This window comes from Talpa europaea (assembly GCF_964194135.1).
Source record: "Talpa europaea genome assembly, chromosome: 9".
NCBI classification, from domain to species: Eukaryota; Metazoa; Chordata; class Mammalia; order Eulipotyphla; family Talpidae; genus Talpa; species Talpa europaea.
Genome location: NC_140076.1, coordinates 95,208,184 through 95,270,331, shown reverse-complemented (window position 1 = coordinate 95,270,331; position 62,148 = coordinate 95,208,184). Strand labels below are relative to the sequence as shown.

Genomic DNA, 62,148 nt, shown 5'->3' with positions numbered 1-62,148 from the left:
AAAACTCATTAGCTCTTTAAAAAATACACACATTTAATGTTGGTCTGTTTTAATTCTAAGTAAAGCAATTCCAAAAATACAAACTGAACATCAGAGCCATGTGAACCACCATAATAAAATAAAACAGACATTCACAATAATTACGTCTAAAGACAGTTCAGCTTAATAAATCATCTTCCAAGTATTCTAAAGAAAGTTACTAAAAATACTGCTGGTGTTCAGTTAGAATTAAAGGACTTTAGGGGAAAACGAAATAATATGATACAGGTGGAGTGAATAAGGTTACACGGGATTTACATTTCCATTACCCCTAGATATAAACAAACATTCAAAATCAACACAAACTCTGTGTGTTATTCAAAATATTGCAGCTGCAGGAAAGGCAACTTTAAATTAATAGCTAGGGGAAAATCAAGTTTTGGTGGAGGTAAACAGAAGTGACTTTTTAATTTGCACTTTTGTAAAGCTCATTTATACCTGGCCAACCAGGAACCAAATGCAGGACAACAACGTTCTCTGCTTCTTTTGGCTATAATGTGACAAAAAAAGGTCATCTTTTGAAGATGTTTAAAGAAATAAAGCAACTTTCTTTATAAACAGTCAAATAATCAATCAATGGAATAAATAAGTACTAACCCACATTTTTACCACTCTGTAATCACTACACTTTACATATTTTTCATTTTGGCAGCAAATTCCCCAATTTCCAGGCTAAAGTCCACCAGTCACTTTTAAGAGTAAAATGAATAGCCACCAAAAATAAGAATATTCTTCTGTTTACTCTTTGGCTAAAAAGGAAAACAAACAAAACAAAACAAAAAGAAACAGAAGACAACTCTAACACTGGTGATAAAAGAAACTGTTTTTTTTTAACATGTAAAATAAAGTTATCAATTTAAATCTTGGTACATTTTATAAAAACAAGAGGTAATGTTGTAATAAAACAGCAGTAGCCTCCACAGGCAACATACTGCTTTTTAACCCTGTGCAATAAAATACTTTGTTCATACTACACTTATTCAACATGACTAACAGTTACTACAGACATTTCAGGAATCTTCATGGGACTCCTTATAAGACTTACTGTTAAAACTGAGAGACATTTACAATCATAATGTGCCATGAAAACTTGAAAAAGCTACTTTTAGTAGGAGATAATGTTCATATTATTTGTATTTGTTTTTAGGTACTGAACAGCTGAGTGACAAGGACTAAAAGTGAAAAGCATTCTAAAAGCCCATGAACACTGTTGTTCACACCCTCTTCAGAACACACTAAACTTGTTTGACACATTTCTCTTCATACATAGCAAGCAACAGCACCCAATAAAAGCCTGAGAAGAAATGCTGCTGTGTAAATACTGCAACTATTCCTGAAAAAAGAATTATGGGATATATACTCCAAAGCTGCCCGTTCCCATAATTTGTATTGCATAGGTCACATAATCACACACATATATATACACCCGTGTGTATATATATGCACATGCAAAGAATATATTAAGACGACAATGAAGTCTAGTCACAGAGCAATTTACAGGCTCAATATATTTTTTACACTTTGTTTGAAAGAAAATTTCAATATTTTACAGTCTTTTAGTAGGCATTATATACACTGCACTTTATGAAATCTAAAAGGTATTGAAATAAATTTTTCCAACATTTTGGTAATAACAACAGACATTTCTCCAAATACTTGTGCTATCTATCTACATGATCCGTTTGCTCTGATAACCACTAATCACAAAAACTGACTCAATGGAATAATTAGAAAAATTATCTAACACCATGCATGGGTTTGAATCATTTTTAATACCCTATCCTAGAAACATTCTACAAATCTTAAGATTTAAAAAATTAAGTCTCTGTTCTGATTTTTAAAAGATATCTTTTTATGACAATATCCGTAACATTGACAGGTACATGTTAAGGCTAGTATCATCTCCTTTTGTGAATTTGACTTTTTTTTTTTTTTTTAAGGAAAGACAGTAAAAGCCAGACTCCGTTAGGGCTTTGAACTGTACCTACAGAAAATGAGTGCAGTGAACATAATGTTCAGTCCTACAGTCAGGATGCAGTTGCTCCTTCCCATTCCACAAGATACTGCACCTTTCCATCAAGCGTCACCCGACGAGCCAATACTCGATATTTTTCGCCACATGCTATTCTACCTGCAGCACCAAAATAACTGGTAATGGAGTTTTTTAGATGATTGAGTTGTAACTCCTGATCTGCTAAATTATTCAGAATCTCTGTGTTGAGTTCATCAAACTGGTAATCTTCTTTGCCTTCATCATCCTTTACAATTTCTGAGTTCTGGGTCTGGAGTGCTCTTCTTGGAAGACGACCCCTTCTCCTCCGTAAATGTGGTATTGCAGCAGGCCAAGATCTTCCTGTACGAGTTCTTTTTCTGGAGTCAGATAGTCTATGAAACAAAAAAGGCCACAATTGTCTACTAAACTTATAAAGCACCCTTTGAGCATACAATATGTTCTCTGATTTTCTTTCTATCATTCTAAGTTTATACCCTTGCTGACATAAAAATCGGCCAAAGCAAAAACAATAAAAGCTATATAAATGGACTATAGCTCCCCCTCATTAGATTCCATTACCTTCTGGGGATAATCTTTGAAGAGTTTTTTCTTTCTTTATTATCTTTAATAGCTTAAATTGAACTATGAGATCAGTCAAAACAGGCAAATTCTTACTAAGAGGCTCTATTAATTGTAAGGTCTTATCAACAGTCTTATTTTTTTTAAAAGTGCATTCACTTATTCATTCAATACAGTAAATATTTAATAACCATTACATGTAAAACATTGTTCCCATGCTTAAACAGACGGCAGAATGTATAAAAGTTCTCGTTACCAGTTCTAGGCCTAGTAAAGAAACATAATGAACTGGAGTAGCATGAATCAACTTACCCTGGATCTAGTACTATGTGATATTTTTTAGCCATATTCAAATTTCTTTTGGGGGTGAGAAGATTCACCAGAGACAGAGTGGGGAACAGAACAGGCACACTGACCGCAGTACACTGCTAAGGGGAGCAGCTGGGGAATTGAACTCATGCTGCAGAGGTTGTTGACAGCTTCAAAGTTTGCATCTTAACCCCTTGCACTACCAGGGAGCCCCATATTCAAATTTCTCCTATTCTCTCTCTCTCTCTCTCTTTTTTTAAAGATTTATTTATTTATGCATACAAGATCTGGGGTACAAGCCAGAGGTGTGTGGTGGGTGAGGATTCACCAGAGACAGAGTGGGGAGCTAATAAACAGGCAGACTGACCAAAGTACACTACTGAAGAGAGTAGCAGGCAAGACAGCAGAGGTCTGCTGCGCCATGTGGTTTGCTCCCTGGCTGGCTGGGGATCACACTTGTGCCACAGAGGTTGCGGACAGCTTCATAGGTTGCGTCTTAACCCCTTGTGCCACCAGGGAGGCCCAAATTTCTTCTATTCTCTTACATGAAGGCATTAAGTAAAGGTTTTAAACTTTGAGTTCCTTTTCAGCTCAGATATGTAATGATTTTACAATCTTGTATGAAGGGGAGAATATAGCAAAACAGTCAATTTCAAAGACTTTACAGTCATACTGCCCTGCAGTTAACATTCCAGCTCTGTTATAACTGCAAGACATGCTATTGATATCTTGGGCTTATTATTCAAAACCCTGTAAGTCTCATTTTCCTCATCTGTAAAGTAAGAGTAACAATCAATTCAAAAGATTATTTTAAAAATTAAAGGATAAAAATTAAATTTCATAATGTATATGAAAGCACCAGGTAAGTTTCTATTACTCATGAGTCATTAATAAATAAATTACATTTTAAACCTTTAAATACTTAAAATTTTGTATAAGAGCAGTGCTTGAATTATAAACAAAAGTTAAACAAAAGCTGAAGCATAAAATTTGCAAGCCCAATGTTGTGATCCCCCCCGAGTAAACTAAATTTTTCATACCTAATCTATCGTACTTTAGTAAAAAGTTGTCCATCAGTAGAGTCAGAATAAATAAAATGTTATAACGGGAAAGTTATCTTTTTTTTTTTTAAGATTTATTTATTTATTTGTTTGTTTGTTTGTTTGTTTATTTATTTATGCAAGCACTGGGTACATTCAGAAGCACGGGAGGATGAGAGAATTCACCAGAGCCAGAGCAGGGAACAGAACAGGCAGACTGACGAAATATACTGCTGAGGGGAGCAGAGGGCCGCAGGAGAGGTCTCAACACCATGTGGGACCCTCACCCGGAGGCTGGGAATCGAATTGGCACTGCAGAGGCTGTGGGCAGCTTCGCAACCCAGGGTTCAACCACTGCGCCTCTAGGGAGGCCCCGGAGAAGTTACCTATTGATGCAAATCCTGTGTTGTAAATCCTTTCACTGACAAGAATTATGTCCCTGATTCAGATTTATAAATGAAAAATACCAAGTAGTCCCAAAGCAAGGCATATTTGTATGTTAGAAGCATAAAATTGTCTAGCAGAAAAAAGCATAGCCTAACAACACAAGTGTACTTCTCTGTGCACACAGCAAATTCCCTAACAAATCTGAATTAAAAAAAAATATTTCCAGGGCCTCCCCGGTGGCGCAGCGGTTGAGCACTGGGTTGCGAAGCTGCCCACAGCCTCTGCAGTGCCGGTTCAATCCCCGGCTAGTTGAGGTGGGTCCCGCATGGCGCGCGGACCTCTCCTGCTGCCCGCTGCTCCCCTCAGCAGTGTACCTCAGTCCTTCTGCCTGCTCTGCTCCCCGCTCTGGCTCTGATGAATTCTCTCACCCGCATGCACTTCTGACTGTACCCAGTGCTTGTATAAATAAATAATCTTTAAAAAATATATGTATATTTCCAAAGTATTTTAATTTTGTATGTGTTATTCATATTCTTATTTTTACTTATATTTACTTGAGGTAATTCTGGTTTACAAAACTGTGTGTGTTTTAGGGGTATAGGTTCACACCTCTTCAAGCAAATTTAAAATGTTTAATACTTGTGCTCTAAAAATCAAATATATTCAGATGAATATTAACAACCCAGGAAGTCTACATATGGATTGCTTCTTAAAAACTAAAAGTAGGGGCTTCCCTGGTGGCACAAGGGTATAAGACGCAGCACTATGAAGCTATTCACAGCCACTGCAGCAGGAGTTTGATCCCCAGCCAGGGAGCTACCCACATGGCACAGCAGACCTCTCCTGTCTCGCCCGCTGCTCCCTTCAACAGTGCATTTCAGTGGATTTGCCTGTTCTGCTCCCTACTCTCTCTCTAGTGAATCCTCTCACCCCTCTGCATCTCTGGCCTGCACCCCAGCTCTTGTATACATAAATAAATAAATCTTAAAAAAAAAAAAAAAAGTAAAAGTATACTTGTATAACTTCCTAATTGCTAACACTTTACTTATTTTACAAAGAGGCTAGAGGAAAATTAATAGAGAATAAGAACATAAAATATCTACCCAAAATGCCTGGAAATGCTAGACGAGGTAGTTTCTTTTGCACTGGAAGCACCCGTGAAATCCACATCTGAGGTATTAGATGAATGTGCAGTTCCCTCAGTTCTCCTGAGACGAAAGAATTTAAATAGTATAAAAACTATTATTACTTAACAATAGAAATGCTAATTTTCCCCAAAAAGAAAATTCTCAGGAAAGGAAGAAATAACTTTCTATTTACCCTATAGAACAAGGTAAATCCAAGGTGGGATTCTCTGAAACTGATTCCTTATCCTGGAAAATTAAAAAAACAGGATACTTAAAGCATGGTTCTAAAGTAAGCTGAAAAAAATATGAGATCCTCAGTAATTGCAATCATCCTTCCACTCTGAGAACATATACCAGCATATCCTCTTACCAAAGATGGCTCAGCAGTTTTCTGAATCATTTTTCTTGTATATGGGCCAGGTGGACGACCTACAGATTTTTTCTTTCCTTTTTTTTCTATGCCATTGCTTACTTCCCTGAAACATAAAAACCATTATACATTTAATCTCTGCATAAAGAAAACAAAAAGGCAATGGACAATATACACTCATAGCTCCACTTATGTAATAATTAGATTGTACTTACTATATTCTTATTACATTTTTATATTATGGCAATATAAAAACAAAATTAAGTTTAATCTACAAGTTGTCAAGTGCATATTCTAACTTGAATAGCTATTACTGACTTTAGAGATATTTACATATGAAATGTTTAAGAAAAAATTCTCTAATATAAATCTGAAAAAATATATATATATATCACCTAAAACTTAAAAAGGCAAAACAAAAACAGATTACTATACTGAATAAAGGGTTTCAAAACTCCTAAAAGTTCAATTACTTAGTTAGGGTTGTTACTACTACATGCATACTTAGGGGATGTTTCAAAATTTACTATTGAAAATGAGTATGAATCTAGTTTGTTAACCCCATGAGTCCAGCAAGTGTCTATGTTAAAAAATAGTGGTATCAATAGCGATTGCCTTTAGAGTTAAATACACATGGATTCTTGAATGATGCTAATCAGAAAAAGAATGAAGCCCAGGGTGGCAGAACATAAAGGAGAAAGGAGGAAGGAATCCTTCATATTGGGCAAGGAATCACTCTAAGAGCAAAATTAGATTTAGAAAGCTGTTTTTGAGACATAAGGGCAAATATCAAACAACGGGAAGGAAACAAAGTAACAAGTACATCTCTGATTAACGGAAGGGAAGAAGAAAGAGGGCAAATATTAACAGAATATCTACTTTTTATTGACCAAACATATGTCATATAAAAGGGGTATTCGGTAAGGGGGGGCACAAAGATATTCTCTGTGCTAGGAGATTCACAGTATAGTTAGAAAGTAACAAATGTGTGCACAAAAGCAGGTTAATAAAATGGGTCAGGTGGCATAAATCCAGGAAAATTCATTTTAAAAACAAGGAAAGGGAAAAATACTATATAATAGATGGAAAAGATGAATGAAGAAAACTGGGCAAGACTACTACCTCTATCCTTCCAGAATCAAAACTAAAACTGGCAAATAAAGGTGAAAGGACCAGGAAAGAAAAAGAAGGGGTGCAGAATAACAAAGCGTTAACTAGAACTACAATCAAAAGTCTCAAGGATAAGAAAGATGGGAGTATACTTTTTTTTTTTTTGGGGGGGGGGGAGAGATATCAACCTCACAGTTATAAAGGATCCCCAGAATAAAGAAAATACTTTCAGGGCCTTCCTGGTGGCGCACAGGGTTAACATGCAACCTATGAAGCTGTCCACTACCTCTGCAGCATGAGTTTGCTCCCCCGGCCCACCAAGGAGCAACCCACATGGTGCAGCAGACCTCTCCTGACTTGCCTGCTGCTCCCCTTAGCAGTGCACTGCGGTCAGTCTGCCTGTTCTGTTCCCCACTCTGTCTCTGGTGCCTCTCACCACCACCCCCCACGCCTCCGGCCTGTATCCCAGCTCTTGTATGCATAAATAAATAAATCTTAAAAAAAAAAAAAAGAAAAAAGGAAAATACTTTCAGATTGTAAGACCAATTCAGAATGCCTTCAAAGAACACTGAACCTTTACCTGGTAGCATCAAATAAAAACATGGAAGCTACCACAGATGGAGTGTCCTATCAAAATTATGACAGGAATCAGAAAGTTGAAGAAATAACCTTTTTCTTCTATCTTATGGGCAATTGCTAGCAAGGATTAATGATACAACTTGAAGAGGGAAAGGAGTGCTAGGGAGACAGTGACCTTCAAATATTATCTAAAATATGTATTATAATTATTTATTGCAAACACAAATGCTTCTATGAAGCATAAACCACTGTAATTATATTTTCTTATCCTCCCACATGACTGATTCATTTTTATACTTCTTCAATTTCTTCCCTTTCTACACACCCCTCTCAGCTATCTCCATCTCATGTATCACTGTGAACATATAAATTACCAGTCAATAACTTTAGTCATCTTCCAAATGCCAAATCTACAAACAGAACCAGCATCTATACCCATCTTCTCTTTTCAACCCATTTCAATAGAAGGTGTAGATCCTTTTGTCAAATGTCACTCCTACTTTTCAGCTCTAAATCTGTTCCCCTTTTGGTTTCTCAAACTTTGTATCATATTACCTCCCCTCTCTCATATACTCATCTCTTCTTCACTGCAACATTCCCACTAGCATATAAAACATACAAAAACAAGTTTCAAACATCTTGCTTCTTATTAAAAACCATCTCTTGACTACTCTTTTACCCTCTTCAACTTCCATTCCATTTGTCTACTTCCCTTCACAATTTAACTTCTGAGAGATGACACATACCCTTGCCACTTTTTCCCTTCTCATCAGAATTCTAAAAGATTTCCTATTTTGTTTTTTTCTTTATTAGTATTATCACCATTATTTTGAATCTGCTTATGTTCCCTTATTTGAAGAAAAAGTCCAGTTGTGACATGTAAATTGGACAGTGCTGGATTCAATCACATTTTGACCAACTCCAATCTGACTTCTATCTTCACCTCTCAAAAAAAACAAAACAAAAAAAACTTTTTGTTAAGGTAACAAATAACAAAATGTTATCCAATAAACATTTTCCCCTCATCTTAAACCCACCTCTCAGCAGCATTCATTATTTAATGTACTCATCTTATTTGAAAAACTCCCCTCTTCCCTTTCTTTTCATGCTATCAAACTTTCTAGGTTTCCCCCTACCTCACTAATCTTTTTTTTTAATTCTCCTTTGTTTACTTTGCCTCTTCCAAAACTCTAAATAATATCAGGGCATCATTATAGGTCACATTCTCTTTTCTCTATATATATGATTCTCAGGTAATTCACGCAATCTCACGGTTTTATAAATCAACTTCAAAATTTATGTCACTGTATAACATACTCAACTGCCTGTATCTTAACATAATCATCATTTAGATATTTCCTACCAAGAATCTCAAACTCATTGAGTATGAAATAGAAGAATGCTTCATTCAGTTTGCCAAAATCTGTTCTTCCAAATCCTGGTAACAAATAGTACCAAGTCAGAAATCTTCGCATTATTAAACTTATTTCTTCCTTTCTTCCATAAATTTAGCAAAACCAAAAAACTCCACCTCCAATAAAGATCTTAAATCTTTTTCTCTCCATTTGAACCAACCAACCCTATACAAGCAACCTCCTCTATCTCTCACCTAGACAACTTCAATCTCAATTTTCTCTTGCTTCTATTCTCATCTCTACACCTATCCCTTCTCAAATTGTATCCAAAGAATTTTTAAAGAATAATTCAATACAATGACATCTTTAAATATATTTCCCCCCTCCTCCTGCCCAATATTCTTAGAAAACCACCCAAACTCCTGACTAGACCTATTAAGACTCTAATGATCAAGCTCCACCCAACCTTTCCAAGACCTGATGCTACTCTCTTATTCCTATCACACTAGCCTTAGGGAACTCCTAGAACATACCTCACAGCTGTCATACTTATGATTTCAACTACCTAGTCTTTGTTCCTCACATTAGGTCATTCTCATTCTTTCAAGTTCATCTTAAGTATTAACTTAACTAGGCCTTCCTTAAGCTTCCTTCTTAAAGTAGGCCCTCCTCCCTCATCCTTGTCCATCCCAGTATAGCTTAAAATTGTAAGTTATTTCCCAAAATCAGTAACGTGGTACACAAATACATATTTTATTTGCTTTATCACCCTTCTTCCCCACTATATTGTAAACATCATCAGGGCAGAAAGAAAGTCTGTCTTGTTTATTATTGTATCCCCAGCACTTAGATAGTAAAGTGCTTGATAAATGGAAGAAATGAATAAATGAAAGAATGTAAAATGAACACACAAACAAATGAACAGGCCGAAACTTAAGCTGTTTGCTAACAAATTACATAAGGGCCTATTCCTGGAAGTGCTAAGATCTAAAATAAACAGATATCTAGCATAAACTCTTTTGCAACTTGTCTAAGCAAGAAATTATAAACAGGAAAACAAATCAAGGTAACTGCCACTTATACTTTCAAATATACTAATGAGACTAAACACACAATTTTTAGTTACAAATAAGCTAAAGAGAAAAACTAAGCCACAGATCAACTTTTACCTTGAATCAGATATAGGTTTGGATGCCTTTCTGCCTTTAATTTTAAATTCATGGGATGTTCCTTCAGGTTCTTTCTCTGCTTTGAAAGCCACATTTGGTGGCACAGGAGGAACACGTATTCGCAACCCAAACAAATGCTTCTTCTTCTTTATTTCTTTCCCAGACATAAACCTAAATTTTTAAAAAAATTAACTAAAAATTTAAAAACTGAACACATATACATGGCAGACCCTAACTCATAACTTTCATATATAATGCCTTAATACATGAAAGTCTACCCAATACTATAAAAACTTGCTCTTTTCCCGATTCTTATCTGCCCAGTCCACAGTAGGATATAAGCGAGTAGGAAGGGAGGAACAGTTATTTGAAGGAAGGGTGAAGACCACGTCTACTTTTCTTTTTAAACATGGCGTCTAACTTTTTAAAGGCAGAAAGAAGAGTATGGAGTGGTGTCTTTCTAAACCCAGTTTGTTTTACCATACTTTAATATCATCTGTGAAAAATATCTCCAAAAAGGTTTAGAAAAAGATTTCTATTTCAGAGTAGATCTGTAAGGAGAGAAATCCTGGTGAGAAGTCACAGGTGACAGCACTGAAAAGGAAAATAGGAGACCAATCCTAGAGGCCCAGAAAGTAAAAGAAAGAAAAGGAGTGTCTAGTGTGTCAGATTTGGAATTGGAAATAACCTACAGCAAAGAAGTGTTATTCCAATGTGGGCTTGGGTGTCTGAAAAATATACTTCTTAATTCTTTCCCAAAGTCCTTAGGGCCCTTTTTCCAAAACACTCCCATCAATCTCAGCTCTAGTAGAGCCTGCCTGACCACAAAAACCACTACCAAATGCTTGAATTAGTCTTCGATTTTTATGTAGGTTTGAGTAAAGGGAGCCCCCATTCCAACCATAATAGGAACAGATGTGTTTCTGGCACCCTAAAATGGATTATGGAATTTACTGTTCCATAGTTTTCACCAGTATAGTAAATGCTCAAGTGCTTTATAGACCTACTGAGACAGCCTAAAGATCTAGACACTACTAATTGTAACGTTTTTTAATGAGGAAGCACTGTGAAGTCACAAAAAAAGCAACTTGTTACAAAGAAAAATTTTCTAACTCAATAGTTGGTTACAATCAGAGATATGTTTACAAAAATTATTTCTACTTATTGTGAAAACATTAATAAATGTAGATATACTGGCTTTTAACAAAGACCTATATAATAAGATTATTAAACCATATTATATAATTATAAAAAATTTAGATCACTAATACCTCTTTTCTATAAGTGATGACATTAATCTTAAAACCATAAATTTCATCATTAAAAACCCATTTTCTCTACAATATACTCCTTTAGCTTTTACATATTCCCACCAGCAAGATTTTACTTTTAGTAAACTGCATTATAAAAATAGGTTATTACTGAATTAAGCTTTTTTATTTTAACAGAGTAAACTGTTCTCAGATATTAATATTCCCCCCCCATCCACCATTCCCAGGATTGTTCTTTCCTTCTCCAATCCTTGAGAATCACTGCTACACTCTGAGTGAAATAGGAGATTAAAAAGCTTAAAATGGTATACAATTCTATAAAACAATCCTACAATTCCTAAGCAATGCCGTTATTCCTTATACTTACTAAATGTCTCCCTCATAGGGATACATAAAATAAATCAACTTACATGGTCTTGTAATCATTTAATGCCTCCAGAACATGCTCATATCTTTCAGATTTTGGTGTGTCTGCGAGCTGTGAAGTATCAAGAAACAATTTAAAGCACTATAATTTAATCAGTTAGTAATATACCTGCTAGACAGAGGCAATTAGCACTAGCACCTGGTAGGGGCAATGTGCTACAGAGGAAAAGCATACTGACTGGTAGTCAGAAGATCAAATTTATAATTCCAGGTCCTCAATGACTAGCTGTGTGATATAAGACCCTTTACCCTCTTAAGGTTTGTTTCTTACCTATAAAAAAGTGAGTATAAATCCTGCAGTAACTTTACTAGCAACTGCATGGATCAAATAAATGATATGTCTGAAATAACTATAAGCTACAGAACCTACAAAAATGGGATTTTATTAGTTATTAAATTTATGTTAATTCTATTATTTGGGAAAACAATACCTTAGAATTATTTTTATATCAACCACAAAAGTGTCTAAAAAGAATATAAATAATGAGAACCATACCACTTTATTTCCCAATACTTCTAACAACAGCACAGACCAATCATCTCTATACTTTTTTTAAATGTGAAATTAGAGGAGCTATTTTAATAACAATTATAGGCTTTACCCAGCTCCAAAACCCAAAGTGCCTGAAAAATTTTTTATTATCACAAATTATATTCAATTCTAGAAAGTATTCTATATTGTTACAAAAGGGCTTCCTTCAGTCATTTCTACCTCTTCTTCAAAGACAGAGGCCAATACTAAAAAATTCTAGATTATAGAAAGTATCATCCTCAAAAATGTCACAACTTTAAAAATAAAAACTTCCAAAATATCACAGTTAACTTTCAAAATTAATGCCACTATGTTCTTTACCATTAGGATTCCTAAACCTTAAGTAAAAAGAACAAATCAGTCACGAAAAATGTTGGGAGGACCCACTTTAACTATTTTATAGATTAATTAACAGGATATAAAGGCCAAATAAACTATTCAAAATCACATGGGCAGTTAAGTGAGAGAGCTAGATTCTAAACCCTAGTGGCAATGCATTCACTTAACATTTACTGAGAGCCCGTTATGTGCCAATGTATTGGATATTTTTTTTTTAAAAATGCAATAGGACACTTTGGTACTCATTCCTATGTACCATGCCATCTCCTCCTACTGTAATTTCTGAATTGTCCAATAATAGAGACATTCTATTAAAGGATAAACAATAGAATCAAACTTTAAAGGTTGACAAAGAACTTAGATGTCCATCTAATTTAAACATACATTGATACTGCGATCCCTTTTACAGTACAGTCATTCAACCTTGGTTCAAATATGACCATTGATGAAAGCTGATGAGGCACCTACTGCCATTTTATAGCTGGGCAAAATCATCTTTCCTGGATCTATTCTATTTCCTCAAATAATTAACAGCAGCTATCATGCCTATGTAATAAGATCAGGTTAAAATTCTTAACATCAATACCACATGATTTATGTTAATCCTTAAGTTACTAATTCCATCCTTTTCCTTGCTCCCTCACCAACTCTACAATTTTATCAGATGTACTATCAAGTGTCCCCTTTACCATATGCATATACTGTTATATGTGGATTTAAGGCTAAAAGACGAACTTCATAACTTGTTAATTTGATTTGATTACCAGCTCACTCTATCTTTTCACTTGCCCTGCCATCCTTCTTGAATTGAGAGGAGATACAGAGCCCTGGGCTCTTCATTAGTATCTCTCTTAAGAATAGATCTAAGCTACTGACTTCTGTTGTTACTGTTTACAAATTCATTATAGTTTTACTTAACCAATTCACATTTTGATACCTTACCTTAAAATGAAGTTATACTATGGCTACATCATATGCAATGCATTTCATACATCTGTGTTGTTAATCATATCTATAGAGAAGCCAGAGTATTTAACATGATTTGTTCTAACAATTTAGTGTTTTTCTTTCTCCTACTATCTTTTAAATCCTCACAAAACATGTATTTGAAAAATCTGCTCTATCGTTTTGCTAAAAAAATCAACAACAAAACTGATCTCCTAATTTCTCAAATCCACTCTTACTGTTTTAAAAATCACAACATAAGGTTATTCTCTATGGTTTCTCAAGAAATTTTATCTGTGAGTTTTAGAGCATTCCAGGGCTATTTTGCACAGGGATGTATATTTTAACTTACATAATGGGGCCAGGAGCAGTATCCTTTGTGTATTTTGAAAACTATGAATGCAAATATTAAAATGTGAATCATATAATCTGTATTAGAAGAGTATCAAATTGTAGGACTTTCATCTGACCATGAGCCTTTAATAATAAATACCTTCAGAAGAATTATTTTTGTTTTTCTCTCTACTGACACTAAGCTCATTAAGCTTTTACATTTATGGGTGTTACTTCTATACAGACATAAATGCTACCATGTATAGTATTAACTCTTCCCTGCAGTAAAACATGGGTTTGCCCCACTATCTGAAAATAGAAGATTCCTATGAAAACTTTCATAAGCTTAAATGGCGTAAAGGGAACAATAAATTACCATTAATTTAAATGAGAAAAAATTTGAGCATTCCCAGACTCCAAAAGCAACCCATCAAGTAACACTAACATAAGATGTTAACATAACATAATAAAAACTAACATAAGATGTAATACAAAGTAGCTTCCAGGAATGGAGCTTAGCACTGCCACTGCCACTCTCACGGCAAAGGGAGAAACACTGTTCCATAACAGCTAACTACAAATTACAAAAGCTGAATGCTATTTCTACACTTCATCTTTTGTCATAAAAATAAAAATCCTCTTCAGATTTCTTTCAGTTAGCAAACCAAAAAACAAAAAACCAGGGGCCCCCCGATGGCCTAGGGGGTAAGTCTCAGCGCTATCGCAGCTATGTCCTGAGTTCCCTCCCCTGGCCAGGGAGCTATGCACATATGGCACAGCAGACCTCTCCTGTCTCGACCGACCACTGCTCCCCTTCGCAGTATATTTCAGCCAATCCACCTGTTCTACTCCCCACTCTGTCTCTGATGCATCCTCTCACCCCCCGCAACAACAACAACAAACAGGTACTAATGTAGGTCTTTCTTAAAAGCAAAGTGGCTCAACAGAGATTTTCAAAAAGTGGGGGTATATCTGTACACCCCTTAATTACAAATATTGAGTGCCATGCCATTTTGGTCTAAGTGTGCCAATAGCTTAAGTAACTAATTTGCCAATCTATACACTGTATGCTAATATACAAAGGTTGCAAAAAATAGCCAGATTTCTTACAATTTTCTATGACAAGTATTATATTACCTCTACCATACAATTTTCTCTTGGCAAAACATCATTTCTGCCACAGTATTTCATTTGAGTTTTAGCTATGCTTTTATCTCTACATTCCTCAAAAGTGAGGAAGCACTTAACATATTGTTCTGCTATTAACCTTTGGGTTTGTGAAATTTACAAACATAGTTAACAGAAAAATGGGTTAACCTTATACAAAGAGGATTTCAAATAAATTTAGGAATCAAAGACAAAAACAAGCAGATTCCCAAATTAGTAATATCTCATTTAGGGGCCTCCCTGGTGGCACAAGGGGTTAAGCACCACACTATAAAGCAATCTGCAGCATCTGCAGCATGAGTTCAATGCCTGGGCGGCCAGGGAGCAACCCACAAGGCGAAGCAGACCTCTCCTGTCTCCCCCACTGCTCCCCTCAGCAGTGTATTTCAGTCAGTCTGCCTGTTCTTTTCCCCGCTCTGTCTCTGGTGAATAATCTCACCCCCCACATCTCTGGCCTGTACCCCAGTTCCTGTACGAATAAATAAATAATTTAAAAAATCTCATTTTAATTCCAATAAGCAATCTGGTACAAAACAATGACACTTTATTCTATCTAAAAATCTTACGCAACCTTTATTTGCAATCTAAAATGTTACATTTTTACATTTTTTACTATCTCAAAGAAAGCATTTCAAAATAGTTTCACAAACAGCTATACTATACTCAGTTTATATAATAATCATGAAGATATAACGTTTCAAAAGTGTTAAAAAAAAACCATGATATAAAATGATCAGTATGTTTTAATATGATCTAAAAGTTTCAGCTTCTCTTTAAAGCAATATAATAATCTGAAAATGACTCAAATAGTTCAAAGTGCTCAATTCATTATACCTAGCATATAGTATTTTCCATGTTTTAAAGCAAGACTTCCATAAAAAGATTTTGAACATAAATATATAAAAAAAGGAAATATCTATTAACCTAAATTTGGATTAGTGACAAAATTCAATTTGTAATTCAATTTCCTTTACCCAAAGAATTTACTATTTTAATAACTTGGAATAATCCATTATTCTTATCATATTTGTTTCTATTACCGCTAACATTTAAAAGTAAACTAAATGAATAACCACTACACATCAAATTTATGGTCTCTTTTACTATTAAAATCTCACTCTAAAAATCAATTCTTATTACAGCATAAAGCTGTAAAACGTTAACACAGAGAATCAAAAAGTGAACTTTCACCTATCAATAACAGTCTGAGGATGGAATCTAAACTCTGAATATTTTCTTCTTTAAAATGAGAAAAGTTGGCAAGTTTTATTCGATTATACTCATGTTTTTCTTATTTTTAAATTTAAAAAATTCCATTTGTCAAAGAATGAGAAACTGAAATTTCTTATTTCTAACATGTTATTTCACAGGCTATAGAAAATAAAAACACTTATCTATCTTATCTGAAAAAAAAAATGTCTGATGTAGCGAAAGTTCAGCTGGAACTGAAGTATCTGAAACTTATAAATTGTATTCATTTCTTAAAATTGTCTGTGATTTAAAAAATTTTACCTCTTAAATAAAATCTAAATTTTTACTTTTATCTTAATAAAAATGATAGCATTTGAAATAAAAATTGATTTTTTTATATGCATGTCCACCCTCTACATGAAGTAACTACTACAGAATTTAATCACATGAAATAAAATGTACTAAAAGGAATACAGATATATCTGCATATAAAGTGTTGAAAGTACCATGGCTAGGAAGAAAGCATTTTAAATGAATCAATTAGAACATTAAGTATTAAAAATGACTATAAAGAACACTATATTTACTAGTGCTTTACACTTACTTCTTTTATTACTAGTTTACTAATAAAATATATCAAATTTGTAAAATCACTCTTTTCAAACTCCATCTGAAAAAAGAAGCATTTAAAACTGAACAAGAGTATTATATTTCTAACTTTCAAAACATTTTAACTCAACTGATTTTAATATCCTTTATTTGAAAACCTAAATATTCTGCAGGTGTTTTATGCAACTGATATGCCATCAATTAACTTTTAAACAATTGTGCATTATATTCTCCTGATGCCCCATAAAATCCCCCAAGTAACAAAAACCCTGATATCCTATTTGATATGAACCCTTTAAAATGCAAATTATTCCCAAAATTTCAATCAGTTTTTTACCAAGGAGTAATATAAGACTAAAATTACACATCTGATTCAACATGTTATGAAACAAAATTTTTAATTAACCTTAGCGCTAATATCTATATTTTTAATAATTCTAAACACATGCTAAAAACAAGGTTATTATACTTATTTGAGTTTCTTTCCTTTTTGTGCTATTTTACAGCTTCAAAATCTTCAATGAACAATCTTAAGTTTCACATCACTTCAAAAAATTTTTTTTGCAAACAAGCATGAGTGGCTATACTTGGCAAATGAAAAACAAAATGAGATGTCAAAATGAGATGGATAATCTCCAACTCATGTAACTTCACTGTCTAACTCATTATCCTAATACTATTAATGGGTCCCACCATCCCTGAAAGCTAGATAAGGGAGTACTAACAAAAGAGGAAAGAAATGTTGCCTACCTCCCTAAATGTAAAGATAAATTTAGAAGAAAAGGAAATGGAATCTTAAGATACCCAATAATAAGGATTTCTCCCTCCATGTATCTTTAATAACAGTGATTCTCACTTCAGAAAAGGGAAAAATCAAGTAGTTTACTTCTTCTTAATTTTCCCAAGTCTACAACAACAGGAGGATGTAAAAGGGCTCATCCTAATATCCTTATCAAAGTTATTTATCCTGAACTAAAAGTAAAATTGTACTTTAGATATCTGGTTTATACATGTCTCTTAGCTGTTTTTAACAAAAACAAAACAAAAAAGGACATCAAATAACTAATGAGATTTAGCTCAAGACCACCTACCTCTCCAGGGTGCAATCTATCCCAGTTTTCATTAATGTATGTCATAAGCTCAAGTTCAGAATCAAAGTATTTCTTCTTGTGAATAACACTTAGGTTATAAAGGCATAGGTGTGCTATATCTACCCTGGAATCCAAAAATAATCAAAATATACGAAAACAATGTTTTTGGTTATTGCTAAAAAATTACACAATCTTTTTATAAAACCAGCAATTAAATCTAAAGTGAAGTATTTAGGGAACAGAGTGACAATGTTGTCAGTCATATTCACAATTAATAAATCATTACATATAAAAATCATTGGAAAACGTTAACTAAACATTTACTTATCCTGCATAGGATTGTAACTATAAACAAAGCCATATTTGATTTCTTAAAATGCATTCAGAGGATCTGATTTTAAGAAAAAAATATTTTACAATCAGAATTTTTACCACTTTTCACTACTATATATAAGTTACAGAATAGACTTATTTTTAACACCCCATGTCTGATTCTTGAGTTAAACTTTATCTTTTCCTAAAATATGAAAAACATTTAACAAAGATTTCTAAGTACTTGGTAGAAGCACTTTGTCAGTAAATCTCTAAAATTCAGACTTCCCATACCCAAGACTGAAGCAGAAATTGGCTTATTTGTCATTAAGACCTTTGTCTCTTCTGCCGTATGCTATTCTGAAGGCCCAAAAGATCTAGAAAAATGAGTAAAAAATCTGAAGATCTAAAAGATGTTTTGAAAGCTGTATTTTATGCCATCTGACTACAAAAGAGGATAAATAAAATCAAGGCTTATGCCAAGTAAATGCATTGTTTATATGAAATATGTTTCATATAAAGTTTCATACTATAGGTTTTAGAATATGGCTCTTTCTTATTCCTTAACAGATATGTCTATACTCACCACTGTAATGGTAGACGTTTGAGGTATTCAGGTCCAGAACTACAGACAGAGCAAATAAATGTATAAAACCTAAGGAAAGAAGAAAAGCTGTATATTAAGTATTTAAGAGTATACCTAAACCATTTAACAAAGCAAAATATAATATGAATTATGACACTGTGAAAGAATTTCTTTTCCAGGTATAACAAATAATTACATAGTTCTTATCTGGGAGGAAAGGGCAATTTTATTTTAAAACATTACAGACTTTACTTCACACAGAAATTCATAATGTAGTTTATTAGTGGTTGTGTATACCAGAATTCGGATGGTTTTCCTACATACACTATTACATTCAATGCACAAAGTGATCTGGTAAAATAAACCCAAAGAAAACAAACTAAAGACAGAAAGATATTAAGTGGCATAAACGAAGCTTTAAATGGCCATGTTTTCTGTTGTTAAGTTTAGTGCTATTCCTAGAGTTCTCTCTCTTCTAATCCAGAAAAACAGCCTAGATGTTTTTAGAAATTCTTCACATAGAAGGCACAAATGGTGTATATCAAATTTCTTGACCCTTTGAGGTTTTTTAAAGGAAGGTACCAGTGAGAACAGTTTAGAGCACTGTGGGGTAATATGAACAAATATAATCATTAATCAAAGACTTAAAAGCTTTCTGGGATAATATTCAAAAGCACAAAAATTCCATGTATATTTAAATTCTGTGTAATTAAAGTCTATTATCCAGTATTTCCCCTCCAAGTGACCCTTTTACAAATCACTATTAAAACAACTTTTAGGGCCTCCCTGGTGGCACAAAGGGTTAAGATGCAATTTATGAAGCAGTCCACAGCCTCTGCAGCATGAGTTCGATCCCCGGCTGGCCAGGGAGCAACCGACATAGCACAGCAGACCTCTCCTGCCTCGCCTGCTGCTCCCCTCAGCAGTGTACTTGGGTCGATCTGCCTGTTCTGCTCCCCACTCTGTGTCTGGTGAATCCTCTCACCCCCACACTTCTGGCCTGTATCCCAGCTCTTGTATGCATAAATAAATAAATATAAAAAAAATTTACAAATAAAACAACTTTTAAAAATATGAGACTGCAAGGAACCACAATAAAAGAAAATAAAAAAAGAAAATTAAAAAACCAGTGAAGTTGAAATGCCTTCTCACCTGTCTCCAAATAACATTGGCTTTTGAAGGCATTGCACACAAGCCTCATGAAACCACTGCTTACATTTGCAGCATTGCAGCATCTTTAAATACCAGCTATAAGGAAAAATTTAAGATTAAAATTATTACCGTTCAAAGAAAATAACTAAAATGGCTTTATGCAGAATAGAATTCTGAATATATCACATTTGTGATATACTTAGTATTAATTTCTTTCTTTCCCAAAAAGGGTAGCATTAACCTTTCCATCTTTATACACAAGAATTTATAAGGGGTCAGAAAATATGTTCACTATTTCTAGTCAACAAGGGCATGGTTTCGACACTAGCAAGGGATCTCTTCCAAAGCACAAAAGCCCAGAATTATTTTCACATCGACTTTCTACTCCTCAAAAACACAATGAATAACAGTTTCATAAAATAATGTCTTATAATGGTTTCTACCTGTTGTGAGTAATGCTTTAAATTAAATGCTAGGTATGAATGAGTAAAGGACGAAGATCAATATCTGGGCCTGTTTCTCTCTTTTACAAGTGATTTAAAGAAACCAGACAGAATGTTTCTTAAATCTGCAGGTGACTATAAACTGAGAAGTCTTCCATTAAGAAAGTTAAATCACAAAAACTCTGTATAATCAGAGATGAAAATCCATTCATTTATTCATGTTTTCATCACTAAACATCTACTACACAATTCTACTATATTGCAACTCTGTCTTAAGCACAGAATCTAATAAGGAAGAAAGATATAAAAAACTAGTAACTACTATTTAAATAGTTAAATGTAATGTTTTTAAAAAAACTAAAAGGTGTTATTAGTTAACTACCTACATACAAAACCAACTTAAACCGAAAGAATACAATCAAAGAGAGGTAATACAATCTGTTTCTGCAACAAGAGAAATATAAGGCAGAACTAAGAGCATCAGTGTAGTCTATCAGACTATTTCTATGGAAATCCTGCATACTTAAATCCTGACAATGTATTTCAAGAATAACTTTCAAAAACTAGACAGCAACAAAAAGAGACTTTGGATATCATGTCTTAAAGAATGTTTTTTGGTAATAGAGATTTCAGCCAGGAAAAAAGAATGCTAATTGTATGTGACTCATGGGAATGGGAATTTGATTGCTGGATTGAAATATTTTTAAGAGTTACCTCCTAAGAAATAGAAGATGTATTTTTCTTTAGTTCCAAAGATTGCAACTAGAACCAGTGAGCAGAAGTTAAACGTAAATTTCCTCTAAACATTATTAGAACTCTAATTAATGTAGCAAACACTTAATAATAAAGATAAATATAACCAGTTACTAATCTTGCCAATTTTCTTTATTGATACTTTCATGCATTTACAATCCATTCTTACTCCCACACCACAATCACTAAGAACAATAAGGTAGACCAAAAAAAGCAAGGAAAAATTACTTAAAATACATTAAATAACTATTCACTTACTCTCCAGGGCCTCCACAATAGCAGTAACATTGCTGGACATTGGTTTTATGACCTGCATCCCATTCCAGATCTGCCACACTGTAGGGTAATGTCTGCTTCATGACTTGCAATGCTTTGGCATTAGGTCCTTTCTTAAGAGCACCACCCCTCTACATTAGAGGGAAAAGGTTATTTAAATGAGTGAAGGATGAAATTTTAAATACAATTCTAAAACTTAAAAATGCTTATGAAATTTCTGAAGCTACTTCCATTCTGAATTTCCTACCATATCACAAACTGTTTGACTAATAATAATCTATTTTGTTGTCTCTTCTTTCAAATTATTGCCCCAATATCAAGATAACAATCAGCAAATAAGTACAAGAATAGTTGCAGGTCACTTAAGCATCATTAGTCAAATAATAAACAGCACTTCTTTTTGCCCAAAAGACTATTCATTTCATTCAAATAAATTTTCAATGTACACAATCATTATGTTGATATTGCCTTACAAATTCCATTTAGGGCTTTAGCCCAAAACACTTAAAAGATACCTTTGTTGTTGTTGCAAAAACACACTGTCGACAGAGCCATTTTTCATCTGAATCAATCACACTGGAATCAATATGAGGTGTGTGACACAACTGATGATATCCTTAATATCAAAAAGAGCATAAAGCAAATTCTGTTTTATTAATAGATACTGTAATGCAATTTTAAGAAGGTATTTTAGTACTCTTTTCCTGTATTAATGTATATATAATTGATGAAAAACCACAATAATAGCTTCAAGTGAACTAATATAAAGTATTTTAATCACTAATCTTCAACAGAGGCTTTAAGTATGTAACAAAACTTTTCTGTAAGAATAAAAAATGTTTACCTTGGCCACACTTATCACATATAACCATTTCATTAGGAGCTTCTGAATACTCTTCTTGACATATTGTACAGACCATTTCCCCACTTCCAGTGGCTCCTAAAATATTTAAATTATAAATTCAGAAAACAGTCATAATATAATTAAGAAACCTTCCAAATAGCAAAGCTACTTGTTTGACTCAGTGAGTAGAATATATGGCAATGCTACTAGGTCATGATTTCTTCTCAAGGCAAAGGACAATACACAAAATGTTCTCACTCTCATCCCTATATCCTTCCCACCTTTACCTTAAGATGTCTGTCTACAATCATAGTTCAATCTTTTTTTTAGAGGGTATAATTTAAATTGGTCTCAGGCAGGATCACTTACTATTTACTTCCAATATTCCCACTCTCTATAAGGACAAGGATATTGTGTAAATACTAGAACATGCACATTGTTTTCACTCACCCTATACCATCTTACATCATAAGACTAAAAAAGAAAGAGGGCAAGAATGATATCAAAGACTCCTTTCCTCCTGGATTCTGAACATTTTTTATTTACTAATTTATGAAAGAGGCTGACTGCTATTTAACTTCCAATTCCTGAATTTCCATTGGTATAACCTAACATAACTCTACTACAACAAAAGTTGGAAGGTTCCAAAGTTAATATTACTTTTACCTGAATAGTTATTCAGGTAATATTATTCAGTAATAATACCCTAATCAATTTTATTCTAAAAATAATCTTATTCTACAAAATTTAGAATACAATTTTATCACTCTTAACACAATTATTTCCAGTATTCTCTTGTCAATTTCAATATACATAGTTAAAATACTAATATACAGGCTTTGCTCACATAACAATAACAAAAATCTAAAATTTTGTGCTATGGACCAAACACTGAGTTAGGTGCAACATAAAATTTGATATAATTCTGTAACTTTTAGGTAAATATTCTATTTATTAACAAATATTAAACCTCAGAAAGACCTTCAGTCAGGAAGTATTAAGACAAGGATCCAAACCCCAATATGGCAGAGTCCATAGTCTCTCCTCTATACTGTGAGATGCTTCCTTTCATCAATACTATGTAGTTATTTTTTCTACCAAAAGCATTTTTCAGTCAGTTTACAAAATTATGACTTCTAATAGGTGAATAATATTCCATCCAGCTCTAGGAGTAGAGCTTCTGAGTTCATGGCTCCAATCAAGAGAACCACCAGTCTGAGCCTGGGACCTCTCAGTCCAAATCTGCAATTATCTGGAAAATGACGATCACCCCATATTAAGGCAGATGTCTGATGTGACTCCCACTAAACCGTGTAGATTGGTGGGGAAAAGGTAGATCCTCAGAGAAAGTGGTTCCAATTTGACAATATGTGTTCACCTCAGGAAACTATCCTGAAGAAGGAAGGATCTTTATTTTACTTGTGAAATCTAAGTTCATTTTTTCCTCACCATGAAGTTTATGAGAAATTCTGAGTAGCTTAGTAGCCTACAAAAATCGCCCTTACTATAAATCAAATTGACAATAAAGTCCTGCTCATTTCATCTCAGATATAAACGCTTTTTTCTTTTGAATTACTGCTAGAAGTACGTCTGCGTTTAAGTATTTTTATGCATTTAACACAACTGTTAAAATTAAATATCCAGAGGGCCTCCCTGGTGGCACAGGCAGTTGAGCGCCACACTGTGAAGCTGTCCACAGCCTCTGCAGCGTGGGTTCGATCCCAGCCAGCCAGGGAGAAACTCACATGCTGCAGCAGACCTCTCCTGTCTTGCCTACTGCTCCCCTCAGCAATGTATTTCATCAGTCTGCCTGTTCTGTTCCCCACTCTGTCTCTGGTGAACCCTCTTGCCCTCCCGCGCATATGGCCTGTACCACGGCTCTTGTATAAATAAATCTTTAAAAAAATAATTAAAAAAAATAATATCCTGAATAGAAATTTACACTGCCACCAGCAATGCAGTATATCATTTTCACTGAAACAATAACAGTATTAGGTATTAAAATGAAAAATTCTTTTAAATGTATTTAATGGTCTTAACATTCTCTCTCTGTTGTAATGTACATTTCTTTGACTAACATTATTATGTGTTTTCCTTACTCTTTAGAATCTTTTCATATTATTACTTTGAGATATATATATATACATACACATACGCATAGAGCATGTTCTCATACGAAGAAAACCACTAAAACTAGTCTCCACACTGAATCTGCCATAATGCAGTTTCTCAGATTCACCTGCTAATTCTATAGCAACATATGAGCTACTCTCTAAGCATTATAAGCAGTTACATGGCCATGGAACAACCCTTTGCAGTCTAGATATAGTAAAAGGAATCCATGGAACATATCAATAACTTACCAAAGTTGGAGTTCAGACTCAAATACAAAACCCAATCACTAAATACTTTTAGAAAAGTAAAGACAATTTATTTCTCCTTTCTACAAAAGGTGAAACAAAACACAGGTCTTAGCATGGGCCTATTAACCCAGTAAAAAGAAAACCAAAAATGGGACTTTATTATGCAGCTAATATACTCTAAATTTTAATATTCATACTTTTATAAATAAAGCACTTCCATGAAAGAGCTACCTTGAAAAACACTTATATTCAGCAGATTCAAAGGTGTTACAGCAATTATAGTTTATAAAAATGGAAAGCATTACAAGAAAGGTACCTACAACCAAACCAAGGCATACCTTTATTCATTTTTACTTGCACCCAAATATAGCCTCATTTTCCCATCTAAACATGAAAGACCATAATTAAACAGTAATTTCAAACCAATTTACTAATGAATATTTTTAGCACTCCAAATCTGTTAACTATGTTCTAATTCCCCATACCATATGGCAAATAGTATGTGTGCAGTAAATATCAGTTCTCTACATTATTTTGTACTAATATGGGCAAATAACAGTTATGTTGAAGCCCAAATGGCTAAAAAAGTTTTACAAGGTTCTTAGAAGTGTAACAATAGTTTATAAGTGTGCATCAGTAATGCACCTGTTCTCTAGTCTACTTCTACCCTCAGAGTTAATTCTTGCTCTTCTCATATAATTTGTAACTCTGTGGAGACTATAAAGAGTACTTTTGATTTTCTAGCCTCTCCTCAAAAATGATTATGAGTTATCTTAATAGACTGTACTCAACAGACAACACTAGAAAATGACAAGCTGAAGGAAATCAAACTTCAATATAAATCATGTTCAAGAGAAATAGTAGCACCTGCCTGTTTGAATGTCCTTCCAGAGAACCCAGGATTTAGAACTGTCTTCAAATATAATGAAGCAGCTCTGTTTCAATATGTTTATCTGAAATAGAAAGAAATACTTATGGTGATTTCTTCTAAGACTAAAAACATGACGTTAAATTCAAGATTATTAAAAGTTGGGCCTCCCTCGGTGGCGCAGTGGTTGAGCGCTGGGCTGAGAGGCTGCCCGCAGCCTCTGCAGCACGGGTTCCATCCCAGGTTGCCGGCGAGGGTCCCACATGGTGCGCAGACCTCTCCTGCTGCGCCTGCTGCTTCCCTCAGCAGTGTATTTCGTCGGTCTGCCTGTTCTGTTCCCCGCTCTGGCTCTGGTGAATCTTCTTACCCTCCCACACTTCTGACTGTGCCCAGCGCTTGTATAAATAAATAAATCAATCTTTTTTTTAAAAAAAGATTATTAAAAGTTTACTGTGTATCTTAAAGTAACTTGCCTTTTTGATAGTTCCAAGATAAAACAAGCCATCTGACCATCTAGCTAGGACATCCTGACCCTCTTCAAATTTACATGCTGGCTTTTTGACTTTATGTCCATCCTGTAAAGACAGCTTGGTCAAGGATGTTGGGGTCTTTTGGTTTCGACGTAAAGGAGACCGCTTGTGGACCAGTGAATTACCTGCCCCTGTAGAGTCTCTGTTGAGGAAATAAAAACCACATGTAAAATTTGACATATTTATAGAGCTTATTTTTATAATCATTGATATGTTTCATATAGTAATCAAAAATCTATTAAAAACCTTAAATTGAAGGAAAATATAACAAGCACCTCAAATCATACATACTCACCTGAAATGCCTTTAAAACAAAATGTCTAGGGCCTCCCCGGTGGCACAGGGGTTGAGCGCTGGGTTGCGAAGCTCCCCATGGCCTCTGCGGCACAGGTTCGATCCCCGGCTGCTCCCCGGCCACCAGAGGAGGGACCCGCATGGCGCGCAGACATCTCCTGCCACCTGCTGCTCCCCTCAGCAGTGTGCTTCGGTCCTTCTGCCTGCTCTGCTCCCTGCTCTGGCTCTGGTGAATTCTCTCACCCTCCCGCGCTTCTGACTGTACCCAGTGCTTGTATGAATAAATATATAAATCTTAAAAAAAAAAAAAAAAGGAAAAAGAAAAAATAAATAAATAAATAAAACAAAATGTCTAAATGCCTTTAAAGGAAAATGTCCAGGGCCTCCCCAGTGGCGCAGGTGGTTGAGCGCTGGGTTGCGAAGCTGCCTGCAGCCTCTGCAGCACCGGTTCAATCCCCGGCTGCTACCCGGCCACCGGAGGAGGGTCCCACATGGTGCAACAGACCTCTCCTGCCGCCCGCTGCTCCCCTCAGCAGTGTACTTCGGTCCTTCTGCCTGCTCTGCTCCCTGCTCTGGCTCTGGTGAATTCTCTCACCCTTCCGCGCTCTGACTGTACCCAGTGCTTGCATAAATAAATAAATAAATAGATAGATAGATAGATAAATAAATCTTAAAAAAAAAGGAAAATGTCCATTTGCAACATCAATGAAGCTAATGGGAATTATGCCTAATTAAGTAAGCCAAAGAGTGAAAGACAAACACCATATGGTTTCATTCTTATGTGGTATAGCCAAAAAACAAAAAGCAAAAAAAAAAAAAAAAAAAAAAAAAAAACCCAGAAATACTAAAAAACAAAAAATAAACTTTTAGACTATAAGATCGATTAATGGCTACCAAAAGGTTAGAGGAAAGAAGATAGATAAATCAGTAAAAGAGACAACATTATGGAAGAGAACAGATCTGGATTTTTAGCAGTGAACTAAACATAGTATGTATACATAGTTCATGCTGATTCTCAATCATAAACACCTGAAACTTAATATCATAATACAATTATTACTTCAACAAAAATAATAAAAAACAAAATTACAGCACTACTCAGTATTCATTCAGTGCTTATTCTGAGGTCAGGATTTGGCAGTAACTCCAAAGTAACATATGCAGAGCAGCTATCATCAAAATAACATCTTTAAGTTGAAGGTGGTAGGTCAGGAAAATGAACAAAAGAGATACTAAATCTCACAACTGGGATTAGATAAAGTAAAAGAACTTAAGTAGCACAATTTCTTAGGCACATGATAAAGAATTTTAAATATGATTATGCCACATGTAGTTGTAACACATTAACCAATGATCTGGGGGTTAGTCGGTAAATTCAACTCACTAGAAGAGCAGTCATAACCTCCCTGCAGGGAATCATGATTGACCTGAGTCTAGTTTATTGATAGGAATATGTCACAGTCCCTCAAATATGCAGAATTGGGAGTTTAATAAAAGACTGAGAACCACAGTTCACAAAATCATATTCAAATGAAAAGTATAAGATCACTTATTTTTCTAAGCAAAATTACACATCCCAAAATTATAACTTATGCATTAGTTGTTCCATAAACACACTACTATCACCTTTCTTAAAGGCAACAAAAGTAGTGTTGATTTTGTCTCAATTTCCTAATTTAGATTTTTTCACTAAGTAAATATACAATATATAAAACTTGATAGATAATTCAAAATTAGCATAAAATGTAAGTAAAAATGAAAAAAAAATTGTTTTAATACCTACGAATTGGAAATAACTAATTTCAATACCAAAGAATACACAATTCTGCCATGTGGTAAAACATAGATAAACCTTGAAGACATTATGCTAAGTAAAATAAGTCGGACAAAAAGAACAAATATTGGGGCCTCCCTGGTGGCGCGAGGGGTTAGAAAGCAGCACTATGAAGCTATCCGCAGCCACTGCAGCATGAGTTCGATCCCCAGCCAGGGAGGTGACCCACATGGCACAGCAGACCTATATACCGTCTCGCCCGCTGCTTCCCTCAGCAGTGTATTTCAGTCAATCCACCTGTTCTGTTCCATACTGTCTCTGGTGAATCCTCTCATCCCCCACACCTCTGGGCTGTACCCCAGGTTCTTGTATGTATAAATAAATAAATCTTAAAAAATATATAAAAAGAACAAATATTACATAATTCCATTCATATAAGACTATGAATAGTCTAGCTTATAGAGATTGAGAGCAGAATGGTAGTTGCCGGGGCAAGAAGAAGGGAAGAGTGGGGAGTTAATGTTTAAAGTATATATAGTTTCAGTTTGAAAACCAAACTACAATTTAAAGATCTGCAAAGGAAAAATGAGTTCGATCCAAATTTGCTGAAAAATATTAATTTACACATCTAAGAAATCCAACGAACAAAAATATAGGATAAATATAAAGCGATATACATGTAGACACATCAGAGTAAAAATCCGAAAGAAAATCTTGAAAGCAATGCAAAAAATAACTCATCACATTCAAGGAAACCCCAAAAGGATTAACTTCTCATCAGAAATAAGGAAGAGCAGAAGACAGTGATATGACATACTCAAAGAGCAAAAATGGAAAAGAAAAACCTAAAGTGTTGACCAAAAATCTTTTATTCAGCAAAATTCCTTCAGAAGTGAAGATGAGGGGTCTCCCTGGTGGCGCAAGGGGTTAAGACACAACCTATGAAGTTGTCCATAGCTTCTGCAGTACAAGTTCGATGCCCAGCTGGCCAGGGAGCTACCCACATGGCGCAGCAGACCTCTCCTGACTCACCCGCTGCTCCCCTCAGCAGTGTACTTCAGTCAATCTGCCTCTTCTGCTCCCCACTCTGCCTCTGGTGAATCCTCTCACCGCCCCCCCCCCACCTCTGGCCTGTACCCCAGGTCTTGTATGCATAAATAAATAATTAAAACAAAACAAAAAAACTGAAGATGATATAAAGATACTCCAGAAAAATAAAACTGAGAGAATTTGTTGCTAGCAGGGCTACCTTACAAGAAATACTAAAGGAAATTTCTTAGGGTTGAAATCTCCCAGTCAAAAGAAATTTACAGAGAACAAAGAAAGAATGAAAAACAACCCATATCACAACTGAAACATAAACTAGAATAAACACTTTGTACATTTGCCCCAAAAGGTTTTTTTTACCATTTATTGTCACTGATTATTTCCCTCCTCTCTAGAATATCTTTATCAGAAGCCAAATAGTTTTTCTAATTTAGGTTTTCCAATCTGAAGGCTAACATGTAGTTGGTAAAATATGAAACACAGTGAAAATTCCCCACACCACCTTCTCCCACAAAAGAAAACAATCTCCTGACCTAATGTATATATTACGTATGTAGATATGACTCATACAGATTTTTAACAAAACATGAATTATAACAATTATCTTGGATAACTCAATGAGCATCTGTAAAATATAAAAGTATATCAGCTGATAAGTTACTTTCCAGCTATCATCCAATTGAGGAACCTCTAGGATGTTCCAATGTTTTAACTATTATAAGTGATAATGTAAGTTCATCCTTTTAACACTTCATTTTTAATGTTCCAACTACTATAAAGGAAAATTCATAAAGAATAATTACCAATTATGTAGTTTTCCTTTTTATTGTAAAAAATTACAAGAATACATAAAAGTAGACAAAACAAGTGCAACAAACCATCAAGTATTCACTACTCACATTTTGATTACGTCACGGCCAATACCGCTTCTTTTAATCAACCCATTTCACCCCAATCCATGTTACATGTATTTCTTTATGTGAAAGACTGTCAAATTAATCTCCAAAAAAGGTACCATTTGACACTCTCATGGACACCTTCACCAACAGGAAGTATTATCGTTTTGCTATTTCACACCACACACACACACACACATACACACACAATTTCTATCGTAATTAAAGAAGCATGTTTAAAATGGATTTGTTAACAATGTGTATACCTTCTAGAAATTGGAGTTAATGTTCTTTACCTGTTTTTTAAACTGAAGTTAATCCTTTCTATTATTTTCTATTTACATTTCTGAATATAAATGTTTAAATTACATACATCATTGTATTTCTGAATAATAATAATGCTTTGTTACAGATACTGGAAATATTCCCAATTCATACACTGTGAAAATGCCTTGACATTTTTTTTTAAGATTTATTGATTTATGCATACAAGAACTGGGGTACAGGCCAGAGGTGCGGTAGGTGAGAGACTTCACCAGAGACAGAGTACAGAGTGGGGAACAGAACAGGCAGATGTACTGAAATATACTACTGAGAGGAGCAGCGGGCAAGTCAGGAAATGTCTGCTGTGCCATGTGGGTTGCTCCCAGGCTGGGCGGGAATCGAAATCGTGCTGCAGTGGCTGCGGATTGCTTCGCAGGTTGCATCTTAATGCTTGCGCCACCAGGGAGGCCCTAAACAGATTTTTTTGACTGCGTGATCAGTACTTCTTATTACTAGGTTGACTTTGGTCAGTCACTACAAACCTGTACCTTTCATCTTGCACCCAGCTAGGCTGCCTCACTTTTTTTTTTTTTTTTAATAGAGGCATGTTTTATTTATTTATTCATTTGTTTGTTTTGTTTATACATGCACTGGGTACAGTCAGAAGCGCGGGAGGGTGAGAGAATTCACCAGAGCCAGAGCGGGGAGCAGAGCAGGCAGAAGGACTGAAGTACACTGCTGAGGGGAGCAGCGGGCGGCAGGAGAGGTCTGCGCGCCATGTGGGACCCTCCTCCGGTGGCTGGGGAGCAGCCGGGGATCGAACCGGCGCTGCAGAGGCTGTGGGCAGCTTCGCAACCCAGCGCTCAACCGCTGCGCCACCGGGGATAGGCTGCCTCACTTTTTAAGATGTCAGATCATAGAGAATTTAAATTTAAAAAAAAAAAACAACAATGGATTTGGTTCATGTGTCTGTCCTTTAAGTTCTATATTCCCTACCTCTGTTGAGATAAGTAAAAGGTACCCCACTCTTCCCTACACCCACATCTCCAGTCAGCATCTTTTCATTTTAGAGGATGTTAATGACATTATTTTTACAGCAACATTAGAAACTAGAAGACAGTGGAACTAATTTAAAATTCTGAGTGAAATGAAGCTATCCACAGTCTCTACAGCATGAGTTCGATCCCGGGCTGGCCAGGGAGCTACCCACAAAGCGCAGCAGACCTCTCCTGTTTCACCCGCTGCTCCCCTCAACAGTGTATTTCAGTCTGCCTGTTCTGTTCCCTCTCTGTCTCTGAAATCCTCTCCACCCTCCGCACCTTTGGCCTGTACCCCAGTTCTGGTATGCATAAATAAATAAATTTTTAAAAAATTCTGAGTTGGGCCTCCCCTGGTGGCGCAGGTGGTTAAGCACAGCACTGTGGAGTTGTCTGCGGTGTGTGGGTTCAATCCCCGCCAGCCGGAGAGAATCCCACATGGCGTGGCAGAACTCTCCTGTCTTACCCACTGCTCCCCTCAGCAGAATGTTTCAATCTGCCTGTTCTGTTCCCCGCTCTGTCTCTGGTGAATCCTCACCCTCCTGTATATCTGGCCTGTACCCCAGTTCTTGTGTGCATGAATAAATAAATCTTTAAAAAAAAAATTGGCATGGCAAACCTCTCCTGTCTCGCCCGCTGCTCCCTTCAGCAGTATTTCATCAGTCTGCCTGTTCTGTTCCCCGCTCTGTCTCTGGTGAATCCTCTCACCCTCCTGAACATTTGGCCTATACCCGGGTTCTTGCATAAATAATCAATCTTTAAAAAAAATTCTGAGGGAAAACCAACCTTGTAACAAGTTGTGGGTAAAATAAATTTTTAGGCATAGTAAGTCTATATAAAGATTCATCACCCAAGCACACTCCCTTGGGCCTGACCAAAGGCAGACATGGAATGCAAGGGAGGTGACACAGCAGAGAAATAAAGGGAATTCCCAGGATGATAGTAAAGACAATTTACTGTGCAATAAGTATAACAAGCAACAAGTCCAGATTAGAACAGAATTCCCAAAGGCGCTCCAGGATAAGAAAAATAAATGTAACTGATAAATTGTATGACAGATTGCTCCTGTGGAAAAGTACACTGCAAGACATTTTATAGAAATTGGAAATAATTGTCAAGTTTTAAATGTTCATAGAAAAGTCTTACGTCCTTTTTTTTTAAAGATTGATTGATTGATTGATTGACTTATACAAGCACTGGGTACAGTCAGAAGCGCAGGAAGGTGAGAGAATTCACCAGAGCCAGGAACAGAACAGGCAGACTGATGAAACACACTGCTGAGGGGAACAGCGGGCGCAGCAGGAGAGGTCTGTTGAGTCATGTGGGACGCTCACCAGCGGCCAGGGATCGAACCAGCGCTGCAGAGGCTGCGGGCAGCTTCGCAGCCCAGTGCTCAACCACTGCGCCACCAGTGGAAGTCCAAGAAGTCTTATATCTTAATGAAGCAATTTTTAAACCCAGTTGCATAAGAAAGAAATGCAATCCTGGAAACAACACCTAAAAACATTAACTAGTGTTTAGCACTATTCCAAGTATTTTGTATACATCAACTCATTTAACTCTCACATTATCATATTCAATGTGGGTTGATGTAAGAAACAGCTAAGTTTCAAAGCAGTTGCCTCTAAGAAGGATGGATGGAATATCTAAGAAACATCTTTTTGGTTGAGGTTTATAATTTTGTAATTTTGATAACATTTTATACTCTTAGCCAGTAATGTTCGATGAATACGAAAAATTAGCTCCAACAAATTTATAAAAATGAGAACAAATCTTGGCAAATCAACATCCATGGCAGAATTTCCCTAAATGTATCCTATGATTAGAATGTTCATAGCTGGCTTGTGAAAAAAGGCTTCCAATATCATGTAAACTTGGTGGCATTTTCAGAGAATTATCTTGGGACCCTTAATACATTAAAATACACTTAAAGTTTCTCCCTAACATTAGACTACAGGGAGTCCTTACTCCCTGCCCCTGAACCAGCTTTTAAAAAAAAAGTAAACTGTGGTTCTCAAATGTAATTGAGTCAAAGACCAATGCCAATCTACAAAATAAGGACAATACAGTTTTTAATCAACTTAAAGACCATTCCATATTTTGAGAGCACAGCCTTCATCTCTTTACACTTGAAATACCTCTTCTTGCATGAAGTGATGGTGTATAGTAGGAATTTTTTTTAATCAAGTTAATTTTTTTAATTTTTCTATATACTTATTACAGTCATTCATTCTCCCCTAAAGTGTAATCCCCATAAAATTACCCCCCACATGAACCATCACCATAGTATCTTGTACTCTTCCCTCCCATGTTCTGATCCCTCTTCCTCCCACTCCCCTGCTGAATGTCTCCAATTAGTTTGGCTGCTATTTTTGTCTTTTTTTCCTCAATCCCTTGTTTTTCTTCCCTATGCTCCTCCTATAAATGAAACCATCCAGTATTTTTCTCTTTCCTTCTGACTTATTTCATTGAGCATAATCCCTTCCAGCTCCATCCATGTTGCTGCAAATGACATAGTTTCTCTTTTTGATTGCTGTATTGTATTCCACGGTGTATATATGTCACAGCCTCTTGATCCAGTCACCTGTTTGGGGGCATTTTAGTTGGTTCCGTATCTTAGCTATTGTAAACAGTGCTGTAATAAACACCGGCGTGCATATTTCCTTTCAAATTAATGTTTCTGTGACCTTTGGTTAGATTCCTAGAAGTGGAATTGCTGGGTCATACAGTAGTTCCAATTTTTATTTTTATTTTTTATTTTTATTTTTGTGGGACCCTCGCTGATGGCCAGGGATGGAACCAGCGCTACAGAGGCTGCAGGCAGGCCCGCAACCCAGCGCTCAACTGCTGTGCCACCAGGGGAGGCCCAGTAGTTCCATTTTTAGTAATTTGAGGATGCTCCACTCTAAGTGGAAATTTTTATAAGCGTTCTCACGTTTCAAAATAAAAAAAATGGCAACCTTATCAGCATCCCCATTCTACCAAAAAATGTAGTGTTTTGTCTAAGTCCAATCTAGGGGTTTCTGGAAAACTTATTCAAAATAGAGGCAAAAGAAATCTTTTGAAGAAAAATAACCACAAATGTAGAAAGGTAATCTAGAAAGAAAAATCATAAAAAATGGGAAAGACAGTAAAGAGCTAAGTAGTATATTAAATGTACTTAACAGGTTAGATAAAATGACTCTATTAAGGCTAACAAATCCAAAGTCACTTAGACAAATGAGTTCAATCGCCTGACCAAATGGAGTTTAGAAATGAAGATTAAAAGGGGCCTCCCCGGTGGCGCAGCGGTTGAGCGCTGGGTTGCGAAGCTGCCCGCGGCCTCTGCGGCACCGGTTAGATCCCCGGCTGCTCCCCGGCCACCGGAGGAGGATCCCACATGGTGCGCAGACCTCTCCTGCCACCCGCTGCGCCCCTCAGCAGTGTACTTCGGTCCTTCTGCCTGTTCTGCTCCCCGCTCTGGCTCTGGTGAACTCTCACCCTCCCGCGCTTCTGACTGTACCCAGTGCATGTATAAACAAAACAAACAAATATAATAAATAAATAAAAACATGCCTCTATAAAAAAAAAAAAGAAAGAAATGAAGACTAAAAGGTTTGATTTAGCTCACTCTTTCTCAAAAAAAAACTTAGTTCTTTGAGGAGGGGTAGGGAAAACATGAACATTAATATAAGCTTTTGGTTATAAGAATAAAGTAGTTTTGGGCCTCCCCTGGTGGTGCAGCAGTTGAGCACTAGGCTGCAAAGCTGCCCGCAGCCTCTGCAGCGCCCGTTCGATCCCCAGCCACCGGCAAGAGTCCCACATGGCACGCAGACCTCTCCTGCCGCGCCCGCTGCTCCCCTCAGCAGTGTATTTTAAAGTCAAGTCTGCCTGTTCTGTTCCCCGCTCTGGTGAATTCTCTCACCCTCCCGCGCTTCTGACTGTACCCGGTGCTTAAATAAATAAATAAATCTTTTTCTTTTAAAAAAAAAAAAAGAGAATAGTTCTTAAAACTAGCAATATTCATATTCTAACAAACAATATTCATATTCTAACTATATTCATATTCTAACAAACCTACTCTCTTAACTTTCATAGTTTGCCTGAATCATCTGCATAAAATATGTATTAAAAGCAGAATCAATTTTCTGGAAATTTATACTCTAATAATCTCATGTAAACCAATGGAATTTACATTTCAAATATCAAGTTTTGCTTATAACCAGAAAATATTTGCTTATAACCAGATATCTAAAAGTTTTCATAGTGTCTGGCAAGAGTAGGTACTTTCCTCAATAAGTGAAAAGTCTTTATTTACAAATATACACTAGTAAATTCTCCACTTTACAAATACCACTATCTTATGAAAGCACATATTCTATTACACACAGCTTCAAAATTGTTTATGTATTTAAATGTAAACCTAAAAAAGCCAAAACTTCTAAAATTGTATTTCTTTAACACCCTGAAGTAAACTAAACTAAAAGTAAAGGCAAAGTCTCCATCTCAGGTTCAGCCTGAGCCCTCTGGAATTAAAAATAGCTCAGCCATCTAACAGGTCAGACAATGACAAAGGTGTTTACAATTTCAGTGTGTGGCTTTGGCAATCTTCAAGAACTATACAAAATAGCTTTAAATATCTTAAAATTAAGGATAAAAGATGTTTCATAGAATATTTCTGTATGTTTTAGGTTTTTGCAACAAATATATAGCATTTTGTGAGCAAAGATTTTAAAAAGCTATAACTTTAACTTCTTAAAGTTAGAAATGATACTGCTTAGCACACGTTTTCAGAATGACAAAGAAATATCAAACACTTAAAAGACATTATGAGATTTCTGTAATACAACAGGTTAAAAAAAAGTATATAACTGGTTAAGCCTTTTCATCAAATATCCAGTCACCTAAACTATTTGTGTGAAAGAAAAACAATGTGTCACAAAGACATTTTAATATTAATATTAGTTTGCAGATCCCTAATGATAGATTAGTTATAACACTGATTATATAGTTATCCTCCATATGCAACAGATAGCAGTTAACTGCAGATTTAAAATACCAAAACCAATAATGCTAGTATGCCTGAAAATCTTAGATCAGTTTGAGTTAAGGATATTTGTTCAACTAGTAAAGTTGATTATAATATGTAAATGGAACTCCACTAACAATTCACAAAAAAATTAAAGGAAATGGAAGCTTAGAATTCTCACAATCGTGGTTCTAAGACTGGAAAGCAAGAAATAGAATTGAAGACTCCCTCCTACAAGCCATTAACTCTGCCCCAGTTTATGAACTGCATTTTGTACAGTAGAGCTGACCAATCAAAAAAACTTGAAAACACCTTCACCTATAGTGTTTAACTGCCTCTAGAGCATTTACATCTCATTTTCTCCTAATAATATTGTCCTTGTATAGGGAGACTACATTCTCTTTAACAAAAAAGGAATCTATTAACTCAAAAGTAAAGTAACGCCACTGAAGTTCTAAAGTCAGATAATGCTGTATTACATCCCAATGTGGGACTCTAGTCTGGTAAACTCCGTATTTTCTCTGAGATTAATTATTCTAGATATTTGTAATTTTGGAGCGCAACTATTTACTGAAATCACAAAACACAGTGGGAATGCCAAGAGTACTTTCAAACTTAATTCGTGAAATCAAGCCTCTGGTCCATAATATTAATACAGTCAGCTCCAAAGCTTTGTTGATCTAATATTACATCTACTAGGGATAAAATGTGTTTCTATTAAGTTTCAAATAAAAGCTGTTTTCCCCTGATTTTAACACAATAAAAATGTTAAGGACAATTGTCTCTCATTTTTTCAAAGTTCTCTATTTTAAGAGTCTCATATACATAAATTCAAAAGGATTTTATAAACAATTCAAACACCAGGAAAACTAGGATATTTATTAGGATGAAAACACTACAAATCAAGTATCATGTGCTAAATTTTCTCAGAGGTGTATAACATTTTGCATATCAAGATCTAGCCATACAGACCTCCTTTTAATTCTTCTAAAACCAAGATCTTAAAAAAAAAAAAAAGTATTTATTTATGCATACAAGAACTGGGATACAGGTTGAGGGGTGTGGGGGATGGGGGAAAAGGATTCACCAGAGACAGTGGGGAGCATAACAGGCAGATCTACTGAAACATACTGCTGAGGGGAGCAGCGGGTCAAGCAGGAGAGGTCTGCTGCGCCATGTGGGTTGCTCCTGGCCGGCCAAAAATCAGCCAGGAATCAAACTTGTGCTACAGAGGCTGGCGATAGCTTGATAGTGCTGTCTTTAACTAATGCAACACCAGGGAGCCTGTAAATCCAAGATCTTTCCCACCCAAGGTATTCACACACAGATTGTACCTACAACCAAAACTGCCCTCCCCACTATTCGCATTCTTTACATAGCTGATCCTTCTACGTAATTCTATCAAAGTAGGTACACTCTCCAACATTCTCTATCAGAGAACTCTTGTTTTTTAAGGCTTCTATTATAGTCTCTACTTTACCCCTCAATCTTCGTTTTTGAAAATTGTCAGAGGGCCTCCCCTGGTGGTGCAGGCGGTTGAGCGCCACAATGTGAAGCTGTTGGCAGTCTCTGCTGGTTCAATCGCGGCCAGCAGGCCAGCGAGGGTCCCACATGGCGAGGCAGACCTCTCCTGTAGCGCCCACTGCTCCCCTCAGCAGTGTATTTCGTCAGTCTGCCTGTTCTGTTCCCTGCTCTGTCTCTGGTGAATCTTCTCACCCTCCCGCGCATCTGGCCTGTACCCTGGTTCTTGTATAAAAATAATCTTTAAAAAAAAAAAAGAAAATTTTCAGCTATTTTATAATACTAAATATTTTATATTTTATTTATCTAGAGTCACCAATGAATATTCCGCACTTGTTTTTTCTCTCCATCTGTCCACATGTGGGTATACACTTTTTTTTTTTGCTGATCCATCTGAAAGTTGTAGGTAACACGAAACTTCACCCTTAAATACACAAAGAAAAGTACTCAATCATTTCTGCTATATACACTCTTTTTGAAAGAGGAACTTGGTTGTAGGTCTGTTAGGGCACTCTTTCACCCTTAAAAGTGGAATCATATTCTAGAGAAAACAAACATTACAAACATGAAATTCCTCAATTTAATGTAGCCACTACGGAAAACAGAATGGAAGTTCCTCAAAAAATTAAAAATGGAACTACCATATGATCCACCAATTCCATTTTTGGTTATGTATCTGAAGAAAACAAAATCACTAAGGATACATGCAACCCCATGTTCACTGAAACATTATTTACAACAGCCAATATAAACCAATTGCACATTTATGGATGTATAAACAAAATGTGGTGTATACACACACCACACCAATGAACTAATTATTACTCAGCCATTTAAAAAAATGAAATCTTGCCATTTGAAACATGAATAGATTATGAGACCATTACAATAAATGAAATGTTAGAGAAAAATAAAATACTACATGATCTCATGTACATGCACAATCTAAAACAAAACAAAACCAAACTCACAGATACAAATAATCAGTGATTGTCACAGATGTGGGCATAAGTGGGCAAAATAGATAAAGGATGCAGGTATAAAGTTTCAATTACAAAATAAATGAGGATGTAATGTATAGGGTGGTCACTACAACTACAGTACAACATTGAGTTTTTTTAAGATTTATTTTATTTATTTATGCATACAAGAGCTGGGATGAGGCCAGAGGCAGTGGGGGACAGGATTCACCAGAGACAGAGAAGGGAAAAGAACAGGCAGACTGACTGGAATACACTGCTGAGGGGAGCAGTGGGTGAGACAGGAGAGGTCTGCTGTGCCATGTGGGTTAGCTCCCTAGTCAGATGCAGTGGCTGCTGATAGCTTCATAGTGCTGAGAATTAAGCCCCTGCACTACAGGGAGGCCCCTGTATTGTGTATCTAAAAGTTACTAGGAGGGCCTCTCTGGTGGCGCAAGGGGTTAAGCACCACACTATGAAGCAATCCGCAGATCTGCCTATACTGCTCCCCACACAGTCTCTAGTGAATCCTCTCAACCCCCCCTCCCCCCACACCTCTGGCCTGTACCCCAGTTCTTGTATGCATAAATAAATCTTTAAAAAAAAAAGATTTATTTATTTATACAGGAGAAGTCTGCTGCGCCATGTGGGTAGCTCCCTGGTTGGGGATCAAACTCGTGCTTCAGTGGCTGCGGATAGCTTCACAGGTTGCGTCTTAACTCCTTGCGCCACCAGGGAGGCCCCCCCCCCAAAATGAATCTTTTAAAAATAAATAAGTTACTTGGAGTGGATCTTGAAAGTTTTCATCAAAAGAAAAAAAAATTGCAACTGTGTAGTGACAGAAGTTAGCTACACTTAATTGTGATCATTTCACAATATATGCAACTATCAAATATATTATGCTATACTCTTGAAAATAGTATCAATTATACTTTGATTTAAAGGGTTAAAAAAAAATCTGGTCGATTCCTTACAGCCCAATTATTATGATTGTTTCTCTTTAATATAACCTTTTTATTCCAATAAGCTATTTTTTATTAATAATTTACAATAAACTTCATTGCCTTCCATAGTAGGGAGAAATGTCAGATTGGGTGGTATCAGCAGCCACTGAGCAGAGGAAATACAGAGGGATCTTTTCTCTCTCCAGAAAACAAATGGTTGTGGGAAAAGGTGGGACACACAATTAATAATGTATATTCAGCTGGTTTCCCAAAGTGAGAATCAAGAGTAAACATGTTTTATTTACTTAACTATAAGCCTGCATTAGAGCCCAGCACCAACTTTTCTGTATTTTAATTTTTACATAGATTCTATTAGGAAATACTGTCACCAATACTCATCATGGCACAAAAACTGACAGTGTTGAGCACGGAAAACTGTGCTATGAAACTCAAAAAGTGATTCAGAATCACAAGTATTGGACAAACACTTGTTTTTATCAGACAAAAACAAGTATTGGACTGAATCAGTTTAAAAAAGGTTCAACAATATAAGTTTACTATATTTCTTAAAGATTTATTTATGCATACAAGAACTGGGGTACAGGGTCAGAGGTGGGAGGGGGGTGTGAGAGGATTCACCAGAGACAGAGTGGGGAATGGAACAGGCAGATTGACTGAAATACACTGCTGAGGGGAGCAGTGGGCGAGTCAGGAGAGGTCTGCTGTGCCATGTGGGTAGCTCCCTGGCCGGCCGGGCATCGAACTTGTGCTGCAGTGGCTGTGCATAGCTTCACAGGTTGCGTCTTTTTTATTTTTTTTATTTTTTTTATTTTTTAAATAGAGGCATGCTTTATTTATTTAGTTTATTTGTTTGTTTGTTTGTTTGTTTATACATGCACTGGGTACAGTCAGAAGCGTGGGAGGGTGAGAGAATTCACCAGAGCCAGAGCAGGGAGCAGAACAGGCAGAAGGACCGAAGTACACTGCTGAGGGGAGCAGCGGGCGGCAGGAGAGGTCTGCGCACCATGTGGGACCCTCCTCTGGTGGCCAGGGAGCAGCCGGGGATCGAACCGGCGCCGCAGAGGCTGCGGGCAGCTTCGCAACCCAGCGCTCAACCACTGCGCCACCGGGGAGGCCCCACAGGTTGCGTCTTAACCCCTCACGCTACCAGGGAGGCCCAACAATATAAGTTTAACAAACACAAACCATGAGAGAAAGTAAGTGCAAATCACACATCTGATAGTTTTATATCCAAAATATTAGAGTAACACAATTCACCAATAAAAAGATACTCAAATTTTTAAAGGGGCAACAGACCTGAATAGACAGTTCTCCAAAGAAGGTACACAAATTGTCGGTAATTACATGGAAAAGAAGCTCAACATTATTAGCCATCAGGAAAATGCAAATGAAAACCACAATGAGGTGGATACCACTGTTAAGACCAAGATGGTTACAATCAAAGACACCATCAACAACAGCATTGGCAAGGATGTGAAGAAATTAGACCCCTCATAGTTGCTCAAGAGATTAAAATGGTTTAGCAGTGCCTCAAAATATTAAACACAGAGGGGCCTCCCTGGTGGCGCATGGGGTTAAGACATAACCTATGAAGCTGTCTGCAGCAGCTGCAGCGCAAGTTTGATTCCTGGCCAGGTAGCTTCCCACATGGCTCAGTAGACCTCTCCTGGCTCGCCTGCTGCTCCCCTCAGCAGTGTATTTCTGTCAGTCTGCCTGTTCTGTTTCCCCACTCTGTCTCTGGTAAATCCTCTAACACACCCCCCCCAACACCTCTGGCCCATACCCCAGTTCCTGTATGCATAAATAAATAAATCTTTTTTTAAAAAAAAAAAAAAAAAAACACAGAGCTATCATCTGACCTAGCAATTCCATTCCTAAATAGGTACCCAAGAGAAATGGAAATACATGTCCACACAAAAACTACATGAATACTCATAGCGGCATTATTGTTTGTCTCATAGTCAAAAAGTGGAAAAAGCCCAAATGTCCATCAACTGATGAGTGGATAAATGAAATGTAGTATATCCAAAGAATAAAATATTTTGGGGCCATAAAAAGCAATGAAAGTCTGAGAAAACATTATGCTAAGTGAAAAGCCCAAGACAAAAGGCCACTGAGCATGATTCCATTTATACAAAATGTCCAGAACAGGCAAAATAAAAACACCCAAAGTAGACTTGTGGTTGGCCTACTAGTAGCGCCTAAACTGAGAGAAGGAAAGAATGGGAGTCAATACTATGAATACACACTTTTCATCTTGGAATGATTAAAATGTCTAAAGTGATGGTGATGGACACACAACTCTGAGTATATAAAAGTCACTAAATTGTACACCTAAATGGTGTATGTACATGTGCATAATGTATATACAAACATGATTTATGAATTACATTTCACAAGAGATTAAAACTGCAGTTACACTGTGAATTTTAATGTACACAAATTTTACCTCAAAGAAATACTAAACAATGAAAACAATGAAGTGAAATATGACAATGAGGTAGAAATGAAAGAAGCACAGGTACAAAATAAAGTTCATTGTATTATTGGTTTCACTTTGTATATTTTCCAAATTTTCCTTCATAAGTTTAAAACTGATTTTATAAAAATAAAGATGTTTTAAAATTACAAAGTAAACTAGCTTTCTTAATACCCATTTTTGTAGCTTTTTTGATAAAGGAAACAATCATATATCCTAAAAAGACCTGAGAAGTTGCTAACTTGATCTTTTGTAATATTACATTAGGCAGAGGTATGACAGAGATACAGTATGTGGCAAACATGAACAATTCTTGATCTTAAAAATGTACAGAGTTTGAATCTCCTTAGTTCTTAGTTCCTTACCCTTAGGTTTCTTTGGTTTCTACCCTTTACTGGATGTAACAATTTCTAACAACTTGATTCAATAACCCTTCACACTGCTATTCAATTTAAGTCACTAATCACATATGGTCATTTAAATTCTAGTTTTAATGAATTAAACTAAATCATAAGTTCAGTTCTCAGTCTCACTAGTTATAGTTCTAGTATTCAACATCCACATGGGCTATTGGCTACCATACTGTAGAGCTGACATATATCACCACTACCACCAATGCAGAAAGTTCTATAGGACATTCTAATACCCTAATACATAAAAAACAACCACAGGGAAATTTCCACATTGCAATTTAAGGCTGCTATACAGTGTTTTATTGCAACAGAGAAAACAAAACACATAAAAATATCAACCAAGGAACATTATTCATGAAAGTTTAGACTAAAATAGTTAAATTTTACTTTCAGAACCACTAAGCTACAGATGCTGGTTATGTCGACTCCTCAAAGGTAAGTTTCCCCATCTGTTACAATCAACATGCTGCCAGTTGTCTAAAGTCAGCTGTAAAAATTATGTTGAAATAAGAATAGAGCAGATTATCCTTTCAACTATCTAATGAAAAGATTTACAATTCAAGGTATCAAAAAACTCACGATGCATAGCAAAATATACAGAATAAAAATCCCTTTCCTTACCTGAGCAATGAGGCAATAGGAATATTTAAAAGATTAAATATATTGTTTCATTCAGAAGTTTAACCAGATGGTATCTATACTTCTACTTCTAAAATTGTGTGTTTCATCCTGATAGGTATAGATTTCCGTTAATGCTCATTAACATAAATATGCAGTATCAGGAAACAGGTGCACTCCTAATTCAAATATCTTGAATATTTTTAGCTCTTAAAAAAAAAATCCTGAAGGTGGGCAAATTAAAAAATGAGAATTCAAACATAATTTTTAAATATAGAAAACTAAAATTCAAAACCACAAAATTTCACCTTGTATTCCCTCTCAAGCTATCACAGCAAATGCTTAGAGTATGAACATTCCAAAATGAAAATATAACACATTTTGTTGAGAAATTTTAAATCAACTCTCTTCATGCCAAAACTCCTGAGTACCTAAAACTGTTACTCAAAATGACACCATGCAAAGCATCTTTGAACTTTTGAAACGGCCACTTAAAAATGTAAGTACATTTTACTTCAGCCACATAAAATACTGTTTAAATTCACTTATTTGCAGTTCACTGCCCAAAAAAGGAATTCTCGAGAGAATCAAACATGAAAATTGAAACCAGCCTGCAGGGAAGGTATACCGAAGAGTCACATGGAATCAATCTAAAGGAGAAAGTTAACAGCTACCGACTATCTGGAGTCAAATTAAATCAGGCACTATTTACATATTTCTAGTTCAGTACTGACCTCATATGGTGCTCTCTCATGTTATACAGGCCTACTGACGTTTTCACCGTTAAGTTAGTATTAAATGGGTTCTATCTTTAATCAAAGTCAAATGTCTTAAAGAATGGGCGAACATTCCATATCCTTTTTCCCATTGTTTATAAAGCCTCACTCTAAGTCAAACCACCCTGCTAAATCCATCTGCTCCCTCTATTTGCTTCCAAAGAAAAATGCTAGCAACCAAGAACACAGATTGTAAAACGCAGAGTTGAAGAGTTCTGGCATTACCAAAATATATTAAATAATCCTGACAAATTAATGAAAATCCCTTAAACCGCAATGACTTCAGTTATAAAAATGAACCCAATTATTACAAATCTACATCTGAGCAGGGATGAGGAAGACTGAATAGATACAAGAACTGCCTCTGATTTTCGGTAGAAAATACGAGCTACTCCTCCCCCATTTCACACTCTTCCTCGCACTTCTTTGCCGTAAGCTTTCAGGGTTTGCTCCCAGACTTCATTCAAGTGTCCCCCTTACCCCAGTATCCCTGCCCTTCTACTCTAACCCATGCTTCAATTTCATACAACTCCACCACCCTCCAAGCCCAAGCTGCTCCTTCCCTTTGAGCTCCCAAGGGCCCAGACAGTCCCTTCACTTTGCTCCCCATATCTCCCTCAGCCCCTATTTCCTAACGGCTCCTCCCCTCCGTTCCCCACCCCTAGCCACCAGGTTCATCCTGCCCCTCCAACCGCCTCCCGCCCCCAGGTTCCTTCCTGTCCCTCCAAACACATCTTCCCCGCCTCAATGTTTCATCTTGTTCCTCCAACCGACTTCCCTAATGCCCCACCGTTCCTTCAGCCCCTGTTTTCCCCAACACCCAGTGGGCTGCCCCTTCCTATCTATTCTTTTCAATACACACACACACACACACACACACACACACACGGCACCCACAGAACACACACAGGAGCGCCCACCCCCACCTCGAGCCTCCATCTTTCCCTTTTATACTTGCTTTCTTTCTTCTTCCTCCCCACCCCACCCCCCACCTCCCCCGGAAGAGTCGGCTCCCAGGCCAAGGTCTCTCACCTCATTCGGTCACTTCAGTGGTGCCAACCGCTTCATACAGGAAAAAACAACCAATCACGTCCCCGTGGGCGCTTCCTCTGCAAGCTCGAGCACTTACTGGGCACCTGCCCCACCGGGCACCCCGCACATACACACGCACAAACCGAGGTCCTGGGGACTGGGTTGGGGGTAGAGTGAGAGCGTTCTTACACCGGCCTCAAACACAGCCTACTTCCCTACAGCCCTTCGCCATTTTGGTTTCCCGCGGACTCCCGGTGCATTCTGGGAGCGCTGAGCCACTCCGGTGCCGAATGGCAGCTCTCCAGAGCCCCGAGGGGGCGGGGCCTGCGCCGCGAGCGCGGAAGAACACCGCTTCCTGCGTCTCCAAGCAGAGCTGAACAAAGAAGGACTCTTTAACGTCGCTGGGAGATAAGTCCTTCCGCCGCCGGCGCTAACACAATAGTGAGCGCAGCGCTCCTGGCCGTGGGCTGTGCTGCTGTGGTTTCGCTTATAAAAGAAAGTGTGGTGCCCAGCGTTCGCTTTGCATATGTTTTCTCTAAGAGATAGGGCAGTGCTGCTTACCTCTCACCGTTCCGATGTCCTTTCTGTGAAGAAAAACCTTAGATGAAGCGCTTTTCTTCTGTCTTCACTTTGAGGCCTGCTGATCAAATTTCTCCCAGCCGACCCTGGATGTCAGAATTGAATTTTGTTGGGCATTTATTGTCCAGCCTCAATTTCCTTTTCAGGAGTAGCTTATCTAGAAGGCTTTTGGACTTTTTCCACTTTCGGGGTGAAAGGTTTTTCTGTTTATCTACTTGGCAAATTCTTCCTGATTGTGATGAAATCTGAGAATAATCCCGTGCAGGGTTGCTTATTTTAGGAATAAAGAACTTTTTCATAGAGGCAAGACCCTCACCTGCAGATACCCTGCTGCCATCCGCGGCCCCAAGTGACAAACTGTGAGACTGTGCTTGTCTCTTTGGCTTGCACTTATACAGACCAACTCCACCCCCAGCCCCTACCCCGCTTAGTAGCCATGTGTGGTGCCTTTGTTTATAACTTTGTCAAAATATTTTAAAAATCACTTTATATTTTTGTCTCATATTACATCATAGGCATAATTAGTACCATGGATTTTTTTTCCTCTCTGGAAAAACATATCTTCATTTAAGTCATACATCTCCACTCTTCTGCTTCTCTTAATAGCCCTAATCAAATTTTAAGTCTGTCTTCTTAGTATGACTTTACTCTACCTGCTGCCTTTCAAATTTCAATTTCTTCGAATATAACTATGTTCATTCTAAGTTCATCTTAACTGCTTTTGGAAAGTTTTGACTTAAAATAAATGCAGTCCAAAATGAATAAAAATACCACACAATCAGGTATATTTGCTGCACAGTTAAGCATAAACATAGAGCGTTGTCAGTTGGGGAGAACATTTGTTCCAAGTTGTCGCCATTTCTATCAAGTGCTCCTAAGCCTTAACAACATCTAGTAATTTAATACCTCGCAGTCCGTCATCTCAATTTTAGAAATAATTAGAAAATTATTCTTTGCAGGTGTACACTCTACCTTTATTTTCCATTAACTGGTATAGATTTTTCTTTTTTTAAGATTAATGCATACAAGAAGTGGGGTACAGGGCCTCCCCTGGTGGTGCAGCTGTTGAGCGCTGGGCTGCGAAGTTGCCCGCAGCCTCTGCAACGCCGGTTTGATACCTGGCCGTGGAAAAGGGTCCCACATGGCGCGAAAGACCTCCCCTCAGCAGTGTATTTCGTCAGTCTGCCTGTTCTGTTCCCAACTCTGGCTCTGGTGAAGTCTCTCACCCTCCCGCACTTCTGACTGTACCCAGTGCTTGTATAAATAAATAAAATAAATCTTAAAAAAAAAAAAAGAACTGGGGTACAGGCCAGAGGTTGGGGGGGGGGCCTTGAAAAGATTCACCAGAGACAGAGTAGGAAACAGAACAGGCAGATTGACTGAAATACACTACTGAGTGGAGCAGCAGGTGAGTCAGGAGAGGTCTGCTGTGCCATATTGGTAGCTCCCCGGCCGGGGATCAAACTCCATGCTACAGTAGCTGCGGATAACTTCATAGGTTGAGTCTTAACCCCTTGTGCCACCAGGGAGGCCCTGGTTTAACTTTTGAACTCTAACCACACTAAAGTAATCTAATCCCTTATAGAGAAGTCAATGATGCCTGTCTATTCAAATATATGAATATTTTAATAAATGTATTGTTTTTCTATATAGCATATGAGTGCAAAAGTGTAATTTAATTTAAGGAAACTAGATGCTCAGGGAATCAAGTATACTGATGGAGTCTCAGTATAGTACAAACAACTCTTCTAATTGGGTTTAACTAAGCAATATCGATGGAATTGAACTAAAAATAAACAGATATCAGGGCCTCCCTGGTGGTGCAAGGGGTTAAGACGCAACTATGAACTCACCGCAGCCACTGCATCAGGTGTTCGATCCCCAGCCAGGGAGCCACCCACATGACACAGCAGACCTCTCCTGACTTGCCCGCTGGTCCCCTCAGCAGTGTATTTTCAGTCAATCTGCCTGTTCTGTTCCCTACTCTGTCTCTGATGAATCCTCTCACTCCTCACAAATCTGGCCTGTACCCCAGTTCTTGTATGTATAAATAAGTAAGTCTTTTTAAAAAAAGAAACAAATATCCTCAAGTCCCTCTTTATGTACAAAGCAAACTAACTTCAGTCACAGTAAACTGTACCCTTGTTATTATTTCTGTGCTGGTTATTAGGGTGATTCACAAAAATTCTGGTTCTCCTATCTTCCAGACACACATAGTAGAGTTATACCTTCTTCTGCCCTTGAAGTTAGGCATGATCATTAACTTGCTTTGACCAATAAAATGGAAGAGGAAGTGAAGTATATGTCTTCCTAGGAAAATCTTTTAAGAGGCAAAGACCCATTTCCCCCACCCCCTGCTATGGTGATCCTGGATACAAGTGTTGAGGTAGAACAGCTATCATTTTGGGTCTCTAAATGACAGCAATAAGCAGAGACTAGATTGTGTAACCTTCACCACAATCCAGTTTGAGAACATTTACACCACAAAGTATTCATTATGCCCATTTACAATCAATCATTGCTCTACTCCCATCCCCAAGCAATCTGTCTCTATAGATTTTTCTTCACTGAAGGAAATGGAATCATACAATATGTAATCTTTTGGTCTGCCCTCAGCAAAATGTTTTCAAGATTCATCCTTGTTTATGTGTCAGCATTTTTTTTTCTGTTGCTGAGTAGTACTCCATTGTATGAATATGCCATGTTTTATTTGTCTCCGCACCAGTTGGTGCACAATTGAATTGTTTCCAATTTCTGGCTATTATGAATAATGCTGCTATGAACATTTCTGTACAAGTCTCACATAGCTTTCTGTTTGTTGGATAGATTCCTAGAAGTGGAATTGCTGGGTTGTGTGGTAATTTTGTGGTTAATATTTTTAAGATATTACCAAACTGTTTTCCAAAGTGTCATTAAGGTGTGAGAGTTCCAGTTTAGTTACATCCTCACTAACACAGGTTATTGTCTTTTTTATTTTACTGATTTCAGTGTGAGTAATGTAGTTTCTCATTGTGTTTTCTTTTTTTCTTTTTTTAAAGATTTATTTATTTATCAAGAACTGGGGTACAGGCCAGAGGTGTGGGGGGTGAGAGGATTCATCAGAGACAGAGGATTCATCAGAACAGGCATATGGGCTGAATACACTGCTGATGGAAGCAGTGGGAGTCAGGAGAGGTCTGCTGCACCATGTGGGTCAGCTCCCTGGCCAGGGAGGGAACTCATACTGCAGTGGCTGTGGACAGCCCCATAGGCTGGTCTATATATATATATATATATATATATATATATATATATATATATATAAAATTCTTACATCATTTTTCATCTTTGCACAATGTATGCATTTTCATTATGGTTATATTCCCCATACAATTGCACGCCCCTCTTATTTTGACTCTAGTCCTTCCTCTCCCCCCCACCCCACCACCCCACCCCCAGTGTGTCTCTGGTTTATAGTTGCTAGTTGATTTTGATTTTTACATTGTATTGATTAGTCTTTCTTAACCCCTTGTGCCAGCAGGGAGGCCCCCTCATTGTGTTTTCTTTTTAAAAAAAAAAAAAAAAAAAGATTTATTTATTTATTTATACAAGCAGTGGGTACAGTCAGAAGTGCTGGAGGGTGAGAGAATTCACCAGAGCCAGAGTGGGGAGCAGAGGAGGCAGAAGGACCGAAGTACACTGCTGAGAGGAGCAGCGGGAGGCAGGAGAGGTCTGCGAGCCATGTGGGATCCTCGCCCGGCAGCTGGGGATTGAACCGGCGCTGCAGAGGCTGCGGGCAGCTTCGCAACCCAGCGCTCAACCGCTGTGCCACTGGGAAGGCCCTAATTGTGTTTTCAATTTGCATTTTCCCTAGTGGCTAACAGTGGTGAGCATCTTTTTGTGTGCTTATTAGTCATTCTTATATCTTCATTGGTGAAGTATCAACCCACATCTTTTACCCATTTTTTTGGACTGAATTTTTTTTTAAAGATTTTTTTTAATTATTTATGCATACAAGAACTGGGGTGTAGACCAGAGGTGCAGGGGTGAGAGAATTCACCAGAGACAGAGTGGAAAGCAGAACAGGAGGAACTACTGAAATACACTGCTGAGGGGAGCAGCGGGCAAGACAGGAGAGGTCTGCTGTGCCATGTGGGTTAGCTCCCTTGCCAGGAATCAAACTCATGTGGCAGTAACTGGCAATGGTTTGATAGTGCTGAGACTTTAACCCCTGCACAACCAGGAAGGCTTCAGTTGTCTTCTTATCATCAATTTATAAGAGATCTTTATATATCCCAATACAAATCCTTTCTCAGATAAATGATTTGCAAATATTTTTCTCCCAGTCTATAGCTTGTCTTTTCATTCTCTTGATGATGCTTGTTGAAGAACACAATTTTTTTTTAAATTTTGATGACATCCAATTTATCTCTTCTTAAATGCTATATGCCTCTTTCAAGATCACAAATATGTTTTCTTCTAGATGTTTTATAGGTTTAACTCTTGCATTGAAGGCTTGGACTCATTTTTTAAGGCTATGATGCATTTTGTGTACTCTGTAAGGTATGGGTCGTCTTTTTTTAAAAAAAAGATTTATTTGTTTATGCATACAAGAACTGGGGTACAGGCCAGAGGTGCAGGGGGGAAGAGGGATGAGAGGATTCACCAGAGACAGAGTGGGGAGCAGAACAAGCAGATTGACTGAAATACACCACTGAGGGGAGCAGCAGGCGAGACAGGAGCGGTCTGCTGTGCCATGTGTGTTAGCTCCCTGGCCAGGGATCAAACTCGCTGCGGCTACTAATAGCTTCATAGTGCTGAGACTTAACCTCTTGCACCACCAGGGAGTCCCAGTGTCAGTCATCTTTTTGCAAGTGACTATTAAATTCAAGAAATAAGTTTTTGTTGTGTTTAGAGTTGTAGTTTAGAGTTGTCTGTCACATAAGCATATTTTAGTCTACTCTGGCTGTTACAACCTAATGTTACAGAACTCTAACAGCTTTGAATGTTATGCCATAATAGAACCAAAATTGAAAAATATGTAAATTTGAGAATATTCAAAACATTAGGTATGTCTCAAAATTTAATGTTAAAAAGTCACAGGAATATTATAAACTGCAAAGTCTCAATTATTAGCTATTAGTATTTTATAGGAAAGGGCTAGAAGATCTTTAACATTGTTCACTGTGCAGAGGTAGAAATGAAAATATCCAGGCAAATCTGAGAGGTCAGAGAAGGCATTAAGTATCTGTAGTGTAAATAATTTTCAGTTTTTTCTGCCCTCTGCCATTAGGATTGCATGCCTAATGGGGGCACCTGCATTTTGTTACATTGTTATTTGCAGTTGTGTTGTTTACTCTTATGGGCCATGGCTGTGCCGTTAGGATTGCATGCCTGATGGGGCACCTGCATTTTTGTTATTTTCAGTTGTGTTGTTTACTCTTGTGGGCCATGGCTGCAGTATTGGTCTATTTGCCAGGAGAAGCAGAGGCAAGAGAGAGAACAAAAGAGAAGGCCAGAGAGCCAAGAAAGAGGAAAAAGCAAAGACTTGCCTGGGGCAGGGAGGCCTATTGGCCTCCTGCCCCACTCATTTCCCCCCACACCCTTGCCTGCTGTGTACTTGGTTGCTGCACTACATGTAAAAGCTCAATAAAAGCCTGGGAAAGCCACCGAGGGCTCCAGGACTCTCCTTTACCCGGCCTGCTCCTATCGTTGAAAACCTGCTCTGTGCCCTTCCTGGCATGATAACATTGTTGTAGAATTTGCTGTCATTGGTCTGAAAAGGGAAGTAGATCTGAAGCATAAAAAAAAAAAAGAATGTTTCCATAATATCCATAATAATCAAATTGAGAAGATTCATTAAAATTCTCATTTTATCCAAAGTTTAAATGTCCACTTATAACAAAAACACTTATTTCAAACACAGTAATTTTGTTATAAAATAGGTAGACAGTAACTTTGGACTCCCTGTATAATACATCTTAAAATACAGATGCCCATTAGCAATTTATTGTCTGTCATTTCCAAATTCACCCTTCACTCCTTGCTTTGTGAAAAATGGATGTATCTTTTAAATAGTTTCCTGGGCCTCCCTGGTGGCACAAGGGGTTAAGATGCAACCTATGAAGCAATCCACAGCCATTGCAGCACCAGTTCCATCCCTGGCAGGTCAGGTTGCTACCCACATGGCACAGCAGACCTCTCCTGTAGTGCCCGCTGATCCCCTCAGCAGTGTATTGCAGTCAATCCGCCTGTTCTGCTCCCCTCTCTGTCTCTGGTGAATCCTCTCACCCCTCACACCTGTGGCCTGTACCCCAGTTCTTGCATGTATGAATAAATAAATCTTAAAAAAATAGTTTTCCTTCACCAGTTGGCAGAATATTAAGCTTTGTCAAAGGAGGATGCTGAAGAGACATTCATTATAAAGCACTTTTTTTTTTTTTACTGATTCCAAAGTGCTCCATAGGTTCTCAGCAACCTCCTGCAGTGTGCACAATTTCCCCTGAGCTTGGATGCTATAACACATGTACCTTCCTCTGTCTTGTTGAATCATCTCCCCCTTACCCCAAACCCAGAAGAATTTGCATGTGCTGCCATCAAGTCATATTAATGTTGTCTTGGCAGTCAAAAATTCAAGGTGAGTGATTGAAAAGGGTGTGTACAGTCAAAACAAATCACTCAGTGTCATAAGATATCCATCTTATGACATAAACTTGAAAGATAAATTACCAAAAAGGGGGGGGGGGAGGAGAGGAGGAGATAAGAAAAAGAGGAGAAATTATTCAGTGGTAATTTTCAAGATAAAACTTGCCTTTTCTGCTTCATACTGCTAAATTGTCTTCTCAGCATTCAAAGATGAGGACAAGGTAAGAGAAGCAGCACAGGTGAGAGAGTAACAGAGGCTGGAACCCTGCTGAAAAGAAAACCTCAGTTGCCCTCCAGGCTCTGTCACTTTATTAGCTGAGTAATCTTAGGCGAGTTTCCTAAACTCTCACTGCTTAAGCCTCATTGTGGATTCAATGGGGAGGATAAGAATATCGACACTAAACCTTTATCATATGGAATAAATGAAATATTATGATTAAAAACCCTTTATTGGAGCCTCCCCTGTGGCACAGGTGGTTGAGCGCCACACTGTGAAGCTGTCCGTAGCCTCTGCAGCGCCGGTTCGATCCCGGCCGGCCAGTGAGGGTTCCACATGGCGTGGCAGACCTCTCCTACCTTGCCCGCTGCTCCCCTCAGCAGTGTATTTCGTCAGTCTGCCTGTTCTGTTACCCGCTCTGGCTTTGCTGAATCCTCTCACCCTTTCCCACATCTGGCCTGTACCCCAGTTCTTGTATAAAATAAATAAATATTTTTTAAAAATTAAAAAAATAAAAACCCTTTATTGGACCGTCCCTGGTGGCACAAGGGGTTAAGTGGCAGCACTATGAATCTAGCTGCCGCACAAGTTCAATCCCCGGCCAGGGTGCTGACCCACATGGTGCAGCAGACCTTTACTGTCTCACCCTGTGCTCCCTTCAGCAGTGTATTTCAGTCAGTCTGCCTGTTCTGTTCCCCACTCTGTCTCTGGTGAATCCTCTCACCCCCCACACACACCTCTGGCCTGTACCCCAGTTCTTGTATGCATAAATAAATAAAACTTAAAAAAATTGAATCTGGGTGCAATGGCATAATAAGGACTTAAAGATACAACACAAATGTGTAGAGATATGAAAATGCATGATGAGGAATGAAAACAAATTTAGTGGAACCTAGCATAAAGAATAAAAATAAAGACAGAACAATGATTGGATCTTATTGTGATAAACACCATATGACAATGACATTAGTCAAAACTATTTTTTTATTGCAAGGGTCATGATTGCAACCTGAATAAGCCTTGGGAGGAAAGAACCCTTGCCAGAAAGACAGCAGGATTTTCTGTCTGCCTGCCTCTCTCTCTCTCTCTCTCTCTCTCTCTCTCTCTCTCTCTCTCACACACACACACACACACACACACACACACAAATACATACACATGCACTTTGTCTTGTTTCTGCTCTTAGATGAATGGTGTTTTATTTAGTGGAGACTCTACATTTTACTATAGAAACCTATTAAGAAAGGGGAATTTAAGTCTTTACGCCCCATCTCCACTCCACAGCTTGAAGTTCCAGTCTCTCAAAAAGAATCCCAAGGGCCTCCCAGGTGGTGCAGAGGTTAAATGTCAGCACTATGAAGCTAAACGCAGCCACTACAACACGAGTTCAATCCCTGGCAGGGGAGGTAACACACATGGCACAGAGGACCTCTCCTGTGTTGCCCACTGCTCCCCCCACCAGTATATTTCAGTCAATCCTCCTGTTCTGCTCCCCATTCTGTCTCTGGTGAATCCTCTCACCCCTTGAACCTTTGGCCTGTACCCCAGTTCTTGTATGCATAAATGAATAAACCTTTTTTAAAAAAATCCCAAGTCATATTCTTTTTTTTTTTTAAGATTTATTTATTTATACAAGAACCGGGGCACAGGCCAAAGGTTCAGGGGGTGAGAGGATTCACCAGAGACAGAGCAGGGAACAGAACAGGCAGACTCGCCGGCTGGCCGGGATCAAACTCTAGCTGCAGAGGCTGCGGACAGCTTCACAGTGCGGCACTCAACTGCCTGAGCCACCAGGGAGGCCCCCAAGGCGTATTCTTATGGGTTAGGTTAGATTTGAGTCATATACCCAACCTGGATCAGGTATCATAGGTAAGATGAGACATTATATTCGACAAAATTGATCAATGCCATTCTCTGAAGCCAAAGAGATTGAGTCTTTTATTAGTTATAATAAGAAGCAGATAATTGGGGCCTCCCCCGGTGGCGCAGCGGTTGAGCGCTGGCTTGCGAAGCTGCCCGCAGCCTCTGCATTGCCAGTTTGATCCGCGGCCACCAGGTGAGGGTCCCACATGGCGCGCCTGCTCCCCTCAGCAGTGTACTTCATCAGTCTGCCTGCTCTGCTCTCCGCTCTGACTCCGGTGAATTCTCTCACCCTTCCGTGCTTCTGACTGTACCCAGTGCTTGTATAAATAAATAAATAAATCTTAAAAAAAAAAAAAAAGAAGCAGATAATTGGAGTTGAAGTTGTTTACCCAGAAAGTGTTATTCTGGGCTGACAAAATGCTTTGAGTCTACTAACATGAAACGAAGTTTTAACTTCTATAATAATAACAATAATAATAGTGATAATAACATTTATTATTTATCCTCTGTCAAAATGTGTGGAAAGCATGTTATTCTATTTAATCTTCCCAACAATTCTACGAAGAATATTACTAATTCCTATTTGATATAAAGCAACTGAGATACTCTGGATCACACCACAGCAAACACAGATTTGAATCCAATTTTTTTTTAACTCTAAAGACCACTCTTTAACCACTAACTTAATAAAAATAAGATAATTATCAGAGGATTTGACATAAACTCATTATTTAGAAACATCTCTTTGGTAGTGGTGTGGAAATTGGACTCAAAAGGGGAAATAATGCAAATAAAGAAGACACTGCAGCTGTCCAGGTGAGTAATGGATGAAGGTTCATGCAGAGAAGAGAGAAGAGACTCTAGACAGTTAAAAGGAGCAACAAAACTTGTCAGTCATTGGAAGAAATATGTGAAAATGAATTGATTTAAGAATAACCTTTGAGGTTGATGTCTTGAGTGAGATGACAGATGATGACTATGTTTCTTTGTTCCTTCTTCCTTCTTTCTTTCTTCCTTGATTCATTTTAACAAAGATGAGAGGTGGCTGGCTTTGAATATAATCAAGAAAGAAAGTAAAACAGTTTGAGGGGAAAACTAACGAAATTAGTTCCTGAGTTTAAGCACCCGTGGGATATTAAATTGAGTATGTCCAACCGGCAGCTGGAATAGCATCTGGGACTCAAGAAAGAAGACTGGCATTAAATGGGAAGCTACACAAATACAAGCCTTGGTATTGCAGTTCAGTTTCCTCATTAATGCACTTCTCCTCAATTCCTGTGCTAGGGACAAGGCCTTGGCAAAATAGAAATTATAATGGAGGCAGAAAATATTTAATTTTATAATCTTAGATATTCAGATTTAATTTTACAAAATATACATATAGAAACTGGAGTTTTTAAAGGATTGTCCACAAAAGAATACAGCAATGAACAAAAAGGATCCACTTGGGGTTCTTGTTTCATCAATATCATCCAATAATAATGAATGTTCTGGCCTCCCTGGTGGTGCAAGGGGTTAAGTGTCAGCACTATGAAACTATCCGCAGTCACTGCAGCACGAGTTTGATCCCCGGCCAGGAAGCTACCCACATGGTGCAGCAGACCTCTTTTGTCTTGCCAGCTGCTTGCCTCGGGTGTATTTCAGTCAGTCTTCCTGTTCTGCTTCCCACTGTCTCTGGTGAATTCTCTCAGTCCCCGCACCTCTGGCCTGTACCCTAGTTCTTATATGAATAAATAAATAAATCTTTAAAAAAAATGAATGTTGTTCAGAATGGTTATCTCAATATGATAAAAATTTTCCTTCTTCGTGTCCCTCTATATTTCCTAATTTTCCACTCTTGTAATATTTGGAATGTTATTTAAAAAGCATATGGGGCAGTGACATAGATGTCTGGTTATGTGAACTATGAGAACATTCAGATGTTACAAAACTCAAAACGTCCAAACTACAAAAACATAAATTCTTTGGTGGAGCTCTCCAGGGTACTGGACTGTTTTTCGTGATACTCTGATCACTAAAACAGATTCCTATGTCTCCCTTCTGACCTTTTTTTTTTTTTTTTTTAATAGAGGCATGTTTTTTTTATTTATTTATTTGTTTGTTTTTTTGTTTATACATGCACTGGGTACAGTCAGAAGTGTGGGAGGGTGAGAGAATTCACCAGAGCCAGAGCAGGGAGCAGAACAGGCAGAAGGACCAAGTACACTGCAGAGGGGAACAGCGGGCGGCAGGAGAGGTCTGCGCGCCATGTGGGACCCTCCTCCGGTGGCCGGGGAGCAGCCGGGGATCGAAACAGCGCCGCAGAGGCTGCGGGCAGCTTCGCAACCCAGCGCTCAACCGCTGCGCCACCGGGGAGGCCCCTTCTGATCTTTTTGTCCTTGGTCTACAGTGAATCCTGACTTTCTGATAAGCTGGCTGCTTAAAGATATCTTAACTGGCAACTTTTTTCTCTAGATGAGTTCGTTAAGCATTCTTTTTATGCTGATTCCTTAAAAATCTATAGAACTAGTAATTCTTTTCCCACACAAGCTCAACTGTTTCATTTCTATTACCACTAGATTTCATGCATTGACTTAACAAATATTACTGAGTATAAACACAACATAAAATTCAAAACTATAAAACTTCCAAAAGATAACATAGGAGAAAATCCTGTGTGTCTTGGGTTTAGCTATTTGAAATGCAATACCAAAATCATGCTTCGTGAATTTAGGAGTTGATAAGCTGAATATTCTGAAAATTAACTTCATTCTGATAAAGATACCATAAAGAGAATGAAAAGAAAATTAAGGAAGTGGGAGAAATATTTGAAAAACACAAATCTGGTAAAGGACTTTCATTGAAAATATATATATGAAAGAAATCAACCTGAAAAAGCTACATACTGTATGGGTTCAACAGTATGATATTCTGGAAAAGCCAAAATTAGAGAGGGTAAAAACATCAATGGTCACCAAGGGTTAGGGAGGAAGAAGGGAGGAATGGATAGAAGGTGTACAAAGGATGTTTCCAAAATGACAAAACTCTTCTGTATGACAGCATAATAGTGGATCATGACATTATGCATTTGTGAAAACCTGTAAGACTATACAACACAATGAACCTTAATGTAAACTATGGAGTTCAGTTAATAACAATGCTTCAATATTGGTTCATTAATTGTAGCAGATGTACCACACTACAGAAACATAATAGGGGAAATCTGGAGAACGGGTTGCCCAAGGAGAGAGGAATTATGTGACCATGCTGTACAATTTAATTTTCCTGTAATCATAAAACTGTTCTAGAAGTTCAAATTTGTTATTAAAAAAACAGAATTGAGAGGTATTACATGTCAGCACTAAGAACTGGGGGTTTTGCTTTCCTGGTGTTTACAATGTAGTGTGTAGTGATATAGGGACAGCAGACACAAATGAAATAGTGACACAAATAAATGTATAATTACACACAGCCCTGAGTGAAAGCTTCATAGGGCTATGAGAGCTTATACTTAATCTTGAGGGTTAGAGAAGTTTTCCCTAAGAAAGAGATATTAGAAATATGATCTCAAAGATGAATAGGTATTAACTAGGTGTGTGTAATTTTTTTCCAGTGGATGATGATAATTTCTACCTATATATCTCATTATTACTTTCCCTTTCACTCCGACTACATTGTGAACTCAGTGTAGGTGATGAGTATATTAAATTTCACAATAATGTGAACATTATTGGGTTGAATTTTGTTTTAGAGCACTAATAGTTTTATTTACTTCTGTTTGAATTAACTATAGTGTATAATGTCAAAACAATAATATATCATCAGGTTACAAATATCCATGTACAGATGATGTCAAGAGTGATCACATAACCTCTAGATGTATAAAGACCACAAGTATATATTCAGAATTGTGAATGGAATAAGGATTCCCACAGTATTAACCTACCTTCAACAAGGTGTGCAAATAAAGAGAGTGAAACACAATCTATCCTATACATTTTTCACAATCTCAATTGCTGTAACATGAGAAATTATTACTTAAGGTAAAAACCCTCAATTGCTTTTAGACCATGAAAGTCCATCAGTTTACAGTTGAAGGCTTCTATACATTCAGAATATTTGGTACTTTTATGGACAAGTCCCACTGTTTAAGGCTACTGCATTGTAACCTTGGAAGTAAATTGTTCAGTCATGACATAACTGTTGCTTTAAACTTAATTTTCCTTTTATTTCTAAGGACTTCCATAAAAGTTCTTAGAATAGTCCTCTGAAAACATAAAACATATCTCACTGTAATATGATATTAAATTTTTCCGCCTGGCTTTTCACAAAAATAAAAAAAATGTACAAGCCAATAGTTTTCTCAAATACGTATTTTTCCAATGATAAGACATTGATTATTTCTTGAAAAATATAGAAAAGTACATAACACAAAGTAACAAAATTTAAAATTTCTCATAAACTACATAAATACCACTAATATTTTGGTGTCCACAGGACCATACAAAATGCATCTTTTATCAGCCTCCCTGGTGGCGCAAGGGGTTAAGACGCAACCTATGAAGCTATCCACAGCCACTGCGGTACGAGTTTGATCCCCTACCAGGGAGCTACCCACATGATGCATCAGACCTCTCCTAACTCGCCCGTTTCTCCCCTCAGCAGCGTACTTCAGTCAATCTTCCTGTTCTTTTTTTTTTTTTTAAAGATTTATTTATTTATACATTCAAGAACTGGGGTACAGGCCAGAGTTGTGGGGGGTGAGAAGATTTACCAGAGACAAAGCAGAGAACAGAACAGGCGGATCTACTGAAATACATTACTGAGGGGAGCAGTGGGCGAGTCAGGAGAGGTCTGCTGCGCCATGTAGGTAGCTCCCTGGCCGGTGATCAAACTCGAGCTGCAGTGGCTGCGGACAGCTTCATAGGTTGTGCCTTAACCCACTACGCCACCGCGGAGGCCCCCAATCTGCCTGCTCAGTTCCCCGCTCTGTCTCTGGTGAATCCTCTCACCCTCCACACCTCTGACCTGTACCCCAGTTCTTGTAAACATAAATAAAACAAATCTTTTTTAAAAATATATCTTTTATTTTTTTAAAGATTTATTTATTTATGCAAACAAGAGCTGGGGCACAGGCCAGAGATGCGGGCGGGTGAGAGGACAGAGACAGAGTGGGGAGCAGAACAGGCAGACTGACTGAAATTCACTGCTGAGGGGAGCAGCAGGCGAGACAGGAGAGGTCTGCTGCACCATGTGGGTTTCTCCCTGGCCGGCCCAGGATCGAACTCATGCTGCAGAGACTGCAGACTGCCCCATAGAGAGGTGCTTAACCCTTTGCGCCACCAGGGAGGCCCTAAAAAAATGCATCTTTTAGGGCGTCCCTGGTGGTGCAGGCAGTTGAGCACCGCACTGTAAAGCTGTCCGCAGCCTCTGCAGCGCTGGTTCGATCCTGGCCAGCCCGCGAGAATCCCACATGATGAGCAGACCTCTCCTGTCTCGCCCACTGCTCCCCTCAGCAGTGTATTTCTGCCTGTTCTGTTCCCTGCTCTGTCTCCAGTGAATCCTCTCACCCTCCCACACATCTGGCCTGTACCCCAGTTCTTGTATAAAAATAAATAAATTAAATTAATTAATTAATTAAAAATGCATCTTTTAAGAGGAAGAAAGAAATGAGGCATCCATGTTTCATGTAAATTGGAAGTATAAAATAGTGGAAGTGTCATAAATATATTTTTTATATTTTCTGGTACTAATTTTGGAGATTACTGATAAATAGCTTCCAGATGCTAGAAGTAAAGATGAAGGGAAATAGATCTTTAATTCCCATTCTCAAGAAAAGATTTGTTAATTTTAAAAGAAGCTTACAATATGACTAATTACAAAATATCACCATAAAGATGAATAAAAGGTAAACTCCTTATATTTAGTTATATTTGTAAACTGAGGAAGAACATCAAAAACATAATATATAGGGCCTCCCCGGTGGCGCAGCGGTTGAGCGCTGGGTTGCGAAGCTGCCCGCGGCCTCTTTGGCACCGGTTAGATCCCCGGCTGCTCCTCGGCCACCGGAGGAGGGTCCCACATGGCGCGCAGACCTCTCCTGCCGCCCGCTGCTCCCCTCAGCAGTGTACTTCGGTCCTTCTGCCTGCTCTGCTCCCCGCTCTGGCTCTGGTGAATTCTCTCACCCTCCCGCGCTTCTGACTGTACCCAGTGCATGTATAAACAAACAAACAAAACAAACAAATAAATAAATAAAAACATGCCTCTATTAAAAAAAAAAAACATAATATATACAACACAAAGAATGAATCCTAATGCAAATTATAGACTTCAGTAAATAATAGTGTGTCAATAATGGTTCATCAATTTTATTTATTTATTTATTTTTTAATTTAAGATTTATTTATTTATTTATACAAGCACTGGGTACAGTCAGAAGCACGGGAGGGTGAGAGAATTCACCAAAGCCAGAGCGGAGAGCAGAACAGGCAGACTGACGAAGTACACTGCTGAGGGGAGCAGTGGGCAGCAGGAGAGGTCTGTGCGCCATGTGGGACCCTTCCCCAGCAGCCGGGGATCGAACCAGTGCTGCAGAGGCTGTGGGCAGTCTCGCAACCCAGCGCTCAACCACTGCGCCACCGGGGAGGCCCAATGGTTCATCAATTTTAACAAATGTGCCACACCTATAGGGCATGTTAATGCTGGTGAAAACTAAAGGGCTCATGTCTATTGATTCCTCTTCCTCTGCTGTGTCCTTAATTAATAACGACAGCACTCCTTCCTTAGTCTTTTTCTTTTTTATTCTTTAGTCTATTTTTCCCAAATTAGTAAATCCACTTTCATACCTTCAATCATTATTTTTATCATCCATCATTTATTTTCTTCCCTTCTGCCACTAAAAATACCTCCTCTCCCTGTGTTCCCTTCTTCACTCTGTCTACCATGCTCTTTCTTTTTTTAAAAAAAGATTTTATTTATTTTTGCATAGAAGAACTGGGGTACAGGCCAGATGTGCGGGTGTGTGTGTGTGTTCACCAGAGACAGAGTGCGGAGCAAAACAGGTAGATCTACTGAAATACACTGCAAAGGGGAGCAGCGGGTGAGACAGAAAACATCTGCTATGCCATAACTGGGTTAGCTCCTTGGCTGGGGTTCGAACTTAGGCCACAGAGGTGATAGCACTGGTACTTAACCCCTAGGCTACCTGGGGAGCCCCTTATGTCTACCATTTTCTTTCTTTTTTTTTTCCTAAAGATTTATTTATTTATACAAGAACTGGGGTACAGTCAGAGGTGCTGGAGTGTAAGAGAATTCACCAGAGACAGAGCGGGAGCAGAACAGGCAGGCGGACTGAAGACAAGGCTGAGGGGAGCAGCAGGCAAGGCAGGAGAAGTCTGCTGCGCCATGTGGGTTTCTCCCTGGCCGGCTGGGAATCGAATCTGCTCTGCAGATTCTGCGGACAGCTTCACAAAACGGTGCTCAAACTGCTGCGCCACCCAAGAGGCCTATGTCTACCATTTTCTATCCCTCTTCCACTTTCCATTTCAGGCACATCAGTTGAATATGCTGTGTTTTTACTTACCTCTCTGCCTTGTTTCATGTTGTGCCATGATAATCAAACTTTGAGAAAAACTGACTTACAAGATTTGTTGAACTAAGTGAAAACATTATTGTGGTTGGTTATCTGCAAGAAACTTTGCTGTTTATAATTTAAT

General features: G+C 37.7%; 1 protein-coding gene and 1 pseudogene across 3 annotated transcripts in view; one reads left to right on the top strand and one right to left on the bottom strand.

The window, feature by feature from the left end:
• Positions 1–1,837: 1,837 nt before the first annotated feature.
• On the bottom strand, positions 1,838–22,418 carry MTF2 (metal response element binding transcription factor 2). Of its 2 annotated transcripts, XM_084243358.1 has the most exons (12): positions 22,328–22,418; positions 21,999–22,099; positions 21,466–21,614; positions 20,012–20,107; positions 18,860–18,928; positions 17,962–18,085; positions 11,739–11,806; positions 10,058–10,228; positions 5,845–5,950; positions 5,668–5,720; positions 5,451–5,555; positions 1,838–2,424 (listed from the first exon to the last, which is right to left on the bottom strand). In XM_084243358.1, exons 1-12 carry the CDS (start codon positions 22,401–22,403, stop codon positions 2,067–2,069), a joined length of 1,476 nt encoding a protein of 491 aa, XP_084099484.1. In that variant the 5' UTR covers positions 22,404–22,418; the 3' UTR covers positions 1,838–2,066. The 2 variants fall into 2 exon arrangements, with proteins under 2 accessions (XP_084099484.1, XP_084099485.1); XM_084243359.1 differs by lacking the exon at positions 10,058–10,228.
• Positions 22,419–43,163: 20,745 nt separating this feature from the next.
• The window catches only part of LOC311176789 (proteasome subunit alpha type-3-like), a 23,411-nt pseudogene continuing 4,426 nt past the window's right edge, over positions 43,164–62,148 (top strand). Inside the window, exons 1-3 of the transcript in view lie at positions 43,164–43,180; positions 45,212–45,454; positions 55,207–55,270. The product of the transcript in view is annotated as a proteasome subunit alpha type-3-like (transcript). The remainder of the gene's footprint in view (positions 43,181–45,211; positions 45,455–55,206; positions 55,271–62,148) is intronic.

Bases quoted from the DNA above. Each gene is read 5' to 3' on its own strand.
- MTF2 (XM_084243358.1), bottom strand. From the start codon at position 22,403: ATGGTCTGTACAATATGTCAAGAAGAGTATTCAGAAGCTCCTAATGAA. The intron at 5,721-5,844 runs GTAAGAGGATAT...TTAATTTTCCAG, and splicing joins AAACTGCTGAGCCATCTTTG to GATAAGGAATCAGTTTCAGA. The intron at 5,556-5,667 runs GTAAATAGAAAG...CTTTCGTCTCAG, and splicing joins GATTTACCTTGTTCTATAGG to GAGAACTGAGGGAACTGCAC.